This window comes from Rattus rattus, chromosome 15, assembly GCF_011064425.1.
Source record: "Rattus rattus isolate New Zealand chromosome 15, Rrattus_CSIRO_v1, whole genome shotgun sequence".
NCBI lineage: Eukaryota > Metazoa > Chordata > Mammalia > Rodentia > Muridae > Rattus > Rattus rattus.
The window spans coordinates 28458834-28522506 of record NC_046168.1 but is presented as its reverse complement, the minus strand read 5'-3'; the positions used below and the strand labels follow the sequence as shown (position 1 = coordinate 28522506).

The following is a 63673-nucleotide window of genomic DNA, read 5'->3' as shown; positions in this document are numbered from 1 at the left end:
TACTTCGTTCAGTTACGTATTGCTGTTTCGCGTGTCCGCCACTCTGAAGGTTTAGCTCTCCCTCCCACGGGATTTGGGTGCAGAGAACTGTTTATCCGGTCGGTCCCTTCAGGTGCGGTGTCTCAGACGCAGTGGACCTGCTGCTCCTGGGCCCTCCTCTACGGGTACCCAGAGGCCGTATACAGTTTCCTCCTGGGCCAGGGATGTGGGCAGGGGTGGGCAGCGTTGGTGGTCTCCTCCGCTCTGCTGCCTCAGGAGTGCCCGCCCGACCAGGCGGCGAGAACTCCCCTCCAGGGGGCCTGGGAGCAGAGAGCTGCTGAAGGCAGGGATCCTCCGCTGGTCCGGGACTCTGGCCAAACACCGGAAGTGTCCGGCCCCAGAGGAACTCCGCCTCTGTGTGACCTGAGTTCACCAGGCAAGTCGTTTGTAGCAGAAAGATTTGTCTTACCTGTGGTCCCCAGGCTCAAGTTTGCTAGTGGGGTGTTGCCTATGAGCTCTCACGGCCTCAGCAGCAGCCAAGATCTGCATGGCGCCTTCCGAAGGAGGTTCAGTACCAGGTTCCCAGATAGCTTTTGTTTTCCTCTGGGGTCAGTACTGTGTGCAGCGTGCAGTCTCTTCTGGTTTCCCAGGCGTGTCCGCCTCTCTGAAAGGTTTAGCTCTCCCTCCACAGGTTGGGTGCAGGCTGACCTCGGTCGGTCCCTTCAGGTCTGCGGTGTCTCAGGCGCCCAGTGGATCTGCTGCTCCTGGGCCCCTCCTCTCCCCAGGTACCCAGGAGCGTATACAGATTTCCTCCTGGGCCAGGGATGTGGGCAGGGGTGGGCGGCGTTGGTGGTCTCCTCCGCTCTGCTGCCTCCAGGTGCCATGACCAGGCGAGAACTCCCCTTCAGGGGGCAGGGAGCCAGAGGCTGCTGAAGGCAGGGATCACTCCGCTGGTCGGGACTCTGGCGGAGAAAGTCAGATTCTTGAAAAGTGCCCTAGCCACTCAACCTTGTAGACTGAGTAGAAGTGTTGCAAAGGAGAGAAATTCTTGACCTCTCCCTCCAACAGGAAGGGAGGGTTGTTAACAGTGCTGGGGCAAGGAGCCAGCAGGAGGCCTGTTTGCACCCCTGACGCCCTTGTCTTAATCCTTGGTCTTCAGTGACAAAGACTGCTCATCCAAATTCTGTTGTCCCTCCTGGGGTTTCTGAGCTGACTGCCTCCCATCCTCCACCTCCCCTTTGGGGCTCCGATGATGATGTGGATGATGATGTGCTTATCTACCCTGCACTGAATTTGGGCCTAAGTCTCTATTTTTCTGTATGAGTACATTTTCAGTACGGTGAGAGAATGAATGCATCTAATGGGTTGATGGCTTTTGTAACAAATATTTTTCTATCGTTGTCTTCCAATGTTTGGGCAAAAAAAGCAGAGATTAGTTAAAAGATGAAATCATGGTAATTATCAGGATTTTCCCCATTGCCAGTGTAATACTTGCCCTTTAATCATGTCCCGTAATGTGTAACCTTGACTTTTGCAGGTCACACTGGCTAGAGGGACAAATCGAAAAGCACAGTTAACAATGATAAGGATGACAAAATGGTCTCTGGCCCTGGGTTATCTGCTAGCAGACTAAGGGTGCAGGTCTCTGAAGCTTTCAGCCCCTCTCGGCTGCTGCAGCCAAGATTCTTCTTTTTACCTGGTACCTTTTACTTATTTCTCTAAGGGGCATCTGTGTTCTCTCCATTTTTCCTGTACACACACACACACACACACACACACACACACACACACACACACATATATATATAATTTATTTTTTCTCATCCTTGGATTCTGGAATACACTCTCTGGAAGCCAAATTGGAGGAGGTTTAAGGGGAAGCAAAGGGTGATAAAGATTTTCTTTGTCATCATCAGGTAAATTTGATTCCAGATTGAAAAAAAGAAATCAAAAGGAAAGGACATGAGTGCTCCCAGGTATGGTGGAGGGGACGTTGATTGTAGATAAAAGGGAGAGCACAGCCAGAGGCAGAGGCATCTGGGAGAGGCCAAAGTGGTCATGACCCTGGGCCCTGTGAAGAGACTGGGGAGAGGAAGAGGGTAGGGAGGGAGGAGAGCTTGGAACAGCACACAGGAGGCCAAAGGTACAAAAAGGGAGGGGCTGGTAAACAAAATGTCTACATTATATAGGGAAGACCCTCTAGGGGAAGGGAGCACAGCTCCTAGGCTGGAGAAATCTGGGTAGAGGACTACCCTGTCATAGGTAGGGACAGAGGGATGCTGGGAGAACATGGTTATCTCAGCTGCTTTCCTCAGGTTTGAAACTTAACACAAACAAAAGTCCTGGACTCTTGACCTATTCATCCTCTAGGTACATGGGTTTCAGAGATTAGGTTTCCCTCAGTTTATGAGCCGTGTGACCCTGGGTATGTTAGCTAACCTTTATGCATTTCCTCATAGCAATACAGGGTCATCATGGTACCCACAGTGAGAAAGCTAGGCTGATTCCATGACAGGCTTCAAATTGGCAGTTAAGGAGACTAGGCTAAATCTGTTTCCAAGAACTGAGCAATTCCAGGCAATTCCAGGCCCCAGAAGCTGCCCTGCCACCAGGCCTGAGGCAAGGACAATGGGTCAGCAGCAGTTTCCAGACTTCCTTAGCTACTTCCTCAACCAACATTTTCCAGACCTCCCCAGCAAATTTCCAGTCTTCACACCTTGGTAATGGAATGCTCGTAGAGATGGACCCAACAGATTACCATAGAGGTCACCTACCCTGGAATGTCCTAATGTGCTTTAAATCAGGCCTGCAAGCTCTGTTGAGCATCTCTGTATCTTGGTAATGGGAGACCCCAGCATGCTGGACTTAGGCAGAATAAAACACTCTTTGCGTTTATGTACTATTTGAGTCCAAGGTGTCACTCTTTGGCCTATCATGGATGTTACGATAGGTTGCTTTGAGGTTGCACAGTTTAAGGCATGCACTAGGCTTCTAATACCTCATAACAAGTACATAACCGATGTCAGCGATCGTAGCTCCAGCCCATATAGCCTGCCGACTGACCACCACTAGTTCTTATTGTGTCCGAAAAGCCCATTGAGTCTTCATGCTCAGGGTTTCTGGTGTTTCGATCTAGTATGCTACAATTCTAGGGTGGGGTGTGAGCAATATCAAGTGGGTGTGGCTCTTTCTATAATCAGTTAAGAGAGTTTCAAGGGGCCCTGGGGAGATGGCTCAGTGGGTAAAGTGCTGACAGTGAAAGTATGAAGTATGTTAGGATCCCAGCATCCACATAAAAAGCTGGGCAGCGTGTGACTGTAGCTCTGATAGGCAAGACGAGAGGATCCCATGGGCTTGATGGCTTCCGGTCTAGCCAATCGGGAATTCTACATTCCACGAGGCCCCTATATGCACTGCATGGTCACATACATCTTCACAGATGCATATATATATATATATATATTTACATGCATACATACATACACACACACACACACACACACACACACACACACACACGGATACACATATCGCATATCCAAAGAAAGGTCCTTGGAGGAACTAAGGAGCTGTTTGCTGAATAAGCCTGAGGTTACATCCTCAGTGCCCACGTACAGCGTCAAGCACTGTGACTCGTGCTTGCAATTCCAAAGCTTGGATGGAGATGGAGGGATGAATCAGTTGGGCTCCTGGGGTTTGCTGGCCTCTATAGTTCCAGTAAGTGAGTTCCCTGTTCAGTGAGAGATTTATCTCCCAAAGTTAGGCAGAGAATAATGGAAGAAGATATCCATCTAGTCAACCTCTGGCCTCTACACTTGTGTTCAGGAGCACATGTGTCCGCACAGAGTTCTTTTAAATACGTTACACAGTTAATGATAAGAACCTGGTCTCCCAATCTGCTTTTGCTTAACTGATCTAGTTAGCCACTCATGTGCTTGCTAATGTTTTAACTTCAGTCTCCTCTCCTTTTTCTTTTTATGCAAAAGTTTCCACCAGGGAGGCCACTTTCTCTTGTTCTGGCTATGCGGGATGGAATAAACCTAATTGTTGGTTTCAAGGTGACCTCTGGTTGTCCTCTCTTATAGAATTATCCAACTTTCCCCACTCCTCGATTGGTTCAGTGGTGGATGTTTAAATCTATCAGGATCAAAAAGACCTAATGACAACTGTGCTGGGGTTTCTGGAAAATGAATAGATCTTTCCCACAATGTTATTGGATGAGCCTTCTCATCCTTTTGGAGGAGCTAGCTTGAGGATGTGTTTTCCAGAATGTTCCAACTTTAGATAGAATTTAGCACCAGGGAGAAACAGAACTCTGCTCTGATAATGTCTTTCCAGCTGATGAATGGAACTTCCCTGCAGCTCCCTTCAGGCTTGTAGCCACAACTAACAAGTGCCCTTCATTTAATCCGTCTCAGTGGCTTCTTCTCATCATGTGTGCCATAAAGGGTCCCCACTGCAGCCTCACATTATAGCTAGAACAGATTCCTGTCTCAGGAAGGAAGGAACACTCTTAGTTTTGTGCAATACAATTCAAAAACTAGCATTTCTCATTTGGAGTTGCATGTCTGAAGTGTTTAAACCTTCCAAAGCCTGGCATCCTTGTGGCGTCCTTTGATATGCAAATAGAGGGTGAAATCATTTGTTCCACTGGTTTCTAGACAGGGTCCCTTCTGTCAGTTAGGAGACAAGCTTGCTTACAGTTCACCAAAGTACTAGGAATCCAAGGTGTGGCACCTACCATGTTTCAGAGGTGGACTTTCCTGGTTAAACATGAATTTTTGATTAATTGAAAGTTAATTAGGAATTCCACCCCCACCGACATTATCTCTCTTTAGAAAATGGCTGTAAAATGTCTGAGTGCACTCTCTTTAGTAATTACAGTAGAGTGAGCATAATTGCTTTTTTGATTATTAAGAATTTTAAAGGGCCTGAGGGTTACAGTCTGACTCTAAATTCTTATTGTACAATATTTTACATGGAAAAATTGTAGGAAATTGATGGTGGTACATGTAGGAATTTATTTTCTGAAGTCCTTAATACCTTTTAGTTTTCATTATCTTTTGAGGTTTTCTTAATTGATTTTTATGCAAAACGTTAAGCAAAATTTTGATCAGCCAGATTTTGGTTAAAGAGTTTTAATATTAAAAAATAAATCATTTAAATTTTGACATTAGTAACTGCACAGTAAAATAGTTAAGATGAGAAGTTTTCAACCATTTTAGCTGTTTTGATAAACTTATCTTAAACTGGGTAATTAAAATTATTTATTAGTGTGTGTGTATATATGTGTGTATGTGTATGTATGTGTGTGTGTATGTGTGTGTGTATGTGTGTGTGTATGTGTGTGTATGTGTGTGCAAGTGTGTGTGTATATATGTGTGTATATGTATGTGTGTGTGTATATATATGTGTGTGTATGTGTATGTATGTGTATGTGCATGTGCATGTGTGTGTGTATATATGTGTATGTGTGTGTATGTGTGTGTGTATATATGTGTGTGTATATGTATGTGTGTGTATATATATGTGTGTGTATGTGTATGTATGTGTATGTGCATGTGTGTGTGTGTATATATGTGTGTATATGTGTGTGTGTGTGTGTGTGTGTGTGTGTAAGTGTGTGTTGATGTGGATATGTGTGGATGTGGGCAGGCATACGCCATAGCAGACATGTGGAAGTCAGAGGATAACTTACTGAAATCAGTTCTTTCTTTCTACTACATGGGTTCCAGAGGTCAAATTCAGGTGATTAGGTTTAATGGCCACTGGGCCATCTCACTATGCAGTCTAGGTCACTGCAAACAACAACACACTGTTTTGTATAACTCTGGGGCCATGGACAATGCACTAGCAAATTTAGTGCATAGAGAGGGCTTACAGTGCTTCAAAAACCATGTACACATGGTAGAAGGGACACCCAGGTTCCTACGGATCTAAGGATACCAGTTTCAGTCTTCGGACGAAGTCACCTCTTCTTGGTGTACTACAGCTTGAATGTTCAATGACTTCCACAGGCCTATGGGTTTACCTGAAGTTGTTTTGGGAGGCTCTAGACCATTTGGGACAATGGGCTGATTGGTGGAGGCAGGTCTCTGGGGTCAGCTCGTGACGGTTATAATTCCCACCTCTGTTTCTAATCTTTACTCTCGGCTTCCTGATCAGCCCTGGAGTGAGAAACAGCAGCTTTGGATCTCTGCTTTTCAGATAGAATCCTCCTACCCCACATGCTTTTCCTTCCATGATGGGGCTTGCGTGGCCTTCCCTCTTGACACCACGGTAAAGGGAATTGGATTTGTGTATGAATTTTGGGAAGATACAAACATTTGGACTATTGTATGGGGCAAAACTGGGAGAAAGGGACCTGACATTGGCACGAGGGCCTTCACTGAAGGTGACACATGTATTTGCTTGTATAAGCCAGAGAGAGACTGATGTTCAAGGAACAAGGTAGATGTCAATGTTGGCCATGGGCTATGGTTCATCATTGCTGTGCTAGGTAGTGGGTGAGGCAGACGGGGTACAACAGTCAGATGCATATATCCAAGTCATTCTCATCTAAAGATGAGAAAGTTCATCGTTTAGCCAGTACTCTAATATGCTGTAGGAGACTGAGGCATTTGGTGAAGAGAGCTTGGCATAAAGTAGGAGTTCAATGGTCAGAGACATGATTAATAGTCAAAGTCAAGGATCAGTGTGGGATACCACACCTCACAGAGTAATACAAGAAATGGAAAGTATGAGAGAGAGGATTGCTAAGCATGCTGGGAGGACATGAAGAGATCTCATTAGTGTCTAGGAAGCAAACACATATCAGGTTGCAGTGGTTGGAATTCAGTGGTTAGGAATCACTCGATGGACAAGACACTTGAGCTTACAGCCCCTTCCTCCCACTCTCCTGGTGCATTTTAACCATTAAGGGGGCCTCTTCTGGGGTGGTTTGGACACGAGCACGGGAAAACCACACCTCTTTATCTCTCTCTGTCTCTGTCTCTCTATCTCTCTCTGTCTCTGTCTGTGTCTCTCTGTTTCTCTGTCTCTGTCTCTCTTTCTCTTTCTGTGTATGTGTGTGTGTGTGTGTGTGTGTGTGTTTGTGTATGTGTGTGTGTTTGTGTTTGTGTGTATGTATGTGTGTGTGTGTTTGTGTGTGTGTTTGTGTGTGTGTTTGTGTGTGTGTGTTTGTGTGTGTGTTTGTGTGTGCATACACATGCATCTCCCCAGCCTAGTTCGTCCTCTGCCAAGGCCATCCTTCATGAGAGTGGTGATATTACTGACCTAATGTCTGCAGGGCATGTACTTTGAGCTGTATTTATTGTAGTGATGATGAATTAAGCTTGAGTTAGTAAAACTCTCACAAATCTCCCCTGTGAGTGTGGCTTTGTGTTTGTGGGAAAGAAAAATCATAGGGTTTTTGGGAAGACAATGTTCTTACTGAAGGACTGATGAAAACTGTTATTAGTCTGCATTTAGGATTTCTCTTCACAAAAAGCAAACTCTTTTCTTTAAAACACACACACACACACACACACACACACACACACACACACACACGCATCTTTAAACCCCAGTTACTCTGAATTGGTACCATTTCGTGTTCATTTTAGTAATAGACCAAATTGCCAAGCCCATTCAACTCTAAGGAGGCTGAGTGTTTTATAGGTGACTTTGAAGAAGCTCAACTTTCCCAGGGTTTAGAGCTCTGTGGCGAGGAAGACAGGGATGACCCAAATGTGAGGACAGTGAAAAGTTCCTCAGTGAAAGTGTGGGCGATGTCACTAAAGAATCGAGGGAGGGAAAGGTTTGTCCAACAAGGAAGATGCCTAGCTTTAAGGGCCAGGAAGGCACAGGGGCTGGCTTCTTAACTTGGACCTTTACTTGACGTGGGATATGCACACATCCTTCCTCTTTAACTCTGCACCAGGCAGCCTGAGAACCTTGCCTGCTGCACTGTGTACACGCACCTCACTCCTGTATCACCTACCACTGTGTAAGCAACGATGCTCCCCCCTGCATCAAACTGCACACATTTGTCCCTGAACAATGGGATGCGTTTCTTTCCCCCTTAACAACCATTAAACTTACATTCTGTTCAACCCATACCCTCTGTGTGACAAGAGCAGGAAGTCCAGTCTGGCCTGAACTGGTTTTGCATATGTGCAATAACTGTTCTTAAAGAGAACTTTCAGGGAAAATCTCTTGCTATCTTATGCCTATATATAATTGAGTATGTATATGATTAAATTCAGATACATAGCAGAAAGGAGGTTATGTCATTTAACCTGTCAATCAGAATAAAGAACCACCTGAACTATGCTCTTACTAGCCACACTAACCCCATAAATGTAAGCCCTCAGTGATTGCCAACATTTTTGGGTTCTCACTGATGTGGCCGACTGTCAATCTTGACAGGGTTATTGCTTCCGATCTGTATTGTGACCTTGCTCTTGACGCAAGTCTCACTGCTCTTGTGTTGTGTTCCTTTGCCCAGTGTAAAGTTCCTGTGCACCTTTATTTCTGCTCTTTTAAGTTTTATTTAATAAATTAATATGTTAATTAAGTGTATGTGGTGTGTGTGTGTGTGTGTGTGTGTGTGTGTGTGCGCGTGTGTGCATGTGTGCATGTGTGCATTTGTGCCATGGCATTTGTGTGGAGGTCAGAGGAGAACTTGAAGAAGTTGGTCCTGAGGTCAAACTCAGTTTGTCAGGCCTGGTAACAGATGGCACTTGGCTGCCCCTATTTCACTGGGAAGCCAGACTCCAGGAAACACATGGGCCTGACCCTAATAACTCATGACAGATAGAAGGGACTTGAGTCAGACCCTGGGGGAGTGGGGACCATAGGTATTTTAGCAAGGAAGCTGAGGTTGAAAAGCAGCTTTAGGAACCTGTCTACCCCACAAGACTGAATTGAGAGAACACAGAGGCCTGGTAAGAAGGAGAGGTATGTCTTAGGTAAGACTGGACCTGGAGATTAGGGCTTCACTGGGAATGACAATGACTGACAGAGTAGAGGAAGTGGGAAACCAAACAGGGTTTTGCAAATGGGAGCTGGTGTGATAATAGTTTAAGAAATACAGAAGATATTCTGGACCCAGGGAGGGAAGGGCTGTATCTATGTAGCTAGGCTGTTTGACTGAGAAGTGCCTAGAAGATTAGTTTAGCATAATTCTGAGTATGTCTGTAAGAGGGTTTCCAGGGAGAATGATGACAACACCACATGCTAAGATGGAGGGGGGAAGCGCCAAGGAGAAAGCATGTGTGCGCAGTCATTTTCTCTCTCCCCCTCCCCTCCTCCTCTCTCCCTGCTTCTTGGTGACCATGAAAGGAGAAGAAGACTCTGCTGTTTTCACTACCACACGTATGCAGGACAGAGTGATTTGACTGAATCCTTCATACCTTAAGTTCCCTTTTCTAGACATTCTCTCACAGTGGCAGACATCACCGGAACATCCAACCCATGGGGCCAGGGTGGACCAGAGCTAGTTCATCAGCTGCTGCAGCCATGCAGGAGAGAGTTGATAGAACCATGGCTGTCCACATGACTAGTGGGGAGGGAACTGAGACTTAGACTTGGTAGACAGGAAGCCCATAGGTAGCTTGGTACAGCGGCTCTGGGATTAAATGAGATTAGGAGTGTGAAGGAAGAAAAGGAGAACGAAGTTGCCTTTTAATTTTTAAATATGCTAAATTTGAATGTCCACGTTCTTAGCATCCAAGCTAAATGTATTTCCTTGAGGGATGGGATGTGCCTTGGTTACCCACGTAGCTTCAGCAAGTGGCAAAACACAGATTTTGCCATTTATTTGTTTAACTAATATTTCTTAATTGTTTCATTTACTGTGTGTATCTGTGTTTGTGCATGTCACTTGTATGTATGTATGTATGTATGTATGTATGTATGTGAGAATGGACATATGGGTCCATCTGTACACATGTAAGGGTCAGTGGGACAGGCTTTTGGGAGTCTGTTCTCTCCTGCCACCTTGTGGGATCCTGGAGTCAAACTCAGATTTGGCAGCACCTTTATTCAGTAAATAATCAACCGGTATTGATTAGTCCTTCACTTTATAACAGATACAGAGCTTGGCATAAAGTAGGAGCTCAGAAGTCACTGTTGTCTTTTTTAAATGAACTAAATTAATTTTTTATGTATTCTGATTTTGAGAACACCTAATTGACTTTCATAATTGATTTTCATATTGCAAGTTGACTGTCAGTTTAATGGAGATGGGTTGAGGGGGTGGAACCATAAGAGAAATAGAAGAACAAATGATCTCCATCTGCAACAATGAGCCATGGGGCACAATGGGCATCCATCTTGCCTTCTGCGAGATCCCTTAGTTCAGGAGATCCTATTTATAGACATTTTCCAGAATCTGGGGGGAGGGAGAATGAATGCGTTGGGTTTGTCACATATATTTTGTCTTAGTTACTTTTCTATTGCTGTGGTATATACCGCGAACAAGGCAATACATGTTTAATTTGGGCTTTTATATTCAGAGGCTTAGAGTCCATGATGGTGGAGAAAGGGCATGGCAGTGGGAACAGAGCCTGCATCTGGACAGAGAGCCTGCATCTTGGTCCACCAGTAGGAGGCAGAGAGGGGACACTAGGAATAGCTCCAGGCTTTTGAAGTCACAAGGCACTTCCCAAAAATATACCTCCTTCAGCAAGGCCACCCATCCTAATCCTCCACCAACTGGAGACCAAGTATTTAAATCTATGTGACCATTTTCATTTAAGTCACTATATATTTATACTTAACTCAAACCTGTAATTCATAAAAATATTCTATGCTTGTTCCTCGTTTTTGTATATTTTGTTCTTAAAAGTTTCCTTACATGTTGGAATAGTTACTTTTCTTTTGCTGTGAGAAATTCTCTGACAAGAAGCAATTTAGAGAAGAAAGGGTTTATTTTGGTTTATGGCTCCAGAGGGAGATACTGTCCATAAAGATGGGAAGGCACAGCATCAGAAACTTGAGGGCAGCTTAGTAGTCAGAGAGCAGAGTGACCACACGTCATCCACACATGAGGAGGAGAGACAGACAGAGACACACAGATAGATATAGACTGAGAGAGAGGGAGGGGGGGGGGAGGGGAGGGGAGGGGGAGGGGGGGGAGGGGAAAGAGAACAGTAAGTAGGTCCAGGCTACAAAATATCAAAGGCATCCCCACCCCAGTGATGTATTTCCTCCAGCAAGGCTCTACCTTCTAAAGGTCCCACAAGTCCCCAACCAGTGGCATCACCTGGTGACCAAGTGTTCAAATACACGTGGTTATGGAGAATATTTTATCTTCCGATCACAGCAGAAGTTGACCTTCTTCAAAATTCCAAGAGGATTATACATATGTCATCAGCCTAGGCTGCATACTGAGACTCTGTCCGATGAAGTCACAAAGCAAATACAACCCAAGAGGCCTAGCTGGAATAATGTAAGATTGCACATTAGGAGGGAGGGCGTAGAGGTGGATACCTGAGCCCAGCACACCAGGAGGTTGACAAGAGCATGGATAAGTAGATAAAGACTCAGTGAAGGGAAAAATCAAGGTGCTGAATCCCAAAGACAACATAAAAACATATTACACAGATTCAGCAGCAGTAGGAGAGGGTGGTGGTGCTAAGCCTCTTTTCAGAAAACTTAGCGCAAGCAGTGAAATAGAATGTTTTAATGAATTAGCCCAACAAAACAGCATGGATTATTTCAAATAATGTTTATCATTATTGATTATTACTATTTACTATTGACAGTGAGGGTGGAAAAAGCTTAAGGCAACGTTTCCTCAGGTTAGCAATGGGAAGGAGGAGATCCCACTCGGGTCTTTATCAGCTTCTTAAGTTACTTTTTGGAAAGACAATCTAGTATAGATTCCCCTTGTCGTTTGTCTTTGGACAGGCGCTAAGATATTGTCTTAACAGTTTCCATACTAAGGTGTTTATTTCTGTTTTCTTCAGCTGCAGCAAAAATTATAAAAGGCGATTTGTGCACGCATGATAGACTCTTATCTGTGGTGGCTTTGAGCCCGTCAGCAAACACCAAGTGATTACCATTAGCTCCAGGAACCTTCACATTGTCCATTCCTATTGCCACCAGCATCTGAGGAGGTGGTCCAGGCACTTCTTTGGATTTTGGTTTAAAAATAACAGCACAGATACCTGATCTGCCTATAACTCAAACTCGTCTATCTGAAAAAGCCCATGTTCTCAAGGTGGTGATACAGGCTCTGTCCAGCAGCCATTAGGTGGTGCTGCCTACCCAACGTTCTGTCCTCCGTGAGGCCACCTAGTTGAATTCTGCCGCCTGCCTTTAGTGTGGGTTGCATGAGAACATCCTCTGATTCTGGTACAAAAGGTGGCAGTGGTTGAGAATTCTGTTACCTTTATCAAGTCTGCTTTCTTTCTTAAGAGCAGCCAAGAACTGCCAAAGAAAAGTCAGTGTCTGGGAACTGCTAAAGCAGCCACTGATGCTTGAACAACACCTTCTACTTTACAAAGAATTCCACAGGTCAGAGTTTCTGGGATATAGTAGGTAAGCCCCCAGAATTTTATTTTTGACTGAATAAATGACATACCGCATGCAGATAAAGTCACCTTATTCTATTGTGGTGTTTGGTAATGTGGAAATTACACCAAGGCTTCTGAGGGGAGTTCTCTGTGAGACAGCCTACAATGCATGTATTGCATTGCACTTACTCTGCCTGCATGCATGCCACCACAGGACATTTGTAGCATTTGCCTTGTTGGCAGAAAAATGAAAGCACGTCATTTTAAGTGGGACCATTTTCTCTGTGTGTCTGTGTGTGCACACGTGAGTATGTTTATTGCTGGAAGCCAGAGGAGGCTATCGAGTGTCCCATTCTAGCACTCTGCTTTATTTACTCGAGATGGCTGGACCTGGAGGTGATCTTCAGTGTTCCTCCTATCACAGCGCAGAGTGCTGGCGTTATGGGTGCATATGGCCATCCCCGGCTTCTTAACGTGGGTGCTGTGGATTGGAACGCAGATTCTCATGCACAGTAAGCTGCCCCAGTGACTTCTGAAAATCCTCCTGTCTGACTCTCATCTCACAGAAGGGGCACTGAGAGTACAGACATGAGCTGTCATACCTGGCTTTATGTGGGTTCTGGGGTCTGAACTCAGGTATCCCACACTTGTGTGACAAATAAGCTTTCTTACAAGATCCCCTCTTTTACTTTTTAGTGTAGAGAGCAGGCGTACTTACGTGCTTGTTTCCTTTAATCAGTAAGTTGGTACATATGTGCTTTATTGTGACATTTTCATAATTCATGACATCTGTCCTGTCATTGGTCATCCCTCCTCCCATTGCCCTCTTTCCTATCCTTCCTCCCATTGATCTTTTTCTCACCAATAGGAGCCTGTCTGCTCTCATGACACATGTACTTCATCCCCTTCTCTTTACATACATGTGAATGCATGTGCATACACCCACATGCACACATTCAAATATGGACTCTACATTGGAGAGAAAATATGCAACACCTAACTTCCTGGGTTCTTTTTCATAACTTAATGATCTCCAGTTCAATCCATGGTTTCCATGGAAGGGTTATATTTTATTTTATTTTATTTTTCTAGATGAATAAAATTCCATTGTCTGACAGACCTCCAGGTGAGTTCCGTAACTTAGCTGCTGTGGAAGGTGCAGCAGTCAGTACGGATGTGCCCGTGTCTCCCTGATGCACTGACTTCAATCCCTTGGCTACACACCCGAGAGTGGAGAGCTAGGCCATATGATAGTTCCCTTTCTAGCAGTTTTGAGAAGCCTCTGCACGGGTTTCTGTTCCTCTCAGCTGTATGTGGGGGATCCATCGTCTTCCCTCTGCATCTTGGCGATCATTCACTGTCACTTGTTTTCTTGATGACGGAGTCTCATTTCTGACTGGAATGAGATGCTTTTGCAAAGCAGTGTCATTTTTCCTTTCCCTGACTTTTTAGCCCTTTTTTTTCAAAAGCAAAAAGATGTTAAAATAGGAATCACAATAAACACTTTACATGGCTCTTACATAGTTCATTTAAACTTACAACCCAGAGTTGCATTCTAGTCTTTTGGCCTTGACCTCTTGGTCAGGTGACCTTGCTGCTGAGTGTGACACTTTGATTAGTGTTTGTCACTGGCTGGTCTCATGCGTGACATCCATGCCACATTCATGATGGTACCCAGTTTGTTTCTGAAGTGGAAGGGGCTGTAAGGGGCTCACAGAGCAGTGCTGGCTTGGTGTTCTGCTCTCCTGGTTATTGACCCCGCAAGCCTGTTCTTGCTCCTTGGTTTGGTTGAAGGTTTTAGGTGACTTGTCTGCACAGCTTCCTTCTCACATGGTTTACAAACATTGCATAGGTATAATGACTTTTTTTTTTTTTTACAAATTATTCTTATTCATATCCGTGTGTCTATGTGAATATGCACAATTGCGTGTATTCCTGTGGAAGACAGAAGAGGGCATTGGATCCCCTGTAGTTACAAGCAGTTGGGAGCCACCAGATGTAGGTATGGGGACCAAATTCAGTTCCTCTGATGAACAGTGGGCTCTATTAATCTCCAAGCCATTTCCCTAGCTTCCATATAAGCTATTTTAAAAAAGTATTTAATCATATTACATAATAGGAGCGCATGTGGGGTCACTAGTTTTAGAAACAGCTCTACTCTGCCTGTTGCCAAGCACGTGGTGCAGAGACCATGGCTAGGTCTGTGCGCTGGTGGGTGGCCTTCTACTTGGGAGAGTTTGAAACCACCACACAGAAAGACAGTGTTTTATAATGCATCTTGTATTTCCAGTTTTGTATTTCTTGTAAATTTCACCTTATCATAGGGATTCAGGTAGTAAAGGTATTATATAAATCAGTGCAATTTGCATCTTAGAAAGGTTTGAATGCACAGTATATCAAATTGTCTAACTCCTTCGAAGTTTTCCCTTTTGTTTCAGTTTGAATGGATGTATGTATGTATGTATGTATGTATGTATGAACCAGAAATATCAACACACAGCCATAATAGTCAAAGAACTCTGTCTAATTTAATGTTGGAAATCGATACTGCTGTGTCCCTCTCAGAATGGGAAGGTGGAAATGAAGCCTCTCATTGCTTCAGGTGGACTGGCAAGTGCTGGCGCCTAGCAGCCTGCAGTCAGTCCCAGGACCTGCAGTCACTCTGTTTTGATTGTTTCTAATGTTTTGCAGCTCAGGGCTACTGCTTGTTCTGACTAATGATAGGGCCAAACTTGACCAGAAGTTCTCCGAATCTTCCGGGGACGACGGGACGGGGTTAGGGCTGGAGGCAGGGCAGGGGCCGGGAGCAGGGGTGTACACTCCATGCTTGCCCACTGTTTGATATCAGCCGGGATTTCTCAGTGTGCTCATCTACCTCCTAAAATGTGGAGATGCCATTTGATTTTCAAGTCATCACGAGCTCTCCCGGCATCTCTCCTCCCATTCCTCTTCTGGGCATCACAACATCCCCACAAAGGTTTTTTTTCAAGGGAAAACCTCTTAAAATTCAAATCACTAGCTCCGGCTTCACACTAGTCTGCCTGTTTGGGATGCCATGTCCTTCGAGTGGTTTAGTGAAATCAAAGAGGACGATAGGACCTAAGACTCTGCTAATGCAGCGTGCGCTTTAGATCACTTCCTGAGTTCTTCTTGCAATTGATAGCGTTAGGAGAAGAGAATCTTTAGAGATGAAGAGTCAGACTCTAGACTGTTCGCAGAACTCTATTTTTTTTCTTTTTTCTTTTTCTTTTCTTTTTTCTGGAGCTGGGGACCGAACCCAGGGCCTTGGGCTTGCTAGGCAAGCGCTCTACCACTGAGCTAAATCCCCAACCCCTCGCAGAACTCTAAATGAGCAGCAGGAAGGTGCTCGGTGGAGATGACCAGTTAGGGAAGCATTAGAAGCACAGACAGAGTCACGTCTGTGGAGTGCCAGGGTGGGAGTGGGAGCATCCTCATAGAAGCAGGGGGAGGGGGAGGGGAGGGAGGGAAGGGGAGAACATGTGAAATGGAAATACATAAAATATCCAAGAAAAATAAAATTAAGAAAAAGGAAAAGAAACCATGAATACTCCTCCTTCTCAGGCGCCTCAGGGAGCAGTGGGTGAAAGCAACTGGGAGGCTTGTTCCTGATTGTCCTGTAGGACATTCCAGGAAGGGTTACCTGAAGGGAGAAGAGCCCAGATATAAAGGGGTCTGAGGTAAGAACAGTTTTTCATGCTGTTTGCCTGTGCTGATTGCGTCTCCTGATGTAGCTGGCACCATGCTGCTACGCCCTCAGAACCCAGTCCCTCCAGCTACCTGACATGGTCTGAAGGCCATGGATTCTCTAAGAATTCCCTAGGCTTTTGGGACGGCTGAGGACCTCTAGCCTCACGGTTCAGACAACCTCTGTTGGGTGACCCTCGTCACACCAGGTGTCAAACTCTGGATCCTTGTGTGACTCGGCACTTGGTAAAGCTAAAACCATTTGGCCAGGTCATTTTCTGGTGACCTTGGGGTGGACACCCTGTCCGGCAGACACTGGCCCCTCTCTACCATCAACTTGTACCACAGTCTCCCAGCCCTCTTTCAGCAGGAGGACCATGCCATAAGAGTCATTTTCTTCACAAGCGTCTGTTGATGTGCAGACTACCACAAGAGATGAGTACCCATGTAACTGTGTAACACTGTGATGGACGCTTTTAAACAGAAAGCTCGCCCCATGCATAGCGTTGTGGAGCTTAAAAGCCGTCCAGACGGGGTATCTTACTTCTTTCTTCACAAGTCTTTCCGTTTATTCTTGGAAAAATCACCAGAGAGGTTTTTCATCAGCCTTCACCCCTCAAACGAGGGGCCCAGAAAGTTGCTATGTTACATCTTAAAGAAGGGCTTGCGTCAACATTAAACTGGAGCTGCTCTGCAAGGCGGCAAAGACGGAAAGGACGACCATGCCCAGGAAGCTTGCATTTTGCTACATTCATTTGATACAAAGAAGCTCCTCAGATTCCTTCCTGGAAGGATGTTGGGTGCTGTTCGTCAGAGACACAGCCTAGAGGCAAATCCCTAGCTCCTCACGCCTGCACCGCCTTCCATCCTGCAAGTCGTTTGTCCTCACTCTGCTGGGCTTTACCACAAAAGATTGCTACTTATCCAAATCATATTTAGGATGCAATACAATGTGCTCCTGCTCTCCAGGAACACTACATTCCATCGATGCTTTTCACCCCCCTCTCTATCCAGTTTCCATAGCAACATTGGCTCTGATACCTCCTCCGGTACTGTTACTGTCACTATCATGGAGGTCATTTCTTTTGGTTACTATTGTCTCTTGTTGTTATCAACATCATTTTGACTGTCAGTTCGTTACATCCTGATCCTAAACATCTGGCCTTTGGGGAACGTCTTTTCAAAATGATTGAAGAGAAAAAAGAAAGAGAGAGAGAGAGAAAAAAAAAGAACATAATTACCAACAGATTATCAGTAATTACTCTACATCAGGTTCATTTTTTTCCCCTTAAAATTTATTTTCACCAAATCATTGTAATCCTTCCAGAATAAGTTTGTGTGATAGCAAGGTATCCACTGTCATCTCTGTTATTTTTTTTTAAAGGAGCACCCCCTCCCCAGCTTCTGTCGTGGTGAAGAAAGGGGACTTACCTAGCTAAAGTTTCTTGTTATCACTAAGGAAAAGTTCTCTAGCTGTTTAGGATTGAGTTCAGTAGAATACTGTATCCAACAGCCTTCAACATACCTGCTGCTACAATTCCGGGGCTCCTGGAGGCTGAGAGATGATAGGTCTCTTTTGGGGTTACATGGGAGCTGGGCACGCAGTATGTCATGTGGTTTTAGATGTACTTATATCGAGCTCTCGGGTTACCTGATCCCAGAAACCTCAACTTAGTTTCCATAGCTTCTTTCAACTAAGCTCTTTGGTGCTTTGAGGATTTGGAGGGAGCCATGGAGGGTTTCATGACAGGGAACAGCCTCCCCAAACATCTGTTCACCAGATCATGGCTACTGCTGCAATGGGAGTTCAGGAAGGCCTCATTTTCCAATTTTTATATACTCAGAGAATGGAATAATAATAATGTAATTATTTTAAAAAACTTTCATTGATTCCTTGTGAATTTCATATCATCCACTCTAGTCCTGCTCATCTCCCCATCCCCTCATATCTTCCCTTCACCCTTGCAACCCTCCCTCAAAAAAAAAATACACAAACAACAACAAAACAAAGCCTAGAAAACATCTCACAGTGGGCCCCACAGTGTGACCCTCTGTCCACACAGCTTCACTTGCAAATAAATGTTCCTTGCAATGGGCCATTGGTCTAGTTCGAGATCTCTGGCTTCTGTGACACCATCAATATTGGATCCTCATGGGGACTCCTCCCGGTTATCCTGTTGTTGCCCTGTGTCATGGAGATCCTGCAGTGTTGGATCCGCAGGATTGGCTGTTTTCATTGTCCCAACCATTCACAGATGATTCAGATTTTGGGGCTGGGCCTTAGACCTGGGTTGTAGCTCAGCTGGTCAGCCTTATGTCACTAGCAGGAGGCAGGGTCAGCTCTCCTGCTCTCAGGGTGGGAGGGTGGGGGGTTAAGTGGGATGGGGGAATGGGGGGTGGGGGATGGAGGGGTGGGTGTTTGGGGCTCACCCTCACCTATGTCTCTATCTCTAGAGCCTGCTCCTCTTGGCTGCCTAGTCAAGGTGCAGGACATTCTCCCAAGTATTGCATCCTGTGAAGGGCTGAGCCATCTTCCTTGCTCTCACATCAGGGCTGGCTCACAGGCACTCCCTCCACCAGGTTCAGCTCTACTGAACCCATGCAAGGTTTAGGGCCTGTTGGTGAGGAGTGAGGGGGAGGAGGGCATCTCCTCCACTCCCTGCACAGGGCACCTCATGCCAGAGGAGCGTGTTAATATTTCCACTAGGCTCCGCCCAACAATCGCTGGGTAACAGACAGGTACCAACCTGTTTTTCTGTAAAAGAACTGTCTCTCTCTTCTTCTCTCCCTCCCTCCCACTCCCTCTTCCCACTTGCTCTGGCCAAGCCTCTTCCCTTCTTTCTTTCTCTTTTCTGTCTCTTTTCTTTCTCTGCCTCTACTCCCTTCCCCACAGCCACTTCCCATGTCCCAGATAAACTTCATTTGTGGGGGGGCTGGTGCCTCAGCATGGGACCGCTAAGGCACCCTCCTGCCTCTGCATTACAAAACAGATCAGAGTGGCAGGACCAGCTCTTCCTCATTCATATCCTTGGGGTCAGCTCACCCTCCCACCCCCTCACCTCCTCCACCAGGGCCAGCTCTTCTGACTACTTCAGGTGGTGAGGGGCAAGGTGGAGGGGAGGGAAAGGCACCCATGCCACCTCACTGCCGAGGCAGTTCACCTGCACCCCTTCCACCAGGGCAAGCTCTACTGGGATGCCCAGGTGAGGTGCAGGGATAGCTCTCCAGATCCTGTGGAAAGCTATTCCGACTGATGGAGGTGGGCAGGGACAGGGAGGGGCATAACTTCTGTACCCGGGCCAGCCCATGACAGATGAGTGGGCGGGGTCAGCTCTCCCACACTCATGGCCACAACTAGCTCACCAGCACCCCTGCCACCAGCGCTAACTAGGCACAGCCCGGGACTCCCAATCAGGGATGCTCCAACCAGGGATATCCCCATGTTCTTTAGTGGTAATAGGAACCACCGATATTCACCAATCCCTACCGCTGCATAGCAATGGACTCCGCTGAAGCTCTGGCTGGGATTTCACCACAGCCTCAGGTGGTGGGACTGGCCACTCACATAGGCTACTCCTCTCGGTGCTCAAGTGTCCCCTTCCACCTCTCTTCATAATGCTCGAGCTGCTCCACTTCTCTCTCTGTTCCATCCGACTACAACATACTTGGTGTTCATGGCGGCGGCTCCCACTGCAGGCTAGCCACGCAGCGGACAGGCAGCGGGGCGTCCATCTGCACTGCATGGTATGGTTTCAAGTGTCTACGACCCTGTGTGCTGTGTGGTGAGTAGGTCTGTGGGTAGCATAGTGGTCCACGGGTCTCTGTCTTCTTCCTCCCTCACTGTGCTGCCTGGATTCGATTTAACTTTGGTGAGTCCCAGGCATAAAACAGCTTCGCCAGGCACCAAGCCAGGCTAGGATGAGCAAAGGGCTGCCATCTGCTTTGCCCTGACTGATATAAGAACACCACGACCAGCAAGTCATCTCTTTGTTCACTGCCAGGAGGTCAATGCAATTAATTTTTAAGTAATAAACTTACAGGATTATATTTTATTGATCAACATACCCTGTAGGAGAGGCACCCTACTGGCAGCCTTGGTAGTCTCTGTGCTCTGGATATTAGGCAGGACGTTTTTGTACTGTTTATAACCTCTCTCCTCTCTGCGATGCTGTCCCTACAGAGATCCAGCTGGATGGGTCTCTATATTTGGAAGATTCAGGTCATGGGGTCTGATGAAATGGAAACTTACGGGTTCTTTGGAAAGTCAGTTGTGTTGGTTGGTGTTTTGCTGAGGCAAACATGTGAAGGAGTTTTCCTGAGGTGGCCACAAGTGAAAGGATGTTTTGCTAAAGCAGACATGCGAAAGGACACGGGATGGAGGATTCTTCACTAATGATCCACATGTATTGGTCCGCCTTACATTCTGTAGTTGAGCTGCTTTTGTTGAGACTCTATAGAGAGAAATGCCCCCCCCCAAAAAAAAAATCTCTGATGGTGTGCTGGTGGCTTCTTGCCCCTTCCGTGGACTCAGGCTGATTGGCAAAATGGTGTTAGCGGATAAAGACTCATGCTGAGGCAAGACCTGTGGAAGACACGTGATGCTTGGAGGGAGTATAAATAGGACTCAACAGACTGTGGGAGAGCTAGGCTTGCTTGCATAGCTAAATGCTTCTTGGTCTCCTGTCTTTGCTGATCTTCACTTCATTAAGAGAGGCACAGAGAGAACTTCTCCTGGTGTTCCTGCTGGTTCTAATCCTTCCTGCTGAGGCCTGGCTGCTCCTGCTAGGTTGTGCACCTCTGCTGCTATCCCAACGATACTGCCCTGGGTGGCTGGTGTCTGTGAAGTGTTTGCGAGGGGACGGAGTTGCTGCTGCTGATCTCTGAACTGAGCTAATTTTCTGACAACGCAGACAGAATTTTCTCCAAAGAACTCTCTCTAAACAGGTTCACTTCCTCTGTATCCTTTCTTTTCCACTACCTCTGGTGGGTGATGCTTTATAAAGTAGGTTAAAATGTTTAAGAACCACCATATAAGTAAGCTTTGAAAAAATTAAAGCTTCAGTCTGAGGATGATTTAGCTCAATGGTTTTCATTAGAGGATATCAGGACTTGTGGGTAAACCAAAAGCAAACACCATTCCTGGCTTTGATGGAATGTTGACCCTGGTCATTCACTGATGAAGGTTTTTTACTGCAGCATGGAAGCCTGAAGGTGGGCTGTGTAAGTAGACCACCCGTGTTAGGTGATAACTACTGCTTCTTGGATAGGATCATGGGCAATGCTTTATATTTTAGTCTGTAAATCAGATAACAGTCAGCCTTGCTACAGTGTCATGAGAATTAAACTACTGATACATACGAAGCAGAGTTGCTAATGCATAATAAGCATTCAATGTATAGTAGCTATCTCTTCACAAAGATCCATAGGCTAACTTATTTCTGGAATTTAGTATAAAATTAAAATAATAACTTTTGAAAAGTTGTTACACTTAGGTCTGAGCACCCAACAGTCACTTACTGTCAGTGCCTTGACAGGATGAAAGTATGAATCAATGCTGACCACTTTGGAGACAGGCTTTTCTGGCAAGCATTTAGTGCAGTACCAATCTATGGATAAAATAATGTTCTTTGACATCAAAGGAGATTAAATACAGCATTATAATTTGATAACAGAGATGTTAGTTTTAAATGTAGAAGTATCCCATCTCTGACTGAACACAGGCAACCACTATTCTGTTCCTATAATTTAGTATTTCTTATGTTTGTTGTATGAATCTGGGACCTTTTCGAACACCCAAATCCATCTCAAATCCACCTCTCTAATAATAGGTTAGGAAGAAAAAAAATGATACTTATTTCAGCAAGTGATATTTACTTCAGGCAACTTGTGTATAATCTGAAATTGTCTTTTATAACCTTTCATCACAGCTATTTGACTGACAGAATTCAGTATTATTGTGGGAGTGACTCAGCAAAGAGATTTTAATATCGTTTGTTGTAATTACTTGCAACCAAAAATTGCAAAATTATTGTAGGAAGTATCTGAGAAATCTAATCTATTTTGTATCATTCATATCGTAGAATTTTAGAATAGGGTATAACTTACTTTTCCACTGTTTGGCTTGAACAATAGAGATCTAACCAGCTTAATTTCATGTTCATCTAGTTTCAATTTTTCTTCAGAAATGAGAGCGAGGGTTTGTGTCTTTACAGAGTTTGTGAGGTTCAGATATTCCCCCTCATCTGGATTTTTATTTGATTCCTAATCTAGGATAATAACAGAAACTATTTCAAATAGAAGAATATGAATCTCATGTCAAACATTTTTGGAAGAGTTTTTGAGTCTTTCAGTCATTATTTATTTGTTTGTATTTGTGCTCTTTCTGTTTAAAATTGCATCTGCAATTGGTACTTGTTTTGGTAAGAAGAGAAAGAATTGATCATTTTACAAGTGAAGGAATAAAGCTTTAAATGAAGGTGCTCATTGTGTGTCTAGTGAGACTGAATAAATGAGAAAGGAATAAGACATATTGTTGTGCAATTTCAATGCACTAGAGAGAAAGAACTGGAAAGACCTACAGGGCAGGATGGGGTAGAGGAGGAAGATGAACTGGGGTAGATTTCTGTTAGCTACAAACCAGAAACCTCTAAAGTTTCCACAATCAGCAAAGGTAAGATTGCCAAAATAAGATAAACCGAAACTAAGAAGGGGAGAGGGATGGAGGGATAAAGGGCAGAGGTCCCAAGGTGATGGAGAAGGCCAGCCTGAGGGTCAGAACCAGCAAGGTACAAGGTACACGCATCTCTGTACTCATATTGGTGCAGAGAGACTCACTGAGTGGCTTCTGTAGATCTAAGAAGTCGAAAGGGCTCCATGTCTGAGCCCATCAGGAAGAAATTGAGAGACTTGTTGAAGAAGCTGGTGGTTGAACTAACCAAGATAGCAAGCAAAACCTCTTGCAAGGGAACCAAAGACATCAATGTTAAATACAGTTCAGAATGTAAGAAGGGACAGTGTGTCTTCCTACTAGCGTCAGGTGAGCAGGCAAATGTCTGAACTCAAGCACTAGCAAAGTCAGCAGTGGCAGCACGAATCTGTTTTCCAGATATGTGGACTTTCTAAAATATTAATTAAAATATGTAGAACTGGTTGTCTTTAGGGGAAGAGAGGAAATGGGTGGAGATCTTATCTTATGATCTTTGGTAGCGCAAAGTTAGTAGAACTATTACAATAAGCTTGCTGTTTAATACATTTTCTCCTTGTGGTTGAGGGTCAATCACGGCCCTCTGTAAGATGAGCATGTGCTAAGCAGAGCGGTCCTCCAGTTGAAGCACCTATGGTTTTCAAAGGCAGGGTTGAGTTGAACTTGCCTTTAACAGAGAATTTCTGGCAAAAGAAATTAGAGAATGTAAAGGTGGGGTCTTGGTGGAGGAGAGAAAAGAGATACAGAGAAAACACCAAGTTCAAAGTGAATACGGTGCTGGAGAGATGCTGCAACCTTTAAGAGCTCTTTCTGCTCTAACAGAAGACCCAGGCCCAGCTCCCAGCACTCTTGTCTGGCAGTCCACCACCATTAGGAATTCCAGTACCAGATCTGAGGCCCTCGTGTGGCTTCCACAGGCACCCAAATGCATGTGCTATACGTGCAAGCAAGAAGGCACACCACAGATACATAAATGAAAATAAAATTAAATGAAACTGTGATGTGTGGGGAACAGCTTTGGGATCTGAAGGCTGATGGCGAACCATCTCTAATTCTTCCTAAGATGGAGGAAAGCCAACAAAGGACACTTTGACCTTCAGGTAAAACAAAACTCAAGAGCAGCTCAAACCATAGGGGATTTTACCATGTCTTGTCACAGGGTGAGACATTTGGGGGTGGGGTGCACAGTCAGCATGGAAGATCAGGTTCAATTTGTCTTTCTGTCCTGCTTGTCTCGGATGCCAGAGGTAAATCTGAATAGACTCCCCATGCAGCAACAGCACCCACAGGGTAGACCTATCTGCATTGGTTATGGATTATGAGTACGCTGGTAGTACTCATCAAAGGAAAGGCTACTTTGGCTTAGCTGGGCACTACTGCTGCCTTACACTGGGCTCGCTCACTCAGAGTCAGTTAGTCGAGTGAACTCTCTTGTGGCGTGTAGTAGAATTTTGGGGGGTTTGTTATGCCCCCTTTGCTCTCAAATATGTGAAGGCGTTTCTATTCCCTCTTTTGCGCATTCTGGCTCCTGGATAATGGGCAGGAGACCTGGTGTTTTTATCGACACGCTATAAGCCTGAGCTGAGCAGGTTCGGAGCTGTTCTAATGCTCTGGGCTACTTCCCTCCCAGCCACGGGCCTGTATTACTTAGAGTTTGAGTCTTGCCTTGGCTTGCTCTGCTCCACGTGTGTCCTCATGGAGAAGCTCTTAGTGACCTGCTCCTCACAACTACTCTTGGACCTTCTGCTTCATGGCAACCTCTCTTACTTTTTCTCCAAGACTCTCACCTGCCTTGTGGTGAACATTTTCCCTTGGCTCTTCTCCCTTGGAATCTTCCCTGGAGAAGTCCAATTTTCTATTTCCTCTGACCAGGCTGACTGTTCAGCCTTTTATTAACCAATCAGAGATAATTGGGGAACATTTCCTTATACCACATTGATGCAGGAGATTCTTCAATATTCATGACAATGCCTGTGTCTGTAACTAGATCTCGGGGCATGGAGATCAGCATCGGAATACACAGAGAACAAGACCTTCCTCCAACAGCGGGGCTGGATGTCTGAGTGACTGGCTGCTATGATCACATGACCTCTTCTAGACTGACAAAATGGGCCTTCTTCAAATGGCAATTTCACAGTTGTTTTCTAGGGGGGTCACAGCTGAGACTGGAAGCCATTGTACGGCCTACCTTCTTACCCCACAGTAGTTATATGGCTTTGTCATATCATTCAAAGAAAGTCAGGGTAGTTCAAATTTGAGGACTAAGGATGGATACCAAGCCACGAGGAGAAAAACAGCCAGGCAATGTTTTAAAGGGGAAAGCAACAGGAGTGTTAATTATTATTATGGTCATTTTGTAATAAACCTGTCAGACCCTCCCCCCTTTAAATGGAATATTTTCTCAAATAACAGTTAACAAATAATTCTCATGTCTTTTCTAAACCAACTATTGAGGAGATCAATGAAATTATAGTTTTTGTTGTAACCATAATTCTTTATCTGTGGACTCAAAGAAGCATAGATTAAACACATTTTTAAAAACTACCTCTGTATTGAGCATGCAAAGGCTCTCTCTGCCATTATTCTCCTAAATTGAGTAAGAGATACTTAAAGAACATTTCATTGTATGAGGTCACATTAGTAAATTTAGAGATAATTTACAGTATGTGGAGGGGTGCATATATGTTACTTGCACATACTATGTTGCTTTATGTAGAAGACATGAATTTTTATCCTCTGCTTCAAGACCCAAAAGTCCTGAAACCACCCAAGAGGAAATGGAAGGAGTAGTGTAATCTGATTGGATAAGCCTGATTAAGATTGGCTGCTCGTGATGAAGGCCCATCCATTCCAAGCCAAAATTGTTCAATTTGCAAAGAGGCATGAATATAGAAGTTGGACAGAAAAATAAGCCACATCTGCAGACTTTACTGAAAAATATTTTTAACCTGGCTGCTTTAATATAGAGTCTTGATTATTATATCCAGGCTGATCATCTTTCTGCCCCAACCTCCAGGGTACTGTGTTCCAGATGTGAGACATTGCATCTGGATTGTATTTTTACTTTTAGAAGAGTCTGGCTGCAGTGTGGAGAAGGATTGGAGGGAGACAAGACTGACGAAGGTCAACCAATGAAGGTCAACCAGTTGTTTAACCCTTGACCTCAGCACCGTTGACATACTGAGCCAAATCTTTATTGGTGAGCAGTGGGACACTGTTTCATCCACTGTAGGATGTTTAGAAGCATCCATGATGTCTACCCACTAGATTCAAGGATCTCATTCCTGGTTGTGATGACCTCAAAAGAATCTAGATTGCTAGTTATTTCCTGGAAGGCAAAGTCACTCTTATTTAAGAACACCACCTCCCCAAGCATGGTGTGTGTACAATTCTCTACTTGCTGGCTTGAGCTAAGCAGAGAAAGTAGGAGTGGAAGCAATAGGCATTTAAAAGACCTTTTATTTGGCAGACTACTGAATAGATAAGAGTTGGAGACTTCATATACAACGCCAAGTTTGTTTGAAAAATCAGATTTTGTTCAGTGTGGTCCACAGCCTTCTTGACTTCTCACATTACTTCTCTGTGCAAATTTAAGCCTAAGGCCCCCACTTTGGTTACACCTTCTGCCCCATAATACTCCCTATGTCTCTCTCTAGTAAAAACACTTAACTCAGACCTCTTAGATATCTTTAAATTGGTCATCTTTCCTCCCATCCCTGATGGAAAGAAATAGAAAACACAAACACACAAAATGTATTAGATTATCTCAAGTCCTATACTCGTGTCTTGGGCTTTGTTGTTAGTTTTCTGTATACCTTTGGATGCTGGGATTAGGACTAACTTATGCAGGGCATGGGGGGCAATAAGTCAGGTGGTAAAACACTCACCACACAAGTGTGGGGAACCTAAGTTCCATGCTCGGAAGCCAGGTAAAAATCTTTCTGAATGGTTGCATGCACTCATGAGGCCAGCATAGGGGAAGATGAGGCAACAGACCCCCAGGTCTCACTGACCAGCCACCGTACCGGAACTTGCAAGTTTTAGGCCAGTGACAATGGCTGCAGAGTTTTACTTCTGGTCTGCATACAGACACAGAATCTCAGACACACACGGATGCACACATGCACGCATGCATGCACGCACTTCTAATCTAGAAAGGATAGATCATCCTATTTCAGTGGGGTAAACTCTGCCCCTGTTCATTAGGAGAAACTATTTTCCAAGTATCAGTGCAATAAAAGAAAGAGGCGTATTTCACGCTCTGCTTTTGTGTGTGGTAAGCGCATCGCTCTGCAGCTGGTTACAATTTCTTTGGAGTAATCAAGAGTTCAGGCAACTAGAAAGTCTTCCATATAAAACAATTCAATAGACTAATGAGTTAGGCATTCATGTTTCTCTGTGCTTTAAGAAAAAAAATGTTCATGTTAATGTATCTGACATATGTGTTTTAAAATGAGCTTTAGATGTACTATTGGTAAGTAGCAGACAAAGTTCTAAGGTTGCTTGAATAATAGAAAATATGACATGCCTCCAAGACAATGAAATGGGCTATAATAATAACACAAGGAGACATGTAAGAATGAGCGTAAGGGTGAGAATTAAAATAGCATCTGACAATTACTTTCAATTTGAACTGAGGTGAAGAAAATCAGAATTACAATACTCTTGTGATTAAACTTTGATGAGATGAAACTGTCATCATTGTTTGATGAGGATTTATTAGAGTTCAAAGAATATGAATGATTTAACCACAATGCACCATCACCACAGGGCTGAATAATCTTCATCAGTGTTTCTCGACTCTTCCTTCTTGCAGGCCTCATGGAGAACTGGTGAAATCTCAGCCCTCCCCTCCCTCGGTTTGACTCTTTCCATGTCACCAGCTGTCTGGGAACATCGGGCTATAGATGGAGTCCTCCGTGATAAGTCTTGACATTAAATTCCTGGAGTAGCTTTCCAAGAAGCTTAGGCTGATATTTAGGCTTGTGCTTTAGTTTCATTATTAGCTTACAAATATTTTATTTCCACTGATGTCAGTAAATGTTTGTCAGTGTGCATGAGTGCCGTGCTCTGTGAGGCCAGAAGAGAGTGTCAAACTCCCTGGAGCTGGAGTTACAGAGAGTTGTGAGTCACAATGATGCTGGGAACTGTGCCGTTCTGTAAAATGGTACTGCTCCTAACCATAGAGTTATGTCCCCAGACCCTTATATATTTTTTTTACATACACACACGTGCACGCACGCACGCACACACACACACACACACACACACACACACACACACACACACACACACACACTTTTTAGAGTTTCCTAAGAGAAATGAGCAAGTCTTGCTTTTACCCAACATTCCTTGTTGAATATCAGGATGTAGAAAGAAATCCTCTTCTCATCCTACCGGAAGCTCTTCCCTTTTAACACGAGGTTTTGACAATTAAAGTTGGGCCTCCAGTCTGCCTCAACTGTCACATAGCCTGGCTCTCTCTGAGGCATTAATTGCAGCCCAGAGTAACAAAACTTATGGTATTGACTTAGTATGGAACCATTTTGAAGGGGGTGGGGCTCATGTAGTCAGTGTGTCTGCCTGCATTGTCCAAAGGACAAGGTTGAGTGCCACTCCTCAGGCATCTTCTACTTTCTGGTTTGAGACAGGGTCTTTCATCGATTTGGAATTTCCAGTAAACAAGGCTAATTGGCCAGTGAGCTTCCGGAGGGTTCACTCATTTTCATCTTCTTCTATTGCTAGTGTTAGAAGCATATGCTGTTATAACTGGCTAATTTTTTATGTGGGGTGTGGGGGGATTTAACTTTTGCTTGCAAGGCAAACACTTGACTGGCTGGACTGTTTCTCCTAATTCCCTCTTAAAACAAAATTCCAGACAAGGTTTCCCTAGGTAGCCCAGACTGATCTAGAATTTACCATCCTCTCAGGTCAGCCTGCCAGTTACTTTGATCGCCATGCCAGGGTGGCTGCAGAAGGACTTTTCTCTCTGTAGAGACAATGGCAATTTTAGTAGTGCTTGTGTGAGGGCTGTAGAAGAACTTGAAACCTCACTTCTCGTCTTTATTGATGAGAGTTTAATGCTATCCTTCCTTTTCCTTCCCATCTCCTGAAATCATTCTCCATGGTCATTGACAGTGTCTACGCAAAGACCCATTTACTTGTTGTGGGTTTGTGTTTTGTCTTATGTAGGTCTGAATTTACCTACCATATTGTAGTTTGAAAGCAAGACAGCTTTCAGTCTTATGCACAAACCTGTTTCCTTTTACTGAATGAGAGGATATTGGCTGTAGGAATTATGCAATTAGTCTCATAAGACTTTGCCACTGTGGCTGTGTTACAATTTGACTTATTCAGAAGTATCCCTAACTGTGGTGGTTTCAATTGGTATAGTTCCCACAAACTCATGTGTTTGAATAATTGGCCCATGGAGGGGTGGCCTTGTTGGAGTGTGCGTGGCCTGGTTGGAGGAAGTGTTTCACCGAGGGGTTGGGGTGGGTGGGCTTTGAGGTTTTCTATGCTCAAGCTTTGCCCATTGTGATACACAATCTTTTCTTGCTGAACTCTCAGCTCCATTTCCAATGCCATGTCTGCCTGGACACTGCCATGTTCCCACCATTATGATAATGGACTGAACCTCTGAACCTGTAAGCCAGCCCCGATTAAAAATCGTTCTTATAAGAGTTGTCTTGGTCATGATGTCTCTTCACAGCAATAAAACTCTGACTAAGATGCTAACGTTTTCCAAAATGTTGCTTATTTCCAAACACTATTTTCAAATACCTTTCTTAATACTTTGTTTATAGATATTTAATAAATAAATTCACCATTTTTTATGGTGTTTGCACAAAGAGCTGCTAATTTTGAGTAAACATATAGTTGATGCACTGTGGAAGAAGTTTTTACTTTACTCTTTCTCAGCAAAGAAAGTTCCCCTAGCCACTCAAAGTACCCTTTAAAAACACTTTGTAAGTTTAGGTAGTTTATCTTTGTGGAATTTGCACTTGAGGCTTTAATCTTCCAGCAGCGGACATTGAAGTAATAATGAGAGATTAGGCCGGGAACAACTAAAATGTCCAGTATACTGTAATCTCAGTAGATACGAAAAATCAAAGGCTTGCAAAGAGAGATAGTGAAAGTTGGAGCTAGTGTAACCTGGAATGGAAGTGCCTTAGCTAAGAGTCCCCAGAGAGGAGTGGCTGGGAGCAGAGAGGTGTGGACAGCTGCCTGGGTTAAAATCTCACTTTTGTCCCCTACCAGTCCTATGAACATGCTGATTGCATTTTTAGACTTTAGTTCCTTTTATATCTGCATAACGGAAACAGCTGCCTTGTATGGTTTCTAGAAGGGATGAGAAACCGTATACTGGTTGAGTATTCAATTGTCTTTATTGAACTATTGAAGCTGTTAACAGTAGCTTCTGTTAATCTTCACCTCCAGCTTTTTCAGTATCAACCAGGCAGGCTGTATTTTAAATAGTGATGCTGTTAATATTCCCTCAGGGAAAAAGAACCTCAGTTTTCTAAATTATCAAAAGTATAAGTAAATCCTCTGTAGCTGGCCATCTTATTCCCTTTTGTAAATTATTTTCTAAAGTCTATAATTTTCCTGGTTCAATGTATTTAATTTATTGCTTCATGGTGGTATGGCAAAATGAAGATTCCCCTTGCATGCATAATATGCATATACATGTATACATGCATAAAACATGTATGCATGTGTATACATGTGCACGCTCTTGAGCATGTATGTCAGCATGGCTGCTGAGAAATTGGGTGGGTAGCACTGTGATAGATCTGTATTAGATGCAGGAGGGTCATACAGATGGCTAGCATTGAAAAACGGGTTCTAGAGTTTGCTTTTCTACTATATGTAAAGTGAGGTGATTTGCTTATTTTGCTAAACACTTGTTTTCTTCATCTTTGGAGATGAAAATAATACTCACCTTGTAGTGGTCCTTGAGGTAAAAAGACTGAAAATAACATAAATTCTATAGCCACATATATATGTTCTTACAGTTGCTAGTTCTTCTAATTCATGGTTTTCTCTTTCTGCCTTACCCCTAGGTAATACTTTCAAGACATCGTCCTCTTCTGTGAAAAGTTGTCCTTCCAACGGGAACAAGGAAAGCAGGCTACACTGTCTATAGTTCGTGGGCACTGGTCCTTTGTTATCTCCATGATACATAAAAATATTATTAGTGTGAACGCCATGGTTTCTCAGAGATTTCAGAACCCAACTCAGGGTTTTAAGTCATCAGTGTCTTCTTAAAACTCAGACAAGCAATCAATGGGAAACCCCCAAAATGGTAAGAATTAGTTCAGGTGACTTTGCTTTGGCTGTTGCCTGAACTGAGTAATCAACATAAAAGCAGGCTGACATTTCTACCTCAAACTTTCCATGCTTGTTAAAATACTTTGCTTGCTGAAGTATTCAACTGAACTAAATTTCATCTAACATCTGGCCATTGTATAAACACAGCAATGAAAACATGTCTTGTTGCCTCCACACTGGGTATAATTTTAGAAATCCAATTAGTGTTACATCCTTTGTGTGCACTTTTCTTTTTCTTTTCTGTTTCAATTAATTTTGAGCTCCTACCTGGAATTATAAGAATTCAAGTATTTAGCACACACATTTCAGCAGCATAAAGCAGCCAGATTGAAGAATAGGGCTTTATAGCATTTCCTCATGACTCTAAGATACTCTTTAATTGCTTTGTCCTTGTAATCCACACTTACTCGGTAGAGTGTCAAGCCCCTTAGAGCCCAGGGATGAGGTCACCGGGAAAGAGAAGTATACAGGATACATAGGACATATTCACAGCCACAGAATCTAGAGGGGGTGACAGGCATCTTGGTTCACCATAATATGACAAATCCTGTGAGAGATATACATTAATTTAGCTCCCAAAGATTATTCACCCATCGTATTGGTTGCACACTCATAAATGACTATCCCCAGCCTTGTACTGAAGGTCTATAGCCACTAACACTAGAGAAGACCTTAAACCAAGAACCTAGGAGGTGCAAATAAGTACTCACTGAGCTAAGTACTCAGCACCCATGCATCTGGGTGGACAGGATTTGCCGAACACCCTGAGGGTAGACCATTTATTTAGCACTGCCAGTGAGATGTTGGAGTCTTCCCATTTAGCCTCACTGTGGTGGTAGCTGATATGCTATGGTCTGCTTTGTAGATGTGGACATCATGAATGCTGCGTGTGCAAACCTAGTCTTCACTGACTGTTTCAGGGCCTACCCCAGTATATACCCTGTAGGCTTTAACGAAGTATGAATGACTTTATGGGCCCCACCATTGGGTGTAGATTTAACTCAAATACCAAAACCTCCTGTTCATTCTAATGGAAGTGCACAGCCTACAACTGAATTTTTAAACACCATCAAGTTTATGGTTTACTTATAAAAACATCTGGATATTTATTTGTATGATCCTAGTAGTATGGTATACAACATAGGAAACAGAACCCGGACACACAGCTAACACTTTTATTAGATTTTTCCAAATATTAGTCATTACAGTTTAAATCCATTTAACATTAACTCTAATTTTGCAATAATATTAAGTTAATAAATAATTGTAAATATAACCAGGCATTCATTTTATTTTTCTTAGTTCCTCATAAGTTGCAGGTTTATTGTGATCTGGGTGATAAAATGATAAATAATTGTTTACATATTTCCATAAATAGCTGTTTATTTGATCAAATATGAAAACAGTCTAGGAATACATTTCAATGGAATATATATGTTAGGCATATTTTTTAGCTCTTGAATTTTGACTTAAAACAGTAACACTATAAGTGCTCTTAAATCTAGTGTTCATGGTTTGCGTTGTATCATTTGTTTGGTGAGTGTTTTCAGGGAAGTTATGTGCCAAAAGTGAGTATTCACAGTTTTTGAGTTTTGAAGTTAAGTGCCTAACATTTCTTTCTGAGAGTTATGGGTTTGAAAGGTTTGTGTTATTTAAGGTGTTCTGAAAAGCAGTAACACCTAGACATGAGCTCAAAAAGCTGAGGTAAAGGATGTGAGTTGTTATAGTACACTTTCAAATAGAAACCATGCTTTCCTAAGAATTTTTATCCCATGAGTTTACTGGAGAAAGACGTAATTACTTTCAGGTCCAAGATTCCACATTCATATATCCTGTAGTTTAATGATAAGAACCTCTCATAGTTTCATAAGATTGTCTATTTGGCTCTCTGTCTTCAATTGTCAGAGAGGTCATGTCTCTGTCAGATTTCTGATGTGTGAGGAAGGTGTCAACATCACACAACAAAGGGCCAGGCAAGGTCTCATGCCATCATTTTAATTAGTTCCCCAGTTTTGAGATTTCACTGCCATCAGTGGGGTTAGAGCAGCGCACACATTGCCTGGGTCCTCCTAGGAGAAGTGTTGCACTTTTGAAATTGACCTCTAAGAAATCAGCTCGTTTCTAACATGCATGTTTTCCAGAGATTTCTAATCTCCTTATGAAATCTTCATCAGGGAGCAGCTCTGGCCAGCAGTGTCTCTGAGATGTGGAAGGACACTTCTCTGATGATCGAAAGGGAGAGAATTTATGAGTGGTGTCAAAGCACAGAAACAAGTTGTAGAATTACCAGTGACTTAGGCTACAGAAAACATTTTCTTAGAGTGGAAAAGGGTAGAACATTTGGAAGAAAATGGAAACACACATTTAGAAGTCAGAGTCCTACATTTGAAAAAAAATCCTCAAAATCTTTAAAAAAAGATTCCTTTCTGCTGTGTTTTTGACAGAATGTGTACTTTTCCAGTGTATGGACCACCTCGAAACTTGGGGGGTGACTCTGTCCTCCTCCTGAGGGGACAGACAGTTGGCGCTGTTCCATGGCTCGTATAAATCTTTTATGCCTTCCTGATTTTTCCTCTCTGATCTCTCTGCTGTGTATCTGCCAGTAGCTGTCTCTTGGGTACGGCACTATGCACTCCTTAATAAGAAGGGATTAAAGGGAAAAGCCCTGATCTCCTAATACGTAGGATAATTTGGTGTCACCCACAAGGCAATAGACCCCTGCTGTATAGATGTCATTAGAAAGGGACAATTTCATTACTGTTTCACTGGCAGAGCCGTGAGTGAAATGCAAGATGAAGAGTGACGAGGCCGTCACTCTCTGCCCTTAAACAGTAGAATGTGAAAACATGCTCTTTGTTTCCACACCCGCATGACCTTCCTTTGATAACACTCAAAACCACGCTTCCACTAAAGATTGAGCAAAGCAAAAATTAGAAGAGGTTATTGTTCTTAAATCCCAAATGAGAGCCATATATATGTACACACACACACACACACACACACACACACACACACACACACGCACACACACACACACACAATCAAACAACATGCTTGCTGTGATTACCTACTGGGTGCCCAACACTCTGCCGCTGCTAGAAAACGCATCTCCACTTCACTGCTTTTCAGTTCCTACCATATTGGATGCTGTCCCTGGAAATGACTGTGAAAGTGAGCACGCACAAAGCAAGCTGTGTAGCATAATAAAAATAATCACAGGCCAGGATTTTGAGAAAGTAATCAGAAATGTGCCCCACTATTCCTGGTTAACTGAATTTATTTTGACCCGACCCTCAACTTGGTTTTAACCCAAGCAACCGAACTGGAGCGCCCTGATCTTAAGCCTGTGTGGTATATTGTGAGAACACGGGTCTACGCCTTGGTTCTGCAGGTTCTGATCAGAGAGGAAGCTTATGTCTCTGGTGTAGTACATTCAAAGCCCTGAAATGGGGCCTATGCTCCCAGCATCTACCTCAGAATACGCCCGTGGCTCTGAGAGGCATATGCTGCCCTCGTGGCTGTCTGGGAACTTGCATATCAGTTTCCTAGCACCGAAGAGAATCAACTTTAATAGTGGTCCATTATCTGGCTGCCACAGACGCAAAGCTGCCATTAACAATAAGAAGTCACACGCAGCTGGAATTGTGCTTGGGAGAAGAAAGCCCTCGATGGTCAGCTATTTACAAGCTAGTCCTTGAAGAGGTGGCTCTTTTCTCTCCCACTACTGACTTTTGTTTGGTGAAATTGACGTTTGCAGCACTTTGTCTAAAATAAATGTTAGGCTAGACTGCTATGAGTGTAGAAACTGGGGTTTCCACAGATCATTCGATGGGCGGAAGGCAAAGCAGTATGGGAAAAACAAATGGTTCTAACAAATAAATCAGGCAGGAGGTAAATACCTTAAAAGCACGTAGGCTCTGTGCTGATGGGGTGCCTAGGAGCTTTGCGCAGAGGCTGTCTGCTCTCACCTTTATTGGCAGCTACCTTGCACCTTGTCTGCCATATTTTAATCCACACCAATGGGTATTATTACACTCACAATGCTGACCATCAACAGATGTCATGGGAAACAAGACAGCATTAGCAGTTGGCATGGGGCAGGTCTGGTTTATACCACCTAGAGTAAGCAGGATTTAGACACCAACAGAAAGGCAGGACTCAACTAGTCAAGTTGTCATCTAAAATATCTCAGCTAGTGTTTCAGTATAGGTGCCCAAATGGCAAACAAATTCCCCAATTTTGCAAATAAGCTTTAAAAGCAAGTGAAGTAGTTAAAGGCTTAGGCAGTTAATCTTTTGTGGTATCCTTAAGAGTGTGCACTGAAAACAGACCAATCATTTCATAACAGAGGTTGCCCCTCTCGTGATGGTTGTACGACCGTAAGTAGCAACCTTTGCTCCACCTCCCACCAGACTCCCCAGGTCTGGTTGTCCTGAACCTCAGTGGGTGGGTGTCCCATGTACAGTTTCTTTAGATGAAACCAACACATGGACAGAAGTTAATATCCTTTCCATTTTTTTTTTGACTTTTAGCTCTATGGTTTCTTGGATGCTGAGGGGGAAGAAGGATTATAGTGAATTGGGGTTGGGATCTGACAGTCAGATATATAAATACACATGATATATTAGCAATGGCACGTGCTATTTTTTTCCTCCTCCGAGGTAGTTAATAAGTAAGGGATAGCTTGTGGAAGAACTTACTACATTTCTTCTCCTAAAACGCACATGATTCGGTGATGTGCTGCATTTTGTCATTTTTAAATCAATCTAATGGAGTCAGTATTGAAGTGAGGATGGGCAGTACAGGCTTCCTCACAGAGATGTCCAATGCTCTGTTAAGTCAGACTTGATCAGATTTCGGCTCATAGTTTCAGTTATTACTAACAAAAGGAAAGTCAATACAGTAGTTGAATATTTGCTTCGAGGATACATTAAAAAAGATTTCCATTAAAATGTCATATTAATTATAGGCTTCTCCCCCCATTGATAATAGTGAAATATGTGTTATTTAAACTGTGTAACAAGATGTGAAACAAGAAACCCGCACGTGTCTAATTTATAACAAATCTGTCTCCTTAATGGGTGGCAGGAAATCTGAGGCCAGTTCTAGGGAGTCTCTTCTGTTTTCAGCGCTGTCCTCTAGTCATACGGAAGACAATACCTCTCCAGACGAGTCCTTCCCCTTCTTCTCGTCTCCACGGTCAATGTCGATCACATGCACCACCCCGGGCTTCAGGATCAGGTCTTCCGTCTCCACTTGGCTCCGGTTGTCCTCCACCTCCATGTAGCTCCCTTTCGTCTGCTGCGCAGCTCTGCTGAAGGCTTCCTTTAGGCGACGCTTGAGCTCCACGTCAGGACAGAAGACGTACTCGTAAAGCGCACCTGCCAGCACAGCGCCTATGATTGGTCCAACCCAATATATCTGGGGGAAAGATGGAGGAGAGGGGGAAGGAGAGAAAAGTAGTCTCAGGGGACAGCCCATGCGTGTAGAATTTAACCGAGTTAACGTAAGGCAGCAACTGTGACACTCACTTACACACACAAACACATGGATTTTAAAGTAAATGAGAAAATACGCCAAGATTCACTAGATTCGCACATTATTAAAGAACATTTGAACATAAGAAAGAATTCTATTTTTCTTTTAATATTATATTTTTAATGTTCTGATTTTTAAAAGTTATTTGAGACAGGTTCTAGCTCAGGCTACTCTCAAGACTCATTTCATAGCCTAGGCTAGCCTTCAATTCCTATTTCTCCCCAACAGGATCGTGAGTTGGTAGTAGGTCCTGTCACATCTGGGTTATTAATTTTATGATACATCTTAATGTAAAATAGCTCTTCTCTGGCTGCACAAGTTAAATATACAGTAGGAATTCTTTAAAATGGAAAGAAAAGATGAAGTTTTGGTGCCTGTTTCTCTTCTGTATCCCACATTAGCCCTCACCTTGATTTTCTGTATAACCAGGATCATGGTTCAGTTTTATCATTTAGAGTGTTAGTTTTTCATTATGCATGATGAATATAGTCCCAGTCTGTCTACTTAGAGGTTCTGTGAGTGCTTCCATTTTGAGAAAAGGTCTCTTATGTCCCAGGTTGCTTTGAATTCACCTTGGTCTTGAGCTGCTCGTCTCCCAGTCTCTTCCTCATGCTGAGATTAAGAGCTACCATGCCCAGAGTGTATGGTGTTGCAGAGAGAACTCAGGGCTTCCTACATGTTGGCCAAGCACTTTACAAACTAAATTATAGCTCTATCATTATACATGATTTCACTTCTATGCTCAACCTTCTTTATCTGAAAAGCAGAGGCTATAATATATCTCACAGTCTGTGAAGACTAAATGAAATAGCACCCTGAAGGACTTGATAGTTCGTGGCTCCTGGAAAACAGTTCAGTTCATGCATCCTGGATAATTTAAAGCTGCATGTGACTATCTTGCCTGTTAGTTTCCTTAAATCATGTGCTTTTCCTCTTTAAAATGTGGTGATTTCATTGCATGGGAAATACTATGGGTTCTCTCTCTCTCTCTCTCTCTCTCTCTCTCTCTCTCTCTCTCTCTCTTTCTCCTCTCTCCCTCTATATACTGCTTTAGCAAAAACCTGGACTAACTTTAGGGATGGCGACTGGATAAGGATAAGTGAGTGATTCTTCAGGGGTTCAGTAAATTTTGCACCAGGGATGCACTGAGAATGAACTAAGCTTTTTGATCTGATTAGGATGCAACATATACTTTATAGTACATGCACCCTATAGAGTGTAAGGTGCTCATGTGCTTTAGAACACATGCATGCTATAGAGTGTTAGGCATTCATTCAATTAATTCCCTTGGAACCAAACCCCTTGTTTACTGAGCACTCTGACTGGCTGTACTGAGCACATTTCTTCTTTCATTAATAACCTTTGATGTAGATATTATTAAAATATGCATTCTTCTGCCTTGGACCTGACACTTTGAGAGGTAACAAGTTTATTTTAGATAGCGTATTTGGCAAGTGATTGGATTGAACTGTCAGCGTTGCTCCCTTTTACTAACATAGTGTTTGCTTTCTCACTTGAAAAAACAAAACAAAACAAAAATGGCTGTCTTCCTTAAAGCCCCACCTGGAAATCAGCTGCACTTGGCATCTTCACTGGAACCCTGAAGGAAGCAGAGCCTTCAGGCGAGCACATAGGCCCAGCAGGGCAGTGGCCAGCAGAGGTTCTGGACCAACCAAGCTCTTATCTTAAACATGAAGGAGCCCAAAGGAGACTTTATCTACTCTGTGCCCTTTCAAAGGAGAACTGAGAGCCCTCCTCTAAATGCCTTTGCTTTCTGTTCCCTTGGTAAGATCTCATTAGGTTGGTGTTACTTCACAGGCTTGAAGTCCCATGAGGGAGAACAGCCACCCTCAAAAAATCTCTACCCTTCCCATAGCACTCTGGAGGAGACATCAGCTCCATGTTCTCAAAAATGAATTTTGGTGCCAAATTGCTATTCCCAAACTGAGTTCTGTGTATTTTAAAGTATCTTTAAACTTTTATGATGAATTTTATTGCTGAAAATAGAAAAATACATAAACTACATAAAAGTGTTTAAAAAATAAAGCCTCCTAAACCTTACATAGCTGAACTTAAACCTGTCCGCTTGCTGTAAGATCTATAAACTTCTCAATACACTTTTCCATTTGGTGGCTGGAGAAATGGTTCCATGTATAAAGTGTCTCCATGCAAGTGTAAGGATCTAAATTTGAGTCCCTGAAACAAACATAAAAGTCAAACACTATAATGCATGTCTGTAACTCCTATGCTTCCTACAGGTGGGTGGAAACTAGCAAGCAGAGATAGGAGAATCCCCAGGAACTCGTGGACCAGCCAGCCTGGTGATCAGTGAACAAGATACCTTCCCGCAAACAAGGTGCAAAGTGCAAACTTTCCTCAGGTTACCCAAGGTTGTCCTCTGACTTCCTCATTCCATGATACATCTCGGCCTTGCACACACACACACACACACACACACACACACACACACACACACACACACACACACCATACAAGGAAAGTAAATTCCATTTTTGTTAATGTAATAAGTCTTTTCAGAAATATCAGTGGGAAAATGACCAGTCCAATGAATGACATTGGGGATCAAGACTTTGCATGCCATTGATGCAAACATACTCAATAAAATTCTCACAACATGAGTTCAAGAACACATCAAAACAGTCATTCATGATGATCAAGTAGGCTTCATTCCAGGGATTCAGGGATTGTTCAGTATACAGAAATCAATCAAGGTAATCCATTATATAAACAAACTTAAAGAAAAAAAACCCCACATGATCATCTCATTAGATGCTGAGAAAGCATTTGAGAAAATTCAACACCCCTTCATGTTAAAAGTCTTGGGAAGATCAGGGATTCAAGGAGCATACCTAAACATAGTAAAAGAAATATACAGCAAACCAGTAGCCAATATCAAACTAAATGTAGAGAAACTTGAAGCAATCCCACTAAAATCAGGGACTAGATAAGGCTTCCCTATCTCTCCCTACCTATTTGATATAGTGCTTGAAGTCCTAGCCAGAGCAAACAAACAACAAAAGGAGGTCAAAGGGATACAAATTGGAAAAGAAGAAGTCAAAATATCACTATTTGCAGATGATGTGATAGTATACTTAAGTGACCTCAAAAGTTACATCAGAGAACTACTAAATCTGACAAATAACTTCAGCAAAGTGGTTGGGTATAAAATTAACTTAAACAAATCAGTAGCCTTCCTCTACTCAAAGGATAAACAGGCTGAAAAAGAAATTAGGAAAACAACATCCTTCACAATAGTCCCAAATAATATTAAACACTTTAGTATGACTCTAACCAAGCAAATGAAAGTTCTGTATTACAAGAACTTCAAGTCTCTGAAGAAAGATATTGACAACGATCTTAGAAGATAGAAAGATCTCCCATGCTCATGGATTGGCAGCATTAATATAGTAAAAATGGCCATCTTGCTGAAAGCAATCTACAGATTCCCCATCAAAATTCCAACTCAGTTCTTCATAGAGTTAGAAAGAGCAATTTGCAAATTCATTTGGAATAACCGAAAACCCAAGATATTGAAAACCATCCTCAACAATAAAAGAACTTCTTGGGGGAATCACCATCCCTGACCTCAAGCTGTATTATAGAGCAGTTGTGATAAATACTGTATGGTATTGGTACAGAGACAGGCAGGTAAATCAATGAAACAGAATTGAAGACCCAGAAATGAACCCACACACCTGTGGTCACTTGATCTTTGACAAAGAAGCTGAACCCATCCAGAGGAAAAAAGACAGCATTTTCAATAAATGGTGCTGGTTCAACTGGTGGTCAGCATGTAGAAGAATGCAAATTGACCCATTCTTGTCTCCTTGTGCAACCCTCAAGTCTAAGTGGATCAAGAACCTCCACATAAAACCAGATGCATGGAAAGTAATAGAAGAAAAATTGGGAGAGAGTCTCAATTGCATGAGCACCGGGGAAAATTTCCTGAACAGAACATCAATAGCTTATGCTCTAAGATCAAGACTCGACAAATGGGGCTTCATAAAATTACAAAGCTTCTGTAAGGCAAAGGACACTGTTACTAGAACAAAAAAACAACCAACAGATTGAGAAAAGGTCTTTACCAATCCTACATCCGATAGAGGGCTAGTATCTAATATTACATAGAACTCAAGACGTTAGACTCAGAGATCCAAATAACCCTATTAAAAATGGGAGTGGAAGAAAGGGGAGTAGGATCAGATATGAGAAGAAAAGGGTCAGGAATTTGTAACAGAGGTATGTAGCAATTGGGGATGGGAAATGGGGCAGCCACCAGCAATTCACAGATGCCAAGAAAGCAAGAGTCTCCCAGGACCCAACAGGGATGAGATTAGTTGAACTGCCCTACAAAGGGGAGGGAGAACCTGGAGAGACCATGCCCAGAGGCCAGGCAAGGCCCCTGTTGGGGGATGGGGCCATCCTCTCTTCTTAAAACTTTAACCCAGCATTGCTCCTGTCTAAAGGAAATACAGGGACAAAGAGTGGAGCAGAGACTGAAGGAAAGGCAATTCAGAGACTGCCCAACCTTGGGATCCATCCCACATGCAGACACCAAACCCAGTCACTATTGCTGATTCCAAGAAGTGCTTGCTGACAGGAGCCTGATATGGATGTTTCCTGAGAGGCTCTGCCAGAGCCTCACTGATTCAGACGAAGATGCTTGCAGCTAAGTATCAGTTTGAGCATGGAGTCCTCAGTGGAGGAGTTAGACACAGGACTGAAGGAGCTGAAGGGGTTTGCAATCCCATAGGAAGAACAGCAACATCAACCAATCAGACCCTCTAGAGCTACCAGGGACTAAAACACCAACCAAAGAATACATATGGTGGGACCCACGGCTCCATACCCCATATGTAGCAGAGGATGGCTTTGTCTGGTATCAGTAGGAGGAGAAGCCCTTGGTCCTGTGAAGGCTCCATTCCCCAGTGTAGGGGAATGGGAGAGCATTTAGGTGGGAGTGGGACCATCCTCATAGATGCAGGGGGAGGGGCAGTGGGAGAGGAGGGAACCAGGAAAGGGGATAATATTTGAAATACAAATACATAAAATATCCAATAAAAAAAGGGGAAAAGGGCATTGTATGTGTGTCCAAATTATGTCTTAACAAATCAATACACTTTTTGTGTAAGGGAATTCATGCAGTCGCAGTGTAATATTTTCCTCCTTTCCTAGGTCACGCCATCCTGAGTGACTGTGGCTGGATCCACTGTAGCCACACGCAAAGGCCCAAAACCCAAAGACAAATAGTATGTTCATAACTTTAAAAAATATAAAATCACATTCACCACATATTAATGGCAATAAAAGTTAACTCTATTTGCCATCTGCCATATTTATTTTTCTAGTATTTTGAAGGTTATTTAAGTTAATATATGGTGACTTTCATAATTGCCTATGAATCAAAGAATAGGAACTCTTTTGTTGACAGAAACGATTGAAACAGAACCATTTGTCTCTCACTACTCTGGGCCCGGATTAACAAGAAGGCTAATCCTGAGATTAGAAAGTACACCTTCTTGGGAGTCATTTCTTTTTTCTAGCTACAGCTGTAGTAACAATGGCATAAACATTGACATCATTTATGTGGTACCGTCCGCCGTTCACACGCTTCCAGCTCCAGTACTAACTGTAGCAATAATTGCATTTTGCTTATGCAAACTAAGAGGATAAATACCCTTTGTATAGGCGAAGCATTTACACATTTCTTTTCTCCTTTAAGGAATCACTTTATTTTCTATTGTTGCTACGAAGGCTTTCTTTCAATGATTTAAGCAGAAATATTCAGCATACATTTATGATTTAAATTTATTCTACATAGGAAACCCATAAATATTCGGCTGTACTCTGTCAGACATATCTGACGTTTCGAAAACTCAACTGTTAGTGAAGACCTAGAACAGAACACTATGAGATCTGTTGCAGCAGGCCTCTGCTGGACTTTCTCTACTCCCTGTGAAATGAAATAACAAGTTGAGAGTCTGAGTTGGGTGGAAAGCAAAAGAAACTAGTGAGCTAAGTTATGCTAATAAAAAAGAGGCTTTTGGATAATTGTTCCCAACCTCAGAAAGGTGGGGAATATCATCAACTTAGTAGTTACCCAGTGGTTTTCCCAGTTTCCCATGATAACTGCAGGGCCAAAGGATCGAGCTGGATTCATGCTGGCTCCGGTATAATTGATCTACAATTGGAAAAAGAACACAACCTCAGACATTTTAGTAATAGGGCTCGTAACAGGTGTCATTTGCTGTAACTTGCTGTAGTCTCCTCAGAGGAACATTGAGATTTAGCCACTTTGTAGTTGCAAAGTCATAATTCTGTCAACAGATATGACTGGATCTGAGTGAGCTGTGTGTTTTGTGACAAAATCTGCACGGATACACGGGTATATCCAGCTAGTTGGAAGACTCGTTTTTCTTTTAGCATGTATCTACTTGTCAAACAGTTTACGCTGAAGTAAACAACAGTCCTGAAATAATCTAAAAGCTGTAGCAGTTGGCACTGATCAGGTTACTAGAACCAAAGGAATTGTGAGCTGTAAACCAGCATCTTCAGGCTGGCTTTAGGGCAAGGATAAACGAGATCAATCAATTATTCAAATAGACTTAAAACTTACTGCAAACAAATGTCCAATTGCAACGGAAAACCCAATTGCTAAAGCAACGGAACCAGTAACATCAGTCCGTTTGGAATCACAGCTGGCAAAAATAGTGAACACCAACTGGAAAGTGATTATTAGCTCCACCAGGAGCCCATGGCCAGCAGTGAGGTTTCCATGAACCTAGAGAGAGGGAAAGAAAAGCAGCCAATCAGAATGGAAGGGGCCAGGTCTACAGAAACGCATCCATATGCACGGCATATTTTATCTGCAGAGAAAGCCGTGGCTAACTGGAGTCCTCCACCGACCCCACATAGAGATTTCCATGCCTTCCACCTCCTGAACAGAAGGGATCAATTTCCATTCATTTGGGGCCATTACAGATAATCACTTTCACAGGGACTGCGTTTTCAATGAGTGTTGTTTTTAGCAACCCAAGCAAAGTGCGTTAGTGTGGCACTTAACTCGTAAAAGATGGTCTGAAGAGATTTGTAACGCTACAAGGCGATTACTAGACCCATCGATTAGGTTTGGTTAGCTCATAGGTATCTGAACCAAAACACAAGCCAAGTGGGTAAAGCCGGTCCCGGTGCTGACCTAACGAGTAATACTTCGAATCTACGAGCAAATGAATACAGATTTATTCTTTTGTTGGGATTTCTCTGTGTAGCCCTAGCTATCCTGGAACTTGTTTTGTAGAGCAGGGCGGCTTCAAACTGGCTTCTGTTTACTGGTTGCTAGGATGACTATGTAGATCATTTAATGTCCCCTATGTATGAAGAGCAATGAGTCCTTGTCCCTGCTATCAAATACATAATCGTAAGCTCTTAACATACAAATACAGTCAAGCCATAGGAGCACATAGGAGGCTGAGACAGGAAGATTGCTACAAGTTCAAGGCCAGCATGAGCTAGATAATGATTGTGCGATCCTACCTCAAAAAACCAACTTGATGTTACTGGGATGGGAGAGAAAGCAAAGCAAAGCAAAATATTTTGAGCAGTTTTAATCCTGTTCAAGTCACTCAAGAGTAAATAATTATGTTCTCTTGATACGTGTTCCATATCTACACAGGGTTTCACTCTGTAGTCCTGGCTGTCCTTGACTCCTGATTCTCCTGCCTACACCTCTCAAGGGCTGACATTAGAGGCAATCTCCATGCCTGGCTCTTCTGGCTCTTATGTGATTTTTTTTTTTCTTTTTTGATACGAGTTACTGGGTAGTGCAGACTGGCTTTGAACTTGATATACATCTGAGGATGACTTTGAACTTCTGGTTCTCCTGCCTTCACTTTCCACATTCTCAATCCTCACACATGTGGGGATGGGACTATAACCCAGGACCCGATGCGTGCAGGCAAGCGGTCTGCCAACGGAGCTATATCCCTAGCTCTGTAATCCTGTTGTATTATGAGTGCCTCTCAGGCCACCTATCTTTCAGCAGAGTTTGTGTGCACGCAGAGTTCTGGCACAGAAATAAGAACAGAAGAGCTCTCACCGTGGTGACTCCCAATCCTCCCACCACGCTGGGGGGTGTGACCAGGTAGAGGATCCCAGCTCCGATGATGGCCCCCAGGCACTGCGCAGTGATGTAGAAGACGGACTTGGCGATGCTGATCTTTCGTGTGCACACCATGGCCACTGTCACGGCTGGGTTGATGTGGCCACCGCTGATGTGGCCGAAGCACTGAACCATGGTGGCAATGCTGAGTCCAAAGCAGAGGGAGATGAGGACCATGTCCACAGGTAGGGGGTTTTCTGAGCCACCCCAGTTTATGGTGGATCCCAGGCTGAGCAGAACAAAGATGAGCATGGCCAGGAACTCTGCTGTGACCGCCTTCCAGAAGGCTTGAGTCCAGACGCCTTTGAAAGCCACCATGATGCTCTCTCTGCTGCAGGGAGGTCCACACTTACTGGAAAGAAGAACATAGGGAGCATGAGAAGCCTCCAGTGGAAGGGACATTGAGGACTGGGGGAGGGGGTCAGGCCTGCGGTCTTATAGGCTGGAGATGGTTTTCTGAACAGTCTTTGCAATCCAAGAAAGACTGCTTCTAAAGTCTCCTTAATTGGTAGACAAGAGGTTGTTATTCCAATCTTCTGTGATTTCCTATTCACGTGACGGTAATCTGAACTGTCCCTAGAAAGGAAACTGTCTCAGCAAAGTTCCTAAAGAGATGAAGGGTAATATGGATTATTTAACCGAGGTTTTGAAATTTCTATTTTTCGCGTGTAGTTTTGAGCAGATATCAGTTTAAGGGGACGGGGTGGGGGAGGGTGCTGGAGAGATGGCTCAGTGGTTAAGTGTAGTGGCCGTTCTTCCAGAGGACCTGAGTTTGGTTCCCAGCACGCACACGGTGGCTGTCTACCACCTGCGACTCTGGTTCCGGAGGATCCAAAACCCCTTTCTGCAGTTAATGGGCACCGTGCCCAGGTGGCACGCAGCCACACAGCTGGCAAAAACAGTCATCGTGCTCATAAAATGAGATAAAGTGAGTCAGTGTTAAAGTGTCTGACTGATTCCCCGCATCTGTTGTGCGTCTCTACACTGACGCCCACTGCAGGGAGAAGCTTCCCTGATCAAGGTTAGGGTAGCCCAGGGATTGGAGTGAGAGATATGGAGAGAGTTGGACAGGGGGACGATTCGAGTGGCTATGATTATATTTCATTATGCAAGCACACACCTCTTAATTTTGGAAGAAGAAAGAAAAACATCTTCAAAAGGCAGATCTTTTGCAATTTTGTATTTTAGCTTCAAAATGGCATTTTGAAAAAGGTTTCGTAGAAGCCTGTACCCACTCTACATGGCAAGGACGTGTGGATTTGGGAATTCATTAGGAGCTGCGGGAACTGTCTTTTGGGAAGGTAAATTGGTGGAGAGCAGAATTGCTTTTACTACTTGATGTGGACCTTAGGGACAGGCAGGGACTCAGTTGGGACAGGGACACTCCCTGCTGTTGCCCTGGGCAAGGAAGAGACAAGCTGCAGGCAGGAGTAGCATCAGAGCCAGAGGGGCATCTGTGCCCAGCCCCTGCCCTGGGCAGATCTGGGCTTGTAGCGCTGGGACGTGACAATCTCAATCCCCAGGGGGGAGCCTGAGAGGCTCTGGAAAGGCGGGGCCGCGGGCACTGCACGCTGGTGCCAGGCTTGCTGGCAGTGGCCAGGTAAACACAGAGAAGTAGGTATCAGAGGGTCAGGCAGCAGAGGGGAGAGACTGGGGTGAGGGATGTTTTTCAAAGTGTTTGGTAGGCAGGACGATGCTCCACAGACTCCATTGTCCCGAAGCAACAACGGGGTTGCTCTCCAACACCCCCTCCCAAATCCTGGAGTCTGGAGCATGTGCGCCAGCCTCAAGGAGTCTTCCTATCCACGGGTACAGAGCTAGGAAGGTTAGGAGAAAGAGGGGGTGTGGCAGAAAGCAGTGCGGAGGCTCTGTGGGATGAGTTACAGGGCTTCTCATGGGGGACTGGAGCACTGTACGCCCCTTCTTGAGGAGCTGTGCAAGTGGGGAAGGGAGAGGAGGGGGAGGGGCTTGGAATGTGGTCAGGAAATAGGGACTGTAAGGCAGCTTTGGGAACAGAGTCGCTTTGCTCCTGCAATCTGCCTTCTTTACTGTATTTTAGATCTTTGGAGCTGAAGAGGGTGGGGTTTGAAGACACTAGTGCTATTGCTTACTCTGGACAGAAATTATTAAATTCCCTTTTAGAAGGGTAGTGAGCCCCCGCCCCCCTGTTATTCCCTTACCTAAGACTTCCATCTTTTAATGAAACAGACAGGCAGTGCTTAGCATAGACGACTATGTAGGGGGCTGGCCCAGAAAACCAAAGGTTCAGGGAGGGTAGAGAATTGTTGTAACTTTCCAAATATACTGTGAGGTTCTTACCTTTTGAACATCATTCACTGGCCTAGGGAGCCTGGCTTCAGTGTGGGCAGCTAGGAAACCCTGTATGACTTTGCTGTTAGTCTGACCAAGGGGCTTTCCTTCTGACTTGAAAAGGGAAACCACATGTACCCTAGTCACCCACCCAGGGGCCACCAGCTATACACAAAATGTGCCCTGCCCAAGAGCTCCTCTAAGCAAATCGCGTAATTATGAGAGACCTCAGCTGGGACAGTGTTGATGTATTCCTTAGAGGAACATAATATAGATTTAAAAAACCCCACAAAACCTAACAGCAGCTGGGATGGGCAAGGAGGGCACCCTGGGGAGGCATTAGAAAAGTCTCAAAGAGAGAGTAGAGAGATTCTGAGAACTCACGTTGAAAAGGAGTGAGGTCAGTCACTGCGGAACTCACCAGCTGTCCAGGGTTGTAGCCAGGTGGCAGAGGGGCAAGGTGCTATCACAGGTGCTGTCTTCTGGGGTTTGATACAGAAGAAAGAGGAGGGGACGGAGCAGGAAGTGAAGGGAGCTGGGTGGGCAGGAAACAGTCCCTGCGGTAGCACAGCACCCAGGAGAGGCGGTCCTGGAAAAGGCCAGCCTCCCTCCAGCACCCTTTGTAACCTGCTCATTCACACACACACCTGTCCCCCTCTCCAGAGATCTGATCAAGAAACCCAGTTGCTCTTTGGACCTCAGTTTTTCATCAAAGGAATTAAAAAGGAAAAGCGAAGCACCCAAGCCTGTGAACTGTAAATAGAAACTCTAAAATGACTTCAGCTCCCCCTTTCTTAAAAAAACCCACAAAAATCTGATCTCCCAAACAGCCTCAGCTAGCTATGGACCCCCAAACCTTCTAGTATGCATGCACCTCTCCGACTCAGCGAGGGTCTCCCCAGCACTGCTCACAGCCCCGAGATCACCATCCATGTGCCCTGATGTATTTACACTCATAGGAAATAGACCAACATAGTTTGTGTTTGCTGTTTTGCTTCCCCCCAGAACGAAGCAGGATTTGCTGACATGATGGGGTTGCAGTGAACTGGACACATTACTTCTTAATGAATACATTATTTCACCCACTCCTGGACAGCTAAATTTCTGGGTGAGTAATCTTCTAAGGAAAAAAATATTACAGAGTAATTTCCCATGCTAAAAAGCATCCCCTATTCCCCCTTCTTGTGGTTCTCCTCTGCATAAGCTTAGCCCCCAGGCTTAAAGAAGCCCCCACCTGTTGATTCTGCCTGGGAAGACATGGGTCTCTGTAATGAAAGAGTTTCATCTTTAAAAAAAAAAAAAACGCTCAGCATTGTTCCCTGAAGGCAAAGAAGGACTTACCCCCACCGCCTCGCTGCAGCTCGGTCACTCATGCCTTCCCTGGCCGGAGTGCAGCTCTCATTGCCTGCCCCCAGGCTCCAGTGCACGGGAATCAGATTACGGGCACTTGTCTGATTGGGTTTTTGGAGTGTAGGGGTGGAAAGATTCTGCACCATGTGGCAATCACTAAGTTATATTTGAACTAGAAATCGTCCGTCCCTGTACCTGATCACTATAGACACAGGGCGGTTCACAAATGCAAAGAAAGCACTTGAGACCGTTTCTCTTCAGCCGCTCATCTTTCCAGTGGAACTTCCCTAAGTGCTTATGTGGGTTATTCCAGTCACTAAGGAGTGAGGAGAGTTTGCCTGGTTGGCTCCTTGTTGAAACTGAACAACATTAGAAAACGGTCGTGAGCTAGGTACTGACTTTCAACATTTGAAATACGTGAGCTTAGAAGTTAATCATGATATATGGCTGTAACTCCACTTACACTATCTGCTCTCTGCGTTCAATAATGATAACGATTATCATAATGAGTTTTGGATATTAAGCAGCAACTTTTAAAAGCACGAAGGTTAGACAGGGACAGATAAAATGCACTGTTCGGAAACCCGGGGCTAGGACTGTATATACTTTGCTGTTCTCTGTGCAGAATGAGTGCAGGACACAGGTCTGTTAAGTTACACAGGACTGTCACAGCTGGAGTTGGGGCAGAGTATGGGACCCCTCCAAGTGCATGACTGCATGCCCATGAAGCTGCCCCCATTCGGTGAGCTGCAGAGGAGGTCGGAAACAGGTGCAGGTCCCACCATATCACCCATATGATATTATCCTTAGACACCTAGATGCATAGCAAAGGAGTAATCTTAACCTCTGCTTTATGATTGTGTCCTAATAATTAATCAATGAATCCTAGTCAATATAATGAATATGAGGAATTCATTGCTCAACTCAGCAACTAAAACTGTGATATACTTTTACCCATAGGTTCCTCTGGTTCTTATCTCTTTCTCTGTTTCAGACTGTACACATAAACATACATACACACACACACACACACACACACACACACACACACACACACACACTCATACATACACACACACACACACACACACACACACATACACACACACACACACACACACACACACACACACACATTCACACATACACACACCCATACACATACACACTCCCACACACACAAACACACACTCATACACACACACACACACCCTCACACACACAAGCACACATACAGACACACACTCACACATACACACACTCATACATACATACACACACAGACACACACACTCACACAGACACAGACACACACACACACATGCACACACTTTAGTGTGCAGTATGGTAAGAAAACATTTAGAAGTGGCATACTCAGACTTTTTCATTCGTCTGAGTTTTGTGCTTGAGACAGGGCAATGTGTTCAAACTCTCAGTTCTCATTAAAAGAAGGAGTTCCATTTTTAAGCAGGCGCTTCAGAGGCTCACTTCAGGACGTTTTCTCAGTAATCCTCAGGTAACAACACTTGCATGGACTTCCTCCAGAGCCCTGTTGCTCAGTGATTGTTGTTAAACCTCTAAAAAACATGCTCTGGAAGACAGAACATTCTGACTGAGAGGGGAGGGAGGGTTTGAAAAACCCCCAAGGAACATTTGATCATATTAATCATAATATAATGACTCCTGAAGTTTACTCTTTAGATTTTTCAAAGGTGTGTATTTTCCTCCCTGACTACAAGCCTTGGCTCTTTAAACTGATACGCTAAACGTAACCACCTTGAGTATGAGGAAATGGAGCCAGGACATCCATGAGGTATAGGAAGTCGAGGAGTCTGGTTGGGATCTGTACTTTATGAACACACACTGCACCGAGGTTAAGGTCTCTGCACAGCCAGCTGCTTCTTAGGCTGTGGGGCGCTGGGAGGACATTTTTGCCTGCGCTCATCAGCATGCTGTGGAGGGCCTCTGCAGTTCCCGTTACCACCTCACAAAGTGCCAGCAACACTTGGTTGCCACGGTTTCCCTTTTCTCTGGCTGGCTGGTGTGTTGACAGTCCAGTTCCTAAGGGTTGGCTGTTCCCATCCAGGGAGAGGCCACCCTATTTGGCGCCATCTCTATATCCATTGGTAACTCTGCAGAGTGTCCTAAGGTGGAAGAGGGGTTAACTCTTTATCTCCCAGAGGTGGATTTTATTGGGCACGATAACCCCATTTGTAACTGAGTTGACTTTTCTGATCGCCCAGGAACAGCTTCAGGTTGGTCCAAGAGGCAAGCTGCTTGCGTGGTTATAGACAGACACTTCCTGTGCCTGTGGACACGGATGCTCCACGTACTGGGGTGACGCTGTAGAGGCAGGAAACAACAGCTTCTAAACTCAGCTGTTTGAATCTGGATTTAGCTGGAAAGACAGTTGGAATTAATTTATTTTCCCACATTGGATATTTAGAGCCTACATCTTTTAAAGGTGGAATAACAGGGGGTGGCTTAGTAATGCCGTATTAGTATGAGAAACAGAACTTGATCCTCGCCACTCACATCAGAGCCACACACAGTAGCACATGCTGTGCTCACAGTCCCAGCACTGGGGAGGCAGAGGCAGAGGAATGTCTGGAGCTTTCTGGGCAGCCATTTTATCTGTTTGCTCCAGGGTCACTGGGAGGCTTGTCTCCCAGATGAAGAGCAACGTGAAGGTAACTCATGTTAACATGTCTTCAACAGACTCACACACAAGTGTGCACACATGTGCATGCACACACAGATACACACAAAGACGTACACAGACACACACAGACATACACAGACACACATGCACAGAGACACACACAGAGACACACAGAGACGCACACAGACACACATACACACACCGACACACATGGTCACACACAGAGACACATACAGAGAGACACACACAGGCATACACACAGCCATACATACACACAGATAAACACAGAGACACACAGACATGCATACAGACGTACATATACACACAGACATACACAGAGATACACACAGACACACACAGAGATACATACAGACACACATACACACAGAGAACACACACATACTCACAAACAGAACACAGAACACATGCGCGCACACACACAACACACACACAGAACACACACACAGAACACATGCACACACACACACACACACACACACCCACACTCACAAACACAAGTCAGTAATGCACTTGGGAAGTGTCTCCAGCCTGGTGGAGAAGATTCAGTCTCGTCTAATGAATGTTATTTTCTTCTTCACAGTCTTGGTGTCAAAGGTCTCCAGAACTCTTATGAATCAGTGTACTCATTAGAAACAAACATATAAACAAATCAACAACCACAGCTTTTATTAGTGAAGCTTTGAGCTCCCATCAGAGGTGTTGTTTTATGGTCATAATTCAGGGTGATTTCCAGCTCCTCTTCCCCTCACAGAGGCAGATAAAAACAGTGGCTAAAGGACAGCAAGGGTTTGATTGTTCCGCTCAGCTTGCTGAAGTGGAGAGGAGTAAAACTGCTTCCCAGTGAACCCAGAAGCTTTTAATTTTAACCTTCCCTTTCCCCACACCTCACAGATGGAGTGGGGTTTCCCAGTTGATAAAGCAGTGCATTTGCCTGTTCAGCTCCGCAAGCCACCTTTGCCTTGGGAGCTGTGCTCTGCTGACATTTAAGGCAGGAATTCCCTGGGAAAACGGTCAAGAGATTCTTTTGGTGTGGCTGGCAGACCTCCAAAAGGTTTAGAGTTCCCCTGCCCAGGCAAATAGGGAGAGAGGACAGGAGGGAGGGAAAGAGAGACAGAAGGACTTTATTGAGTGACTCTGTTTCATCTGCAGCTTGTACAGAAAAGCAGAAATGTGGCTGGGTGACTGGATGCTTTTCTTGCCCCTTATCTCCTACCCGGCTAATATGACAGTGCCGAGTGTGGCTAGTCCTTTAGACGCAGCTTAGACAGCAGGGGAACATTTGATTTGCTGGGAAGCCAAGACCTCTGCGATCTACTGAACTGGTTTAATAAATTAACTAGTCATCCAAACTGCAGAAATTGCTCCAACTTTGAGTTAATTTGCCTGTATTAGAGCTAAAGCATCATGTGGGTGTTTGCCGTCACCAGTAACAGTTTCCTTATGGATTTAACAGACTAACAAATATGGTTCTAGTTTCAAGAATAGAGCATGGGCCAAGGAGGGGGCTCAGTCTCCAAAGCAGTGGTGTGCAAGCATTTGGGCCCAAGTTTGGATCCCCAACACTTATTAACAACTGGGTATGGCAGTGCCCCTACAACCCCAGTGCTGGTTAGCAGGAGGGGAGGATCCCAGGGCTTTGTGCACAGCCAGCTGAGCCTATTAATGAACTGCAGGTTCAGTCAGAGACCTTATCATAAAAACAAGGTGTAGGAGAACTACTGAGGAAGCTGCCTGATGTTGACCTCTGGTCACTAAATGCACACACACACACACACACACACACACACACACACACACACACACCACATAAACAGCCCCCCTCCCCCAGTATATAAGAGCAGAGCAGACACTTAAAACTCTGTGCACAACATGATAGGGCAGGTTGAGCAGGAAAAATAATAATAATCTTTTTTTTTCTTTAAAAATAACGCTAGAATCAGGTCGTTTCCCATTGCAAACTCAACACAACTGATCTGCAGCAGTCACGGGATGAGGCGTGGGCTTGGGTGAGCTTGAGGTACTCAGGACAGATCTTCCTCCGTTTACCATGCCTCCACACATCTTTTCTTCCACATGCCTATGATTAGAGAGGCACGTTGAAGACACTCGCCAGGCCTCAGAAGTGTTAAGTCTTCTTACCAGTGGTTTCTTCTTTCCACACGTTTGTACATTTTGTCACACACTTCCTGTGTTCCCATTGTGGAGATCCCATTCTTCCACAGCTTTCCAGCCTCCTAGTGGTGTTAAAAGAGACCCCTCTGATTTGTTTTTAACACCCCCCCACCAGGAAGTCCTTATCTGGGGTGGTCTTAAGTATGAATTTCTCCCCAGTTGGTGGTGCTGTTTGGAGAGTTCAGGAGAGTCCTAGTTCACTGTCTTCTGTGCTGGTAGCTGGGCTGTGAGCTCTCAGTTTCCTGCCCCAGGAGCCATGCCGGGAGCTCACTGCAGCGTTTCCCTGCAGCGATGGACTCATCCCTCTGGAACCTTCTTGAGTTGCCTTGATCCTGGTGTTTAATCACAGGAACAGAAAAGGAGCTAAGGCAACATCAAACCTTATCTCTGAGCCCATCGGAATCTAAATCGTCTCTTGACACAATTCTACCAGAACACGTTCCACTTGTGATGCAGACATGGCTACTCTTGTGAGCACAGTAATTCTAGGAGAGGAAAAAAAGCACCTTTCTTGGTGTTCTCCCAGTCATCCAAACGCCACACAGAACGCCTGTGCTTTGGTCTGCTTGTAAGGCTGTTAGCTGTTTGTATAGCTCCCAATAGTAGTTTGGAATGGGGCGGTTTGCGTATAACTTGTTAATCTTTCAACAAACAGGATCTAGTTGCTTTTTTTTACGTAAAAATTTTAGTTTGAAGGAAGAGATTTGTTTAAAAACAGGTGAGTGATCCGGTGGTGGTCGATAGAGTAAATTATGATTCATGCTGTAATCCGAGTGGTTTAGACAACTGAATATTTTAACAAAACCTTAAGAGTTTACTAATGACCTCGGTACCATCTTTGTATTTGTTGTTGAAGTGGTTTATACACTCCTCCACAGGGCATATGGATTTTATAAACTCTCAGAGAAAAGCAGTTGCTATTGGTCATATTCTACTTTTAATTTTTGTCATTTACGTGGTACTGGGGGATTGAACACTGCCTCATGCCTGCTTAACATGGGGTCCACTACCAGTCCTCAGTGCTGTTGTTTCAATGAGAAGGTGCTCTACAGAATGGATGAGAGAGCTCTTCAGTGCTCTACCTCTGAGAGCCGAGTAAAGTAGCTCATTGGTTGTTGGGAGAGCGAAGCGAGATGTCTGAAGTCCGCATGCACGGCTGGCTTAGCACCTCGCTTCAGCTGAAAGCGTTAAGCTCAACCGCAGAACAACGTAAGGATGCAGCTCGCGCGTTTCAAAACACTGCGCAGATATTATGCGGATAAAAAGCTTTGATTCTGGTGATTTCAGAGTTGGCAGGGCGAATGTTCTAGTGGTCAGTCATTTGTCAAAATTACATAGTAGAGGACAAGAGTCAACCCTAGAGTTTGGGTCTGGAACACGTAGGTATCACCATTGACTTTATCCACTTTAGTTAAGGAAGCTAAACAGGATTTATTTTTTTATTGTGTTAGGATTTGCTTGCCATTTAATTCAGTGAGTCATCAGGTCAGAGTACACCTTTTAAAATGGAGAACAAACACAACTCTATTCAACCATTTTCTGTGGGAAACCGTCTGATCCGTGCTGTGGAAAGCTTGATAAGAGTCAAGTCTTATCAGAGTTAGATTCAAGGTCAAGGGCAGAAGATGGATTTAAACATGATTTATTTATAAAAACAAGAAAAAACACAAACAAAAACAACCTCTGGACTAAGCGAATAACCAAGTGATTAAAAATATTTCACGGTGTCTAGATATAAATCAGTTTAAACTTTTAGTCTGTGTTGTCAAAGAAATAAATTTGTTAATATGTCGGAAGCAGGCAGAGAGGAGTTTGAGATAGCAGCCTATTTCTGAAGGGTGCAAACGTGAGAGAAGAAGCCGGCTGGTGGACAGGGTCAGCATTGCTGGTCAGCAGCTGGGAAGAATGCATCTTGTGTGTGTGTCACACACACACACACACACACACACACACACACACACACACACACACACACACACACACACACACACACACACACACATACACACACACACACACACACACATACACACACACACACACACACACACACACACACACACACATACACACACACACACACACACACACACACACACACACACACACACACACACACACACACACACACACACACACACACACACACACACACACGCCCCCACACACATACATACACACAGAGAGGGGGGGAGGGATGGAGAGAGAGAGAGAGAGACAGAGAGAGAAGAGAGAAGAGAGGAGAGAAGAGAGAAGAGAGAAGAGAGGAGAGAAGAGAGAAGAGAGAAGAGAGAATGAAACACTGTTCTTGGTTTCAGGCATCTCCTGGGATCTTGGGACAGATCCTACCATATCTTGGAGTCCTCAAGTGCCCAGTCTTCCCTCTGTGGTTCTGGTCAGGCGATTCTGTGTTTTACAGTTTTCTATGCTAAGCTCCTCAAACCAACTTGCTATCAATCCAAGTCGCCAAAGTGAGATCAAGCCCTCATATGGAAATTCTTCCTGAAAAGAGAAAATGTTTTTTGCCTAACCCCTTCCTCTGTTTCCTGTGGGAGGCATCTCTTTATCTTCTTCATCTCCACTTGTTTCCTTTACTACTGTCCTGTAAATTCTGCCCGCCTTCCTTCCTTCCTTCCTTCTTTCCTTCCTTCCTTCCTTCCTTCCTTCTTTCCTTCTTTCCTTCCTTCCTTCCTTCCTTCCTTCCTTCCTTCCTTCCTTCCTTCCTTCCTTCCTTCTCTTTTTCTTTCTGTTTTTGCCAGGGTCTCACTATGCATCCTCGTGGCTGGAACTCACTCCGTAGGCCAGGCTGGCCTCATACTCACAGAGATTCACCTGCCTCTGCCTCCTGAGTGCTGGAATCAAAGGTGTGCACCACACAACCGGCTTTACTCCTGTTCCCGCCCTCCCTTTCCTGTGCCCTGCAGCATCTTTGGCACGCCTCTTCTCCTTTTGCTATGACTTTTTATGTGTTGAGATTACGTTACTCTTAATATCATTCCTTCCCTCCCTCCAAACCCTCGATATGCCTCTCATTTAAATTCATGGCCTCTTGGTTTTTTTTTTTTTTTATTAATTGTTGTTACAGGCTCACTCACACGCCTATACATATATCTCCCTCCCTATAAACTGTTCAGTCTGTATAAAGTTACTTGTATGTATCTTTCTAGGGCTGATCATTTGGTATTGGATAACCATCTGAGGTAGCGCTATTGTTTAATCCAGACCCTCTGAGACTTTTTCTTACAGCTCCTATTCACTGGAGAAACTTCTGTATAAAATATACAAATCAAACAGTTGCTGCTAACGAGTCCTAAGTTTTAAAATCATTTTGATATATATGCCAGTATTTAATATTATATATCAAAACAATAACATATAACTTATTAGAACCAAAGGCAAATTTTCACAGTGATGAGATGCTTACTTTTATATGACTAATATATGACATCTCAGAGCATAGTGCATCGTCAACATTTTCCAGACTCGGTTGATATTTTTATTTTATAATCATCAATGTTGAGAACTCAGTTCTCATAAATAAGTACTACAGGATGAAGGATGACAGAAGCTATGTCAAGAGCCAATTCTTGGAAATTTTGTCCTAAACCAAATGAAAATTCCTTTAGTTATTTAAAAAAAATGAAACTTGTCAATAATTCAAACAACAACTTTCAAAATTAAACATTTTAACACAATACAATCCAAATACAAATTATTTTGATATTTATATTCTGAGGAAAAATTGATAGTCTTCTTTCTCTATAATTAAGGCCTTTAGTTTCTATAGGAGCAGAAAACTTGAGATGTACAGCAAAAACATTGAGATTCATGACACACAATCATCCTCCGTCTGAGGCAAGGATTTTAGGCAGTGTGTGCTGATGTTGTGTGCTGTGACAGAATGCCCAGAGTAAAGGTCTCATGCTGGGTCTCTAGAACAAGGGTGACAGTGACTTTGTGCAATGCAACACTGGCCACTATAGAAAACACCTCAGAGTCATCACCTGCTGAATTTTTTTCCATCTTTATTAACTTGAGTATTTCTTATTTACATTTAGATTGTTATTCCCCTTCCGGGTTTCCCGGCCAACATTCCCCTAACCCCTCCTCCTCCCCTTCTGTATGGGTGTTCCCCTCCCTATCCTCCCCCATTACCACCCTCCCCACAACAATCATGTTCACTGGGGGTTCAGTCTTGGCAGGGTCAAGGGCTTCCCTTTCCACTGGTGCTCTTACTAGGCTATTCATTGCTACCTATGAGGTCAGAGTCCAGGGTCAGTCCATGTATAGTCTTTAGGTAGTGGCTTAGTCCCTGGAAGCTCTGGTTGGTTGGCATTGTTGTTCATATGGGGTCTCAAGCCATTTCAAGCTCTTTCAGTCCTTTCTCTGAATCCTTCAATGGGGGTACCGTTCTCAGTTCAGTAGTTTAATGATGGCATTCGTCTATGTATTTGCTGTATTCTGTCTGTGTCTCTCGGAGAGATCTACATCCAGTTCCTGTTGGCCTGCACTTCTTTGCTTCATCCATCTTATCTAGTTTGGTGGCTGTATATGTATGGGCCACATGTGGGGCAGGCTCTGAATAGGTGTTCCTTCTGCCTCTGTTCTAAACTTTGCTTCCCTATTCCCTGCCAAGGGTATTCTTGTTCCCCTTTTAAAGAAGGAGTGAAGCATTCGCATTTTGGTCATCCTTGAGTTTCATGTGTTCTGTGCATCTAGGGTAATTCAAGCATTTGGGCTAATATCCAAATGGTGCTGGTTCAACTGGAGGTCAGCATGTAGAAGAATGCAGATTGATCCATGCTTATCACCCTGTACAAAGCTTAAGTCCAAGTGGATCAAGGACCTCCACATCAAACCAGAAACACTCAAACTAATAGAAGAAAAAGTGAGGAAGCATCTGGAACACATGAACAGTGGAGAAAATTTCCTCAACAAAAAACACCAATGGCTTATGCTCTAAGATCAAGAATCGACAAATGGGATCTCATAAAACTGCAAAGCTTCTGTAAGGCAAAGGATACTGTTGTTAGGACAAAACGACAGATTGGGAAAAGATCTTTACCAATCCTACAACTGATAGAGGGCTTATATCCAAAATATACAAAGAACTCAAGAAGTTAGACTGCAGGGAGACAAATAGCCCTATTAAAAAATGGGGTTCAGAGCTAAACAAAGAATTCACAGCTGAGGAATGCCAAATGGCTGAGAAACACCTAAAGAAATGTTTAACATCTTTAGTCATAAGGGAAATGCAAATCAAAACAACCCTGAGATTTCACCTCACACCAGTGAGAATGGCTAAGATCAAAAACTCTGGTGACAGCAAATGCTGGCGAGGATGTGGAGAAAGAGGAACACTCCTCCATTGTTGGTGGGATTGCAGACTGGTACAACCATTCTGAAATCAGTCTGAGGTTCCTCAGAAAATTGGACATTGAACTACCTGAGGACCCAGCTATACCTCTCCTGGGCATATACCCAAAAGATGCTCCAACATATAACAAAGACACATCTTCCAGTACGTTCATAGCAGCCTTATTTATAATAACCTGCTGAATTTTGAATGGCTTTTTTCCCCGGTCATTGGACATTCAGAAATTACTGCTGCCAATGCTTTTAATGACTTCTCCCCTCCTCAGTTGGGTCTGCAACCCACAATTTAAGAAGATGCACTTAAACTCTCTCATTCACTCATTAAGAGCTCTTTGCAGTGGAAAATTACTGCATATTGTAATGAGCTTTTATGCAAAGTGTATGCGTAAATGCCATATTAGGAACTGAAACAGATAATTTCAAAGTTTTACTAACACTAATGATAATAATCCAATATATAGTACCTACATTGAATTTTTAATTTTAAAAACTTGTTTTAGACAAAGTCTTGTTCCATAGACCTGTCTGACTTGAAACTGGCCGTGTGGACCAACTAGGCTGGTCTCGAATCCTCAACAGCTTCTCTTGGTTCTTCCTCTGTAGTAGCGGGGTTTAGGTGTAAACCACCATGCCCCGATTATATTGAATTTTAAAATTAACATATATCTTCCAGGTAATACCAACTAGTGAAGAGTCAACCTCTGGCTTACTTTTGTACAAGTCTCTTCGTCCTTAGCTTTACAGAGCCAAGAGGACTTTTGTAGTACTTCTGCCGTCTGTCTGACCTGGTCACTTGGGGAAGGGTGGTAAGAAAGCTGCTTCACGTCGATGCTGCTGGGAGGGGGGCTTTTAGTATCCACACAGGTAACCGTCAATGCTGTCCTATGACCCAAACTCCACAATAGTTTCTTAAACTTTAGCTGACATGCATGATCTATTGGTGGGCCTTTTAGACTTGGGTGCTTTAAAATAATTCAACTTTTGCATTTGGGCTACTGTTCCTTGAAGGCACAGCTTCCACTTGCACGCTCTGTAGTTTGGGAAGCTTTGGTTTACTGAGTATTAGGACTCTCCTGAGCACAGAGACGCTGGCTTTACAATATTCATTGCAGACACTCAGAGCACATTAGTCATTAAACATCGGCACTAATCAAGAGTGTTTAATATTGAGAATACTGGCTAACTCATGGAGGGCAGACAGAAATTGTAGTTTTCTGACATAATTTTTGCTCAAAAGATCAAATATTAATAGAAACAACATTGTCAGGTTTTCCTGGAGTGAAAGACTCCTTTACTTATTTCCGAGGAAATATTTTTTTCAAACATCGAATTTGAATAATTATGGTCTGCCAACCGTTCATTAAAGTCAATATAGTATTCTTTGAGAGAGGGGTTTGGCTCACATGTGGCGTGAAGCAAACCACTGACTGGGTCTGAGGTACAAATGCTTCTTGAACACTTTCTGTTTTGCCACATGGGATAATAAAATGGTGTGGATTTGTAGGTTAAGAATTAATAACATGAGCATTCTTGTCCCTTATTAGTCACATTATAAGTATGGCTCGCATCGGCTTTATGGTGCATGGTTCTGAAGGAGATGACTTGATGCCTCCATTTTAATGTACGCCAAGGTGCCAGCAGTTTGACTAACATAATTTTTAAAGACTCATTTATTTATTTTATGTATTGTATACACTGTATCTGTCTTCAGACACACCAGAAGAGGCCATTGGATCCCATCACAGATAGTTGTGAGCCACCATGCGGTGGCTGGGAACTGAAGTCAGGACCTCTGGACGATCAAGCAGTCACTGCTCTTAACCCCTGAGCCATTTCTCCAGCCTCCTCCAACACTGTTTTAATGCAGGTGGGAAAGGCGGACGGGAACTGACATGTTACTGGGTTGTCAAAAGAGTTTTTGTCCTCTGGGATTTCACAGAAGAGGACTCAAGGACCCAGAGTAAGTGTTCAGACTACAACTTGAAAATCACCAATCAAATCAGTTAACCAGTTTTAATAATTTCTCACCTAGCTTTTTCTGCTAGCTTTTAAGCATGTTCAGATACTATTCATCTTGGAAGAACGTACAATTTTGTTTAAAACTCCATGCAATCTACTAGAGACCATTGACTCTACTTTTCTGTTAGAACCAACTGCCCTTAAATAATCTTCTCGGACACACACACACACACACATATGCACACACGCACACACATACATACACATGCACACAACACACACACACAGACACACACATGTACACACACACATGCACACACACATACACATACACACACACGCACACAACATACACACACGCAAACACGCACACACATACATACACATGCACACAACACACACACACACACACACACACACACACACACACACGCACCTTTGTAGCCCATTGTAATACAGTTTCTATCCCCTTTCTCTTCCTCGTCAGGTTCCAGAAATGTCTGTCTTTGTGACATCAGGTGACAAACTCCATTCTGATTTTCTTTGCCCCCTTTCCAGCTCTTCACTAGAGTGAGCACTTGGTCCATCACGGTTAGTGCTGGACACTGCTGTGCTGAACGCTTTCCACAACACAACTCATTTAATTTGGGGCAACCCAGTGTGCTATTCTAAGTCCTTATTCTGGAAGCCAGGAAAGTTGTTTACATCATGATCTCTCAAGTTAAGTACAGAGCCTCAAATCTGGCAGCCTGCGGATCTTACCCATATGCCTTACTATGCCTTCTAGAACCCTTGTTTTCCTTGCTTTTATTTTTATTCTCTACTTATTTTGATGCTTCTTCTTTGGTCCTAGTAAAACATTATTTATTCAGTGACCAGGGAGATAGCTCAGCTGTCAAGAGCATTTGTTGCTTTTTGTAGAGGACCCAGGTTTGGTGCACAATAGCTATGTCGTGTCTCACAACCAACCATCAGTTGTTTTGGAGAATTCGGTCTTCTGCAAGTATCAGGCACACATGTGGTGACCTATAAAAACCTGCAGATAAAACACTCATACACATAAAGTATTTTCTAAATCTAAACAAATTAAAAAGGGATGATCCATAACTCAAAATTCAGTGTTTAAGATCATTTAGCTGGCCATGCCTGAGTCATGTGTCTTCCCTCACCCTGGGTTGGCATTGCCGGAGAATGGGAGACTGGTAGCTTTTGGCTTATGAAAATGCCCTAAAGCTTGTATCTAAGAGCCCCTTATAAAGGCAAATAGGGATGATGACAGAAAGGAATTAGTAAGTGGCCATTTCACTAGTCTCCCACTTTCTCCCTCCTGACTCTTATTTATATTTTGGAACTGAGTTCAGGATCTCTATGACCTGACTTCCCTAGGAGGTAGTCAGCACTAACCTCTAAATGGTCAGAATTTTAAAACCACGCACTGTAGTTACCTGCTTGCACTTCTTCATTAAACTCTGCGTGTTGAAAAGGTGTGAGGATGCTATTGCTGCTGTACACCTTGAAAATTAGTGTAGGTTCTGGCGCCTGGCACAATCTTATTATTTAATGTTGCTGAATAAACAAATATGATGAATTTACAAGTGAGTTGGGCATTCCTGAGAAATGTCTCGAAGAGTCTGAAGGGAAGTATACTCTAAAGATTTTAGGATTATTTTTATAGAACTAATGAGTGAAGGTGGAGTCGGATACACCTCAGATAGCCAGAGCCATGCGACTAGAGTAAAGTAAAGAAGCCAGGTTTCAGTCCCTTCTGGGGCTGCTCTGGTGGCTGAGGAGTCTTTGGTGACAGAGGCAGAAGAGGAGAGTGAGGAGGTGGAGGAGACTTTGGTGGAAGTCGAGGTTGAGGCTGGAATGGTGACTTCAGGGGCGAGGAGGTGGGGGAGGAAGTGGCTGAAGGGGGAGGCTTCCAGTCTGGGGGTAACCTGGTTGAGGTGGTGGACAGGGAGGCAAAAACGGAGACCAGTCAGAGAAGAATGTGATGGTAGGACTGCACAGGCATGAAGGTGTCTTTCTCTGTCACGGAAAGGAGGATGCTCTTGTCACAAAGAATCTGGCCCCTGGAGACTCTGTGTGGAGAGAAGAGAGTCTCTGTTCCACAGGGAACTGACAAGATCGAGTACGGAGCCTGAAACCCCTTCTGCTTCAAGCTGGCAGCAGCTGGCAGAGCAGCGATCCTGGGCAGCATAGACCCAGTCCACACCAATCCAGAGACAGGGTGCCCCAGGTACCACTTTTCCCAACATATCTGATATAATTTGCCCAGATGGTCTGGCCTATGCAGTTGAGTTCTCCCCACCGCTCTGGCTGTGACCTCATCAACTTGGCCAACATTATTTCTGTCACTGGAGATACTTGGCCCCGACACTAACAGTTATCTCAATGGTGACTGTGATCTTGGCCGACGTGATCTAGCCAGACCAATCCTAGATTGTGGCCCTGAATGTCCACATCTTCTTGTGGAATGGAGGATAATTTGTGATCTCAATTAGGCCAACCACATTGATTCCACAGTCTTGGCAGAAGCTGTGTTTGCATCTGAAGTTAAGGGGATGTATCAGAAGAACATGAAGCCCCAGGAGCCATTGACCTTAGAGCCCTATGAATGAGACTACGCAGTGGTTGTAGTTGTGTACAGATCACCTCTCGAGGTATAGAATTGAAACCCGAGCTGTCTGGATTGAAGAAATGTGTATTGTTACTGTTGCATGTGCTTTTTTCCTTATTGAGAGACTCATTTGTCCAAAAAAGAAATGAAGATTGAAATTGTTGGCCTGAGTCAGATAACTCTGGGAAAAGAATAGGAAATGCCAGAACAATACCTAAGAGAACGGGAAACAAGAACTAGTTAGGAACACGCTAACATATCA

General features: G+C 43.8%; 1 protein-coding gene and 1 pseudogene across 3 annotated transcripts; one reads left to right on the top strand and one right to left on the bottom strand.

Moving 5' to 3' along the window:
- Nucleotides 1–32385: 32385 nt before the first annotated feature.
- On the bottom strand, nucleotides 32386–48833 carry Aqp4 (aquaporin 4). 3 transcript variants are annotated; one of them, XM_032885625.1, is made up of 5 exons: nucleotides 48593–48825; nucleotides 44879–45293; nucleotides 43400–43564; nucleotides 42884–42964; nucleotides 32386–36645 (listed from the first exon to the last, which is right to left on the bottom strand). In XM_032885625.1, the coding sequence occupies exons 1-5, from the start codon at nucleotides 48745–48747 to the stop codon at nucleotides 36367–36369; spliced, it is 1095 nt and encodes a 364-aa protein (XP_032741516.1). In that variant the 5' UTR covers nucleotides 48748–48825; the 3' UTR covers nucleotides 32386–36366. The 3 variants fall into 3 exon arrangements, with proteins under 3 accessions (XP_032741516.1, XP_032741518.1, XP_032741517.1); XM_032885627.1 differs by lacking the exon at nucleotides 48593–48825 and adding an exon at nucleotides 47673–47796; XM_032885626.1 differs by lacking the exon at nucleotides 32386–36645 and adding an exon at nucleotides 42467–42736 and having other exon boundaries at nucleotides 48593–48833.
- Nucleotides 48834–62371: 13538 nt separating this feature from the next.
- Nucleotides 62372–63460, top strand: LOC116884948 (annotated as a pseudogene).
- Nucleotides 63461–63673: the final 213 nt, after the last annotated feature.

What these genes read in the sequence shown, in the direction of transcription:
- Aqp4 (XM_032885625.1), bottom strand. Translation starts at nt 48,747, where the DNA reads ATGGTGCAGAATCTTTCCACCCCTACACTCCAAAAACCCAATCAGACA. An exon ending in GAGGATTGGGAGTCACCACG is followed by an intron (nt 43,565 to 44,878) that starts GTGAGAGCTCTT and finishes CCCTCTCTCTAG; the next exon opens with GTTCATGGAAACCTCACTGC. An exon ending in CAATTGGACATTTGTTTGCA is followed by an intron (nt 42,965 to 43,399) that starts GTAAGTTTTAAG and finishes TTCCAATTGTAG; the next exon opens with ATCAATTATACCGGAGCCAG.